This window comes from Phaseolus vulgaris, chromosome 8 (assembly GCF_051622355.1).
Source record: "Phaseolus vulgaris cultivar YP4 chromosome 8, ASM5162235v1, whole genome shotgun sequence".
Lineage (NCBI taxonomy): Eukaryota > Viridiplantae > Streptophyta > Magnoliopsida > Fabales > Fabaceae > Phaseolus > Phaseolus vulgaris.
Genome location: NC_143505.1, coordinates 22,347,567 through 22,418,007, shown reverse-complemented (window position 1 = coordinate 22,418,007; position 70,441 = coordinate 22,347,567). Strand labels below are relative to the sequence as shown.

The 70,441-nt window shown below is 37.1% G+C and overlaps 7 protein-coding genes across 7 annotated transcripts; 3 read left to right on the top strand and 4 right to left on the bottom strand.

Moving 5' to 3' along the window:
* Positions 1–11,129: 11,129 nt before the first annotated feature.
* Positions 11,130–13,444, bottom strand: LOC137824039 (uncharacterized). The gene is made up of 2 exons (XM_068629462.2): positions 12,831–13,444; positions 11,130–11,597 (listed from the first exon to the last, which is right to left on the bottom strand). Exons 1-2 carry the CDS (start codon positions 13,296–13,298, stop codon positions 11,529–11,531), a joined length of 537 nt encoding a protein of 178 aa, XP_068485563.1. The 5' UTR covers positions 13,299–13,444; the 3' UTR covers positions 11,130–11,528.
* Positions 13,445–26,605: 13,161 nt separating this feature from the next.
* Positions 26,606–28,695, bottom strand: LOC150025513 (uncharacterized). The gene is made up of 4 exons (XM_090294076.1): positions 28,531–28,695; positions 28,359–28,451; positions 26,778–27,137; positions 26,606–26,680 (listed from the first exon to the last, which is right to left on the bottom strand). Exons 1-4 carry the CDS (start codon positions 28,693–28,695, stop codon positions 26,606–26,608), a joined length of 693 nt encoding a protein of 230 aa, XP_090150202.1.
* An 8,796-nt stretch (positions 28,696–37,491) lies between these two features.
* Positions 37,492–41,104, bottom strand: LOC150025512 (uncharacterized). Its single transcript, XM_090294075.1, has 4 exons — positions 38,852–41,104; positions 38,461–38,769; positions 38,263–38,368; positions 37,492–38,184 (listed from the first exon to the last, which is right to left on the bottom strand). Exons 1-4 carry the CDS (start codon positions 39,925–39,927, stop codon positions 37,492–37,494), a joined length of 2,184 nt encoding a protein of 727 aa, XP_090150201.1. The 5' UTR covers positions 39,928–41,104.
* On the bottom strand, positions 39,952–41,116 carry LOC150025511 (uncharacterized). The gene is made up of 2 exons (XM_090294074.1): positions 40,082–41,116; positions 39,952–39,987 (listed from the first exon to the last, which is right to left on the bottom strand). Exons 1-2 carry the CDS (start codon positions 41,114–41,116, stop codon positions 39,952–39,954), a joined length of 1,071 nt encoding a protein of 356 aa, XP_090150200.1.
* A 2,403-nt stretch (positions 41,117–43,519) lies between these two features.
* Positions 43,520–50,727, top strand: LOC137824866 (beta-glucosidase 24). The gene is made up of 17 exons (XM_090294073.1): positions 43,520–43,757; positions 44,209–44,303; positions 44,978–45,002; positions 47,147–47,217; positions 47,453–47,578; positions 47,645–47,705; positions 47,829–47,887; positions 47,989–48,064; positions 48,161–48,238; positions 48,357–48,444; positions 48,557–48,794; positions 49,058–49,173; positions 49,279–49,496; positions 49,586–49,620; positions 49,699–49,801; positions 49,896–49,989; positions 50,559–50,727. The coding sequence occupies exons 1-17, from the start codon at positions 43,520–43,522 to the stop codon at positions 50,725–50,727; spliced, it is 1,890 nt and encodes a 629-aa protein (XP_090150199.1).
* A 4,859-nt stretch (positions 50,728–55,586) lies between these two features.
* Positions 55,587–56,645, top strand: LOC150025510 (uncharacterized). Its single transcript, XM_090294072.1, has 2 exons — positions 55,587–55,951; positions 56,039–56,645. The coding sequence occupies exons 1-2, from the start codon at positions 55,587–55,589 to the stop codon at positions 56,643–56,645; spliced, it is 972 nt and encodes a 323-aa protein (XP_090150198.1).
* A 4,431-nt stretch (positions 56,646–61,076) lies between these two features.
* LOC137825187 (uncharacterized) lies at positions 61,077–64,807 on the top strand. The gene is made up of 5 exons (XM_090294071.1): positions 61,077–61,868; positions 62,176–62,278; positions 62,947–63,203; positions 63,446–63,850; positions 64,265–64,807. The coding sequence occupies exons 1-5, from the start codon at positions 61,077–61,079 to the stop codon at positions 64,805–64,807; spliced, it is 2,100 nt and encodes a 699-aa protein (XP_090150197.1).
* The last annotated feature ends 5,634 nt before the right edge of the window (positions 64,808–70,441 follow it).

Genomic DNA, 70,441 nt, shown 5'->3' with positions numbered 1-70,441 from the left:
TGTGTAAAAATACATGAGGCAGGACACCCTTTATAAAAGAGTGACTTGGGGAGCAAGAGTGAAAGGGGTAGGGGCGTCATTTGTGAGAAACCTTCTAGAAGGTAGGTCAAAGAAATCCTAAACCTAGGTGCACATGTCATGAAAGGTGGGCTTAGCACAAGCCCAAATTACTAAACACACCCTACTCTAGCTTATTCTTTTATTTGGACCCCCAAAGTGAGCCCAATTTATTTACATAAACTTGTCTTTTAAAAAGACCAGAAGAAAGAACATTTAATGTTGTAGCTTATGTCTAGTTTTTATTTTGATAAGGTTCTCCTAAAGTTTGGTGGGGTCTTGTCTTGGAAGATGACTGATTTAATTGTGAAGTGTCTATTGTGTCCTTAGTCATATGTTTGTCGAGATGGTTTGTATCAGGGGGTGACCACCTATTTATAGTGATAGGTGTCATGTAATTAAGGCATGGAGCAAAATTTAAAATTCAAAATAAGCTAGCTTAACTCCTAAGGATTTAGAAGGGGTCATGCTTCTCACATTTAAGCATGTGCTTAATGTGGAAAGGGTGACTAGGGGTTGCATATGGAAGACCTTCTAGATGTTAAAGTTTCTCTCTGGGCCATGAACAAGCCCAGTTTTTATGCCTTTTAACACCTTGTAAAAAGATTAAAATAATGAATAGTTGGTATCCTGGCCCATGCTCTGGTGTTCTGCTCTTGATGATCTTCTGAGGGATGGTGGGGCCTTGAGTCCTAGCCCGAGATGCTTGACCTGACCTTGAATAGTAATTTTTGCTCTTGGTCATCTTATTGTAAAGTTGGTATAGTTTAGATGGCGATGCTCTTTTCATGGTTACATCATGCTTCCTTTTACACACTCACACATTGATTATACTGCTCCGCTACAATTGGTGTTTGTTGATATTTGGGGTCATTCCCATGTTGCATCAACACATGGTTCTTTGTATTTTGTTTCCTTTGTTAACGCTTTTTCTAGGTATACATGGCTATATTTCATCTCGCACAAATCACAAACTACCTCTATGTTTTTACAATTCAAAACACTTGAAGAAAACCAAGCAGGTTATTCTATCAAAACTCTTCAAAGTGATTGAAAATGAATTTTTGTCTTTGACCAAAGTTTTAAACACGTACGGTATTTCTCACAGACTCACTTTCCCACACACTCACAAGTAAAATGGCTCTATTGAACGCAAACATCACCACATTGTTGACACTGGTTTGGCCCTTCTTGCCGCCTCCTCTCTTCCTCTCAAATTCTAGGGTGAAGCATTTTCTTTTGCAGTTTATATTATCAACATCTTACCTACTCCAGTTTTAAAAAATCTTATTCCCTATGAAAAGATATTCTCTCGTAAACCTAATAATAATTTTTTAAAGATTTTTGGTTGTGGTTGTTATTCTTTGCTTCACCCATATAATCAACACAAGTTTGCTTTTAGATCTTCACTATGCTTGTTTCTTGGTTATGATCCTCATTGCAAAGGCTATCTTTATTTAATTGCTTTTGGTAAGACTATTTTCTCTTTGCATTAATGAGTTTATTTTTCCTTACTCTATTCCTAACATTCTTTTCAAGTTTTCTTAAAATATAGATATTGTGCCTAACCTTTCATCATCAGCCTTTACTATTGTCTCCTTTTCTCCTACATCATCTTCTCATGACAACTCTACTCAATCATCGCTCATGTTGTGATCTGCATCACTGAAGACTATTTTACGCAAATGTACCGTGTCAGAAGTAATACTTTATCCCTAAGGACGGATATCAAACCCACTAGGAACAATTGAATTATCAAGTATAGGATTCACTAAATAGAAAAAAAATAATAAAGTTTGTTGGGAGTTTGTTGGTTCAATTGGGAAAATTGGGATTGGGGTTCATCCTTCTTACTATTTTGTATTTTGAAAGGCATAGTAATATTCTATCCTTTGATTGACGTTGATGCCCATATAAAATTCATTTATATTGATTCCTCGCATATAAAATTATTAAGAGAGTCTCCTAAATATTGATTCCTCGCATATTTATAAAAACTATTTATCATTACGATTAGATGTTGATAGAAATTAACATTTCAAATATATTCTTAGCATTCAGATATGTTAAGCATTATCATTTGGGTAAGAAACTTAGAGATACTTTTCAGTCAAATCTAAGGATCTAGATCATGATAAACAAGCATTACAAATAAATGACAATACCAATCATTAATCAAGAACAAAATTTAAATATCACCTCAATACATAAGAGTTTGAATAGATTACTCCCAATCCCAAAGGGTAGAATTAGCCACTCATGTTGGTCATTACAAGCATGAAAAGAAAGAAAAGAAGATCCAGGATGTTTCTCCTTAATGGATGCCTCCTCTAGGATTTTCTAACACCTTCTATTCTCCCCACTGATGTATGGGTTGTGCCTCACACCTCATAATTAACCTAGTTAAGCTTGGGCTAAGTGACTTCTCGCCTGGCCAGATTTGACGAAAACAAACCCAACGTTTATGCAATGATCTCGCCTGGGTGAGATTGAGATCGCTTAGGCAAGATCCTCTGGAAGCTTCTGGTTTAGGCGAGCTTGGATGAGTGTTGAAGCTCTCCACCTTTCCCCTTTTATCTTTGTCTATTATCCTTTTGCCCTTTCATCTCCATTTTCCCCTAGAATCCTAAAATTAACACAAATTTGGGAATAAATCATTCTTATTCAAATTATAATCACAAAATATGTTAAAAGGTTCAAATTCATAAATTAGATGTTATATTATAGTTATTTTATCAATTAATATCGATAAGTGCTTGTATTTTAATATGAAATATTACTGAAACATGGCCCTTATCAATCACCACCATCTTTCTAATCTCTGACTTCAACAACAATAGAAGATCAAGATCTTAATATTCATCCTCTGATAACCCGTACTAAGGACGACATTTATAAACCCAAAGTTTTTCACTCTTCTATTAGCTTCACGCAATGCAAGTTGAGTATGATGCGCTTATGCATAACAATACCTGGACTTTAATTTCACTGTCTTTTGGTGCTAATTTTGTAGGGTGTAAGTGGGTCTTCAAATGGAAGTATAATGCAAATGGCTTGATTCAAAGATACAAGGCCTGGTTGGTAGCTAAAGAGTTTCATCAAAGTGAGAGACATTATTTTACAAATACTTTCAGTTCTGTTATCAAACCACCTACCATTCGCTTAGTGCTCACCATTGTATTGTCTTCTCGCTGGCCTATCCACCAGATAGACATCAACAACACATTCCTTCATGGTAATCGGGATTCACCTGTTCATATGCAGCAACCTCCAGGGTTTATGAACTTTGATACCTCTCTTGTTTGTCGTCTAAATAAAGCAATATATGGCCTTAAGCAAGCTCCTTGCTCTGGCTTCAGAAACTCTCCAACACTCTTCTTCAAATCGGGTTCTCCTATTCTAAAACTGTTATCTCTTTTTTTACTTGATTCACTGCTACTGATCCTCTTTTTATCCTAATTTATGTCGATGGTATTTTAGTCATTGGTAGCTCACTAAGTTTATTGCAAGGTTTTATCAAACATCTAAGCACTATATGTTTGCTCTAAAGGATCTCGACAAACTCCATTATTTTTTAGGATTTGAAGTTACTTGAATTAACTATAACTCTCTTCACAGTTCAAATATATCCAAGATCTTCTTCAGCATACCAACATACTCGATTCTAAGCCTCAACCAACTCCCATGGTTTCCTCCCTACCTCTCACTGTTGATGACTCTGTTTCGGTTGACGATCCTACTCTTTATCACTTCGTCGTTGGATCTCTACAATATGTTACTCTCACTCGGCTTGACCTCTCCTTCTCCATCAATAAAGTCTATCAATACATTCACAAACCACATTATTCGTTATCTTGCAGGCAATGCGACACGAGGTATACATCTTTAATCTTCTCCAAGCTACTTATTGGTTTCAGTGACTTGAACTAGGCCACTAACTTTGATGACCAAAAATCAAACTTGAGTTACTACATCTTTATTGGTTGAAATCTGGTTTCATGGTCCTCTGAGAAACAAAAGGTTGTCTCTCACAGTAGTACAAAGATAGAGTATAGGAGTGGTGTTGTTGCCCTTACTGATATTATTTGGATAACTTCTTTGATCCATGAGCTTCGTACTCCCACTAAAACACCACGCCTTTACTCAAACAATATGGGGGCGGTTCATCTTGCAGCCAAACCCATCATGCATTCACGTTTAAAGCAATTGGAGCTTGACTTACATTTTGTTCAGGACTTTGTGCATGATAAACGCCTCACGCTTCTTCACCTACCAACTCAGTTTCAAGTAGCAGATATATTAACAAAACATGTATCTGGCTATTCCTTTCGCAATTTTAAACATAAACTTAGGGTGTTTGATTCACCTACCCTAAGTTTAAAGGGGATTGTTAATGATACCCATGCATCCTCTGTTACTTATCATCATATTCTCTTTTGTATAAATACTTTTCTTGTATAATATAATATTCATATAATAAAGATTTATCTCTTTCTTTCGTTTCTCTCCTACCCTTTCTCTTTACCCACTCACATCTCTCACATTCTTCTAAGTCCATAAGTCTTCCATTATGAGGTCTAACTCTTGAATTCTTTTGGGAATCCTTAAAATGTTAAGTCAATCTTACTGTAATTTAACTTTGATTAATTAGGTTTAATTCCTTAATTAAACTGGTTATATAGTGTTTAATAAGTCACTTTCATTAAATAAAGTGTTTGGAAATTTTAGACTCCAATGTCTAGTCAAATTAATCATAGCTCTTAGACTTGTTTAATTATATTCAACATTTGACCAAAAGTAAATTTTCTAAATAATTTGTAGATGGAATCTATACGTGATTTTGACCAAAAGTTAAACATGTGTTTGAATAAGAAATTTTACAACCGTTTAAGAGATTCAACCAAGTACATTTAAATTTTTTATTTCTCAAATAAGTAAAATTGTAAATTTAGAAGAAAAAAAAATATTATTCTTACGGAAAAGAGCTAGATCTTCTAATGTGAAAGAAGATGATTTTCCTTAAGGATGACAATGCAAGGAAGCCACGTGGGTCGGCCTATAGTCCACTACCAAAAGGTGTGGGGTGGACTCACAATCTAGCCCGCTGACCCGCTTAAACCCGTCCCACATAACTCATAGCTCGTGCAAACCAACAAAGGGGCAGGGCAAGTTGGCTCGTTTAACCGTGTAATTAAAAAAATTATATATTTATTTTTTATGAAAAAAATATCATACATCACTCATCCATTATTGGAGTGTGACTTATTTTGTTTTATTTTAAAAAATGAATTTAATGTACTAAACAAATGATGAATGTTTTATTTTATTCATCTAAAGAAGTTAATAGTAAGAGTGACAGTAGATCGTTTTAAGTCTTATTTGTTAATAAAAAATAATATAAAGAAGAGATTTCAATAAGATATTCGTTAAAAAATGAGTCATCTTCATTCAAATATTTTATAGCAAAACTTTGATAAGATATGATACATTTACATACATATAGAGGGAAAATAGATGCAAAATAAAATTTTAATTATTTTTAATCAAGCCTTCTAGCAAGTCTCATACTTGAATTCCTTTATATATCTTAATTGAATGAATTGAAACATGAATGAAATTTAATCTTTTAGCAATAAAAATAGGTTTTTTCTATAATTAATGATTTTTTTTTAATTTTTTTTGTGGGCTCTCCCACAGGCCTACGGGCTACATCTTATGCGGGGGCGGGCCAGTAAAATGAGCCTGCATTCCTTGCGCGAAGTGGACCAACCCAACTTACATATTGTAGGCCAAATGCGGGGCAGGTCAGCCCGCATTTTCACCCCTAATTTGCCTAGTATGTTGAGTTGTGATTCTGAAAGATGATTATTGTGATTGTCAACGAAATTGTAAGTACATAAGTAAGTATAACATTGGTATATATTTATTGAATCGTATGAGGTGCTAAGATAATCTCATAATCGTGTTTCCTGAAAACTATTCGGCAGTCATCGTTGTCACTGCTTCTCAACATTTGGGATGCCCGGACAATGTACGTGTGAGATGAAACCAGAACTTGACATTATAATTAATTAATGAGTAATGCACAACAAACATCCTTCATAATACGATTAGGAGCACTTAGGCCTTGGTGAACCTGGCCTGATCATTCATACTAAGAAGGTCTAAAACAAACACCTCAAATAAGTAGTACCCTCAAGGTAAAAAGTCATGAAACTCTAATATTTGGAGACTTTTAACTTGGACTAATATTAACTTAAGCGTCAGAGTATAATTGCAGGTACTCTGCCATGATATGAAAACTTGAATCCGGGAGTCCAAGAAATCAAATATCGAACATGACATGTGTAAGGAAAATCCGACCCTATAAGAACATTTATGTTTTTTTTTGTCTGAATAAAAGTATTGAAAAAATATCTAAAAAATGGATAAAAATACAATTAATTATTAAATATTTTTTATTCAAACAATTGTTAATACATAAATATTCAAATTATACGATGACACCTGATTTGGTATTTTATATTAAATTTTATATTATCACGTATATTTTCATATATATTCGATACGGTATTTTCAATTATCTTTTTTGTGTAACTAGTGTATATGTTTGCTTACTCAAGCTGAACTTTGAGAATAGTCTTGGGAGTTGGAAGTGAAACAGAAAAGGAAGTGAAACATATCTTGTTGAATCAGATTCCCAAAGAACCATTGATTAAGGAGATGCTCGCTTTTTCATGCTAGTCATATATATGAGAAACCAATCATGTTCTTCATACTTGGTCTAAGAAAACATGGGTATAGTTTTGGTGGAGGAAGAACGATGTAGACCCAACACAACTTTATGCAACTTGGTCAACCTCCTCCAATGAACTTTTCCATCACGTGTTGCATAATCTCATTCAACTTCAACTCAAATAACCAAATTCTCAGAAAAATGTCCTGTTCATAATATGTAAAGTGTGAAAGTAACAAAAGAAAGAACGTGCAACATAGCTAAAGTTCAAAGATCTTTTCGTAAGAACAATGAAAAGTAGAAGATATCTGATAATAATGAAACAAACCCATTAATATCTTTATATCTCGTAAAAAACAACAATTAAAATTCAATTTCAACTTTAAACTAACACTTCTCTAATACCACTTTTATGGATTTAAATTATCTTAAAGGTGTTCATCTTTTTGTCCACATAATACAAAGCAACTACTGTAACAACATTTTATCCCTCTAGCTAGACAACAGTGGTGTAACTTTTACTCAAATATTCACACATGTGGAGGTGAGGGTTTCATTTTCTGATATGCAAGAATTATAAGTAACTCTTTCTAATACAATTTTCTCTTTTAAGACACTATCAGCTCTAACCATACAACCCTTAGCACTAACAGTTGAAACTACACTGGAAATTTTGAACACAATAAATACTTTTTTTTCCTTCCCATTAATATGAACAGAGAATATAACTTTATTTCACTACTGCTTTTTATATGAGAATACAATCTCTCTAAATAGTCTTACAATAGACTTTTTCAGATTCTACCTTCTCTCTTATAAAACCTATACCATAAATTACATTTAAAATCATTGTATAAATGACATTCAAAACTAGAATTAAAAGTAATAATTATTGACTCATTCAAATTTCTAAATAAAACCGATGACGACTTTCAGTTTAATGCTAACAAATTCCCCCCTTAAACTCAAATCTTTCATATTCTTCATTCAAATTGCTTCTCTGATTGTCATCGCTCAAACTTCCAATTTTATATTTTTTTCTTACGCCAATTGCCTCCAACAATATTTTCCCAATAGACCATATTGTTCTAAATTAGAAGCAACTTCAATTTTCTACTGCACCAATCCTTGCAAAATTTTGAATTGAAATACTTTTAATTTCCCAAACAAAATCTTCTCCACTTTCACCCTTTGAATTAAAAGAATTTAAGAAAGACTCTGACTTCAATAAGCTTTGAACATAATGATTAAACCATATATCCTTTTTAGATAATGCCTCAACACCATTCCATCTAATGTTTTCTCCCAATTCAAAACCATTATTTCAAGGGAATTTGAAAACTTATAAGGGGCTTCTAATTTGGACAGGAATTCATTCACCTTTTTTTTTTGTGCCAAAAGCAAAAAATGGAGTTCTTCTACTTATTGACTCTACTTTCTTTTTCTTTGCTTCAACACTCTCCAATTGATATATCAGGACACTATGTTTTTCATTAGTCAATAAATTGGACGATTCTTCCAAGCTACTTGATTTTTCCCTTAAACCTTCAAGCTCAAGTTTTTGTCACAAAGGGACTTCTTTGATAATGTACTCTTTAAGTTGAGTTTGAACATTTGATTCTTCGCCATTTCCACGTTTGCAAACACTCGTCCATTTTTGTCCTTCAAGTGCAAAATCTGGTCTTTCATGACAATCGAATAACATTTCTCCAATAATTGTCCCATACTGAGAATATTATTCTTCAAATCAGGTACATAATAAACATCCTCTATAGTGCCTTGTTTTCCATCCTTTTGAGAAAAACATATTTTTCCTCGACCTTTGATGGGAACCTTTGTTGAGTCTCCAAAAGACACATGTTCATCTTCTCTCTTGTATATCAAGAAAGAGATTTTTGTGCCCACACATGATTACTAGCACCCATGTCTACATACCATACCATGTCACTATCCAGAATGACAACTTCATTGACCATCATGAGAATTCCTTCATCTTTTGTCTCATCTTCCTCCACTAAATTTGCATTTTCTTCCACTCTTTTCTTGGCATAACACTCCTTTGCATAGTGTCCATATTTATCGCAATTGTAACATTCAACATTTGAACGATGTGAACGATCACGACCTCGTCCACGCCAGTTTTGTTTTGTTGGTTCATTTGTCCCCTCTCTTCATTGTTGTTTCCATGACCACGTCCTCCATTGTGATCAAAATGGCGACCTTTGCGTCCATATCCTTTTCCTCGGTTATGTTGCATGTACATCACCTTGTATTCTTTGATGGTTATCTTTGTTTGTAAGGCTTCCTCCAAGACTTAATATTAAAGGGATTACATACCAAATAAGTTGCATTGAAACACCTAAACAAAATAACATTGTAGAAAGGAAGCATGTCTTTATGAAATTTTGGAATTATTTAGTGAATTATGCAGTTCACTAGTAATTTTATTGAAGAAATGAATCGTAACACTAAGATTGTTAATGATCAAAATGTTAATGAAACTAGGGCTAAAGATACTAAACATAATATTAATCATGTTATTGATCGATCTAGTTTTTGAAGATTCATTAAGACTAGCATTCCTACATTTCTCCATGATTTTCAGACTACTCTTGCCTCTTGTGACACTAACAATAAACTCAAATATCTCATTCAATATTTTGTATCTCTTCTAGACTTTTCACCTTCCTTTAAATAATTTATTCTCTCAATCAATGCTAATTTTGACTCATAGAGTTATAAAGTTGTCTCTCAACAAGATGGGAGCAAGACAATGGATGAAGACCTTGCAAGTTTGAAAAAGAATAAAACATGAACTATCACATCTCTGCCTAAAACCAAAGTTGTCACTGGCTGCAAATGGGTATATAAGATTAAGTATAATGTTGATGGTACTATAGACAGGTACAAAACACGTCTTGTGGCAAAAAATTATACTCAACTAGAAGGACTAGATTTTATTGATACATTTTCTCTTATAGCTAAATTGATCACAATTAGACTTCTGTTATCTTTAGTCATTATACATAATTAGCATCTTAAACAATTAGATGTTAATAATGTTTTTATAGATGGAGACTTACATGAAGAAGTTCACGTGAAACTTCCTCGAGTTTAAAACATGGTAAAAAAAATCAAGTTTTTTACCAAAATTTCTTATTTCTTCTCTCACATAAGTTCAAAGAAGTTTACGGCCAAAATTTCTTATTTCTTCTCTCTGATAAGTTCAAACAAGCTTTTGTCAGTGACTCTTTATTTCTAAAAATTTTGGTTAAAAATAACATCTTTACATGTTTATGTAGATGATGTCATTCTAATAAGAAATGTGTCATTTTTTAAACTAATAACAATACTTCTTTGTTTGATCAAACCTTTAAGATAAAAATCCGGGTCAACATATTTTCTTAGTTTTGCTTCTTTGTTTGATCAAACCTCTAAGATAAAAATCCGGGTCAATATATTTTCTTAGTTTTGAGGTGGCAAGAAGTACCTAAGGAATAAACTTATCCCTAAGTACACCATTGATCTTTGTCTTGATCTTTGTAGTGAGGCAGTAATGATTGCCTCTACATTAGTTTCTACTCCCATGATTTTCTCCAACTGCATTAGTTTTAACACTAGGAAACCTCTTAGCAATCATTCTTCTTATAAAAGACTCATCGGAAGACTTATCCATCTCACCAACACTCAGCCAGACATGTTCACCGTTTAAGACAGTTTTTTGTTGCTCTACACATCATCATCAAACTTCTTTGTGTATTCTTTGGTATCTCAAACAAGCTCCAGGACAAGGAATCTTTCTTACTGCTAAAAGTGAAATTCAGTTCCAAGCCTTCACTGATTTTGATTGGGTTGTATGTCTTGATTCTCGTCATTCTATCATTGACCACATAGTTTATCTCGACTATTCTCTTATATCTTATATCTCGACTCAATTGTCTCTAGAAGTTGAGTATAAAGATCTTGCTTCCACCATTTGTGAAGCTTATAAAATATGTTATTGGATATATGGAAGATCATGTTTATAAGCTGCAGTCGGATGTACAGAAGGGTTGTTAAGATTCGTTTAGGCGTATGGCAGGGCTGAAGGAGCTGTCAATATTACTCGAAATAATCACTTTAGTGACTTTCACTATGTTACCAATAATATAAACAACTATACTGAATGTCTACTGTATAGGAAGGTTCAGAATAGCATAATTGTAGGACTAGAGGAACAAGCAACAGGAATACCTAATACTCTTCTCTTCTCCTTCCATTCTTTCAGTATAAAGGACCTCAGCCCTAAACAGACATCAAATAAACACAAAACCTACTCAATTTCTATCTCCAAAACTGCATACCAATCTATCAATTTTGAATTAATATCATAAATTTGATTCAACTAAACACCCCCAGTATTATATTCTTATGATACAAACAAATTTGACATGATACAAAAATCTTTGCAAAGTTTTCACCTCAACCCATATCAACAAAATGCTCCATTACCACTATCTTCTCAACTTTATCTCCATTGCTTTCCTCTTCATAAGAACCTATGAATCAACAAATTACCAAGATACGGATTGCTTCTACAACACTAACTCTGCACCGATAACACAAACAACACAACAGGTCCAAATCAGTGGACCTATTCATTTATACTCTCCCAAGGCATACAATCTGATTGGAGAACCCATGATGATCATGCTACAGAAAAACTCCATTCACCCTTTTCTGCACGGTCCATACTCTATAAAACATCTCTTCCAGAGGTTCCCTCATCAAGCTTATACCGAAGCCTCCCAGATTGACCCTGTCCCTGCATATGAAAGAGAAATCAAGCAGCAGACTTTTAGCCTAATGACTCAAAATAGAACGTCAAGATTCATAGCATGCTCACAATCTGTATGCAACTACATACATTCATCCAGCAGCTAACAAAGGGCCATGAACCATAGGGATACAAAAAGAACAAGCACACAAGTGGTGCCACAGAATAAGACAACCTCATAAAAGAACTTCATCAAAATCAACTTATTCTTAACAGAAAAACAAAACAGCATCCACATTTAAGCCTCAGGACGTGTTTGGTTTCCCTCTCAATTTTAATTTTAAAAGTTGTTTTTTGTGAAAACAATTCCATGTTTAACAATCAATTTTTCATCCAAAACCAACTAAGTCTTGGAAGTTGTTTCCAAAACAAAACTTTTCAAAAAACAAAAACAGCTGGGAAATGTCTTTCCATCCTCTTCTGTTTTGTGGTCCCAGCTCAATAGTGTGGGTCATATCGAGTGACATTGCATGTGGTGAGGCATGAGCTAGGTGTCGATATTTGTTTTCTTAATATTTTTAAAAATAAATAATATTTTACAATATAAATCACACCTCAGTTTTAGAAACCAGTCTGCATAATCATGGCCGCAACATTATGCCTTTTGAGTCTCTGTAACTGTAAAAGCCACTGCAGCCGCATCAACCACATTGGTCTCCCAACACCAAAGATCCCAACAAAACCACAACTCCACCAATAGTCAAAAGAAGAGACAAATGAAAGATCAAAACCATTCAACACATCATCCCGTCCTCCACGTGCACCTACTTAATCACCAGAAACAAACGGTTCCCAGCATCAATACAACCATCCACCAAACTAAACCACAATAACGGAATTCAGACAATAACACCATCACCCTTTTCGTCCCAACCTCCCTCCAACAAACCCAAAAACAAAAACACGAGATTTCAATTAATCCACCACAACTTCGTCACAATCCTTAAAATTACAGAAAATTCCAGACAAATGCAACTCCCACTTCTGAAGTTACAGTTTTTCTAGAACCTCCAGTCCAAAAACAAAAATAAATTAGGTTTATCTCCAAGTCAACTCCACGTTCCAAATTAGATATTGGTGGATAACCGGCCAATGACTGAATAGCCGATGGTCTAATAAACCCAAGAACAACCACAACCACTACGAACATGTAAGAATTTGGATTGAAACTAATTTGTGGGATAAGGATTGAATAAGAGAAAGGAGAAGAGAGAGTGAAACCTGGGAAGGGGTATGGTGTTGTTTAGAGCTAACGGCGACGCATTCGGGGGGCGTTTCGAAGAGCGAGAGAGGGAAGCTCTTGTTGGCGGCGCCGACGTCGAAGCAGATGAGGCCGGTGGGGGGGACGTCGACGCGGATGCTCATGACCTCGAGCCAGAGAAAGAGATCTTGGGCCTGGAGGCCAGAGAGGGCGTCGATCATGCCGCAGCTAATGTGGCCCGAGACGTTGCGCTCGTAATGCAGCTCGTTCTCGAACTTGGCGTTGCAGGCCTTGTCGAGATGGACCCAGAAGCTGCCGTCATGGGCCAGGCCGAAGTCCTTGATGCCCTTGGGGAAGAGGCCCATGGGTAGCCCGTAGTCGCGGAGGACCTCGTAGATGGTGGTGGCATTGGTCCGGTGGGTGAGGGAGGCGGTGGGAGAAAGGAGAGCGAGAAGAAGGAGGAAGAAGGGGTGAGCTAAGGAAAGCATACTGTGGTGGGTGGTTTGGGTGCGTGGGTTTTGAAGGTTTTAAGGTTGTGGGAACATTGTTTATTGGTTGGTTTGGAGAGGGAGAGATAGTGAAATGGGTTTTGGGATTGGCAGAGAGAGAGAGAGAAAAGAAGAAGAAGAAGAAGAAGAAGAAGAAAGGTGACAGCTTGTACACAGAAGGGATTAGGAGAGAATGATCAATTATTGGTATTCGGTGGTCACTGCTGACTGCTGTGTGCTGTGTGGGCCTCTTTTTCTTCTCTCTTTTCTTCTCTTAGTTCCTTCATTTTTTAATTATGTTTAATCTTAATTAAGTTTATATTTAAGAGGCTGTACTTTAATTTAATTTATTCATGATCAAAATATTATTTGAGTCTTGTTCCTCTTCGTTTCTTTGTATATACCCTTTCTGTAGCCATGTTATAAGCAATGCAGTGGTTTGTGTGCATAAGTTCCTATAACAGTGGTATATAGAAAATAATTATGATTTTAAAAAGATGTTGCCAATTATTGAAATAAGTTCTTGAATGTATTCAAGATGTTTGTGTATAAAGTTTTCTTAGTGCAAAAGGAATAAAGGGTTTTGAATGATAATTACAAAAATAATAAAGTTTATGTATTGTTTAACTGCACTCAAGATAGTAGACAATATATTGGAGGTGTGACAACGATGGTAATTTTGTCTTGTTTGAATAATTATTTTGTGTAATGAATTTAGATAATCATGTTTTGCAATTATGAATGGTAAGTGTTATTTCTGTTCAACAACTTGCACTGTCACCATAATTGTTGACTTTATCAAGTAACAGATGGCGTATGCGCTACCTTTTCGTTAGATTCAATTCACTCCAACTCAATTTATTAATTAAGAATAGTGAGACCCTAATCAAAGATTTAGGCATGTTTATCTTTTTACTTTATTTTTAAGATAAACTTTGAAATTATAAACACGCAAAAAGTGTTTCCTGTAAACTACGTATCATACGAAGTAATCTTTTAATATTTTAGAAATCAAGTTGATTTCTTTTTCTTATTTAAGTTTACTTTTAAGCATCAAATATTATTTAGAAATAATTTTAAATATATATATATATATATATATATATATATATATATATTCCTTTATATACACATACATATTGCTTTCCAAACCATATTTTTTAGAATGATTGGTATAATACGTATTTATTAGTTATATATTTTGTCAACCAGTAAAATATAATGTTAAATTAGTGGTATTAAAGCATATATAATCTTTAATATAGATACGTGCAGAATAAGTGGGATTACATTTATCTTATGTCAAGAAATTAGTTATGTGTGTTGATTAAAAAATTTGATTAGAATGTTAGGAAGACTTTTCTTAATTTTTTATTTTTTTTTTTGAAGAAGGCATGTCTCTTACTCTCACATATAGCAAAAGTTATTGAAAAGATGTTCAAAGTATTACAATAATAAAGTGTCAATATGACACAAGATCAGCTACATTGCATGTACTATGAGAGTAGCAAAGATAACACCACGAGTTATTGTCACTCATCTAATAGACTAAATCAATTTATGAGGCACAAATTCTTAAATTCAATGGACAATTAGGTCTAGATAATGCAAATCAAAGGATTCAAGATATTGAAAAGATATTTGACGTGATTTAGTGTTTAAAGGAGAATAAGTCTTGTATACTATCTATCTGCTATCACAAGAGGTTGAGTTTTGTTGGATGGAAAAGAAACATATCTTAAGTATCATATATAATATCTTTTTTTAGGATAATTTTATAAAAAATTCTTGAAGAAATAGTACTCTCGATGAAGGTAAAATAACATGTAAAACACAATAAATAACTATTATTATTAGCCGTTACCACTAGTATTAAATAGGTCATGGTTGTCATTAGTAGTCATGAAGTATTATTAGTAAGAATCATAAATCATTAGCATTAAATGAATCAAGGAGAATGTCCCCAAAGGTAATAGAGAGAGAGGAAGGACACTCGTATAAAGGGGGGCAAGACAAAGGAGGAAGGTATGTTTTTTAGATTCCACTATAGCACACTTGAAACAGAGAACTGACTTGAGTGTCGTCAGAGTGCAATCGCAGGTACCCCCAGTCAACCGAGTGACAAGAATAAAGGAAGGAGATTGAAGAAAGGATACGGACACATCAACCACTCACAGATAAGCAAATGATTTAGATTAATCAGTGAAATCCTTTACAATTTAAAAAAAAAAAAAGGATGTGACTTAGATTAGGGTGAACTAGTATTTAAGTATAATAGCATGCTGTGACACAAATGAATTACCTCCTGTACCTATAAGGAATGTGAGGGGCCCAAACAATACTTACAATAGAGAATAATTTGACATAAGTGAAGGATTTACAAATATGATTATCTCGTTAAGTTGTCTAGCAAATGATCCTTAAACTTAGCACTAGAAGTTTATTGATCTTTTACATGTAATGTTTCACATAGATCGCATATAGTTAGTCATTTTCTCCCGAGTCTATAAAGAATGAGGATGATTATAAATATACTCTCATGCTTAAGTTAGTAATGTAATTTATATAGTAGTTAATACATAATAATCAATGTATCATACCTTACAATTCATTGTTAATTTAAATTTCGCCTGACAATTCATTGCCAATTTCAATTCCACCTTACAATTCATTGCAAATTTCAAATTTTGTCTCTTTGTCAATTTTAATTCAGCCTTTATAATTCTTTGCCAATTTCAATTTGGTTTACTATATGTTTGTCTTTTAAATTTCCATTGTCTACTTTGTTTGAGTCTTATGTTCTTAGTGTTCTGTGATTGTTTTCATTCGGCTTATTTGATTTTAATTGTGAAGAATTAAAAATAAATTAGAAGTTGTCTTAGTAGTGGTTGATTTAATTCCAAACATGGAATGCAAGTGTTCACATAAATTGAATATGAATCCAAATTTAATTTTAGAATTTCAAAAGTGAATAAAAAATATGCATGAGAAGAATATGAAAATTTTGAATCAATAGAAAAACAAAGAAAATTATATGCATTCACATTTCAGAATCAAATTGCTATAAAGGATTCTAGATGTGTGGCAAATTGTGTTTATATTTTGTAGAGTTTTATTGTTCAAACTTCTATAATTTCTAAATGCTTCATAGTTAAAATATAAGTAAGTTTTCTTAGAGTCTTTAAAGTGCTTTGTTGTTTGTCTTAAAGTTTTGTCTATATTCAATTCCTAATTTGGTTTAGCTTTCTTGAATTAGTCTTTTCTTCCTTGTCTTTAAAATTTCTTAGTGTGGAGGAGGTTCATTGCTTTCATTTTTAGTGAATTGAAGAGTTTTGTCCTTTTTCATTTGAATTTCTTTCAATATTTTCCCTTGGTGGTTTAAGAACACTTCTTGCTTTATTTTGAGTGAAGAGTGATCTTACCTTATCTTTTCTTTTATTTTACTAAAATAGTTGAGTGATTCATTTTGTGCAAACATGTCTCACATTTCATCTCGGGATTCTTCAAAACCATCATCTCCTTACAAGGCCAATCTAATGGTGGAGCTTGAAGAAACTAAGAGAGATTTAGCTCAAAAGGAGGAGAGCATGAGGCACGTGATGGAGAGATTGCAACGACTAGAGGACTCCAAAGAGAGACAAAATCATAGAAGAAGATGGGAGCCTAGAAGAGCAAGATATCAAATGCATTATGGGAGTCAAGAAGAAGAAGATGAAATTGGAGAATGCAACCCTATGGAGAAAGGCGCCCTCATCAACATCACAAGAGTCAAATGCATAATGTTAAATTGTCTTCTTTTAATTAAGGGTGGGTAAAAAATCCAAATTGCCAAATCCAATCCATAATTATCCAAATTCATTACTTTTAATCTATTTAAATGGATTTATCTCAAATCTAAATCCATATTTTGGATTTTAAGTCCAAACCATTTAGTTGGATATGGATTCGATATAGATTGGATACATTTTCTAATTATCCAAAATGAATTTTTGGTTGGATTTTGACTTGGCCCCGACCTAGGTTGAGCCGAGTCAATCTGGGCCCATGTCAAGCAAAGTCAGCCTTGTTGAAGATGGTTGCTGCCCCTTCAAGATTGTGTTTGATGAAGGGTTATATGTTGTGTTTGATGAAGACTTATATGTACATTACTTTTGTATTTTGCTTTGCTTTAAGTATGTCTTAGGTGGTGCTTAGAGGTTGTCTAAGAGTGGGCTTTTTGCTGAGTAACTCACCTCATAACCATTGGCCATGTGATAAGAACAAGCATAAGTTTTCTTAAACTGTTTTTCACATGTTTTACAAAAAACACGTTTACTGCATAAAAATAAATCTGTTCTTTCCTAAATAAACAGATTCATTTTTTACACTGATGCCTTGGCTAAGTCTTGTGAAAATTGGATTTTGTGCATCATGTATTTTGACTAAGTCTTCTGTCTTTCAAAACGACTGAGTTTTAAATAGTTAAACTTTCTCTGTTTTCGTTTTGAAAAATAAATTTGTTCATCTGTAAATGAATAGATTCTTTTTGTCTCTGGTGCCATGACAAGCTTAAACGTTTTCAGTTTTATCTCTACACCAGAATGGTTGACTAAGTCTCCTCACTTAACAAATTCTCTAACTGTTTTTTGAAAATAAATCTGTTCATTTTATTTTCAAATCTGTTCATTTTATAACAGCTTTAACTGTTTTTCAAAATTCTGTTATAAGTTGGTTTTCTATAAAATGCAAACTTGTTTCTGAGTTTAAAATTCATTCAAACAGTTCATACATTTGCAAAAACAAGTTTTACAGCAGAGAATCAAAAGTTTACAAAGGATTAGCATTTGTTCTTCAAAGATTTCAAAAATCACAAAGTGCTTGTTCTTGGTTTGGTTCCAAAAGCTTGGTGTGAGGTGCAGCTATTGTTCTAGCAATCTTGCCTACTGGTTTAAGGCAGATCTGTGTATCCTCAATCAGGTGTAGTCGTTTCACTTCTCATTTCTGGTAATAGTTTGGTTGAACACTCTTCTTGATAGGTGTTCTTGAAGAGTGGGTGTGTGTGTGCTGAAATAGGTTTTTTTCAGCAAGAGTACCTAAGTTCTTGTAGGTTTAAAGAACAGTGGGAATTGTATTTGGTTGTACTGTGTTTTAGTGATTTCCACCTGTTGTTGGTGAAGACTGGATGTAGCTCAGTTGAATGAACCAGTATAACTGCTTGTGTTCATTCTCTCTCACTCACTGCAATTTCGTTTCTGCATAATTGATAAAACAGCAAAGAAATCAATCTGTTCAATTGAAAATAAATCTGTTCTTTCTGGGCGCTGTGCACATTGTTCTTAATTTCTGGAAAACTGTCTGGTTTCAATAAGAACACTAATAATCTGTTAAAGGCGAATAAAACAGGTTGTATGTGATAAGATTGTCTCACTAATTGTCAAGCCCTTAACTGAACCTAAATCACATTAAGTGGAATTAAGGTTTGTTGTTTTCTGTGTCTCACTGTTTTTCAATCTGATATCTGTGTGTGTGCATCTGGAAAATCTATCTGCATAATCTTGTGATTAATCTTGCTGTATTAAAAGCTTTTCAAACAAAAACAGTGGTGAAATAAATCTGTTCATTTTCACATAAATCGATTTATTTTCTGTAAAACTGGGTTAAACACTGTTTCTGCGAGAAAGTTTTAAAAGGTCAATTCACCCCCCCTCTTGAACTTTGGCACTATTAAACCCAACAAGCCTGACTCGGGCCAATGTCGATTCGAGTCATCCCGGGACCCTGCCAAGCCGAGTCAACCCGCGCCCATATCAAACCAAGTCGGTCCGGGCCCATGTCGAGCTACTGTTTAGCCGAGTCAGCCCTAACTAATGTCGAGCCGAGTCAATTTGGGCCGAAGTCGACCCAGGTTGATATCGAGTCGATTTGGCCGGGGCCGATGTCGAGCCGAGTTAGACCGGGTCCATGTTGAGCCAAGTCGATCTGAGCCCTTGTCCAGCCGAGTCGGTCAGGGCCAATGTCAGCCAAGTCGGCCCGAGCTGAGTTTGTTTGGGCCCATGTCGAGTTGTTGTCGAGCCGAGTCAATCCTAGCCAATGTCGAGTCGAGTCGGTCCTAGCCAACATCGAGCCGAGTTGGACCGGACCCATGTCGAGTCGAGTCGGCCCCGACCCATGTCAAGTCAAGTCGGTATGGGCCGATATTGAGTTAAGTCGGTCTGGGCCCATGTCGAGTCGAGTCGAGCCCAGGTTAGATCAAAATTTCTACATTTCTTCAATTGATAAAAAATCTTTCTCATGTCCAGTATCAGTGTTATCTTGACGTCCATCCTGAAAAAATTAAACAAAATGTACAAACTTTTTAAAATATTGTGAAGTTTAAATTGAATGCAAATTATTTGTCTATACCTGGTCCAAATAAGGATCATAAGTGGAAGTAGATGAACCTAGAGAAACTACACTATTTTCTTTCCTTAAAACTCGTGACATCTTATGTTCTATATCCCCCTCATTCAAATCTGGGTTTTGTTGCTTAAGCACGAATTTCACAATTGTTTCTAAACCCTCAACCTTTTTAGTTAGGGAGTTCACTTCAATAGCATACCCTTTATGGATAGCAGCAATTTCTTGATTCCTTTTTAATACTGATGGTGTCACAGTCCTTCCGTAGTAACGAACTCGACCAGGCCTTTCTTTTCCAAACATTGATTCAAATGTTTTTTCCATAGTTTCACTTGATGTGTTTTGCATAGAACCTTCAAGCATAAACTGAAATATATGTACATATATCGTAGTTAATGATTAAAAAAAGAAGCATATAGACACGTTTTGTAAATTAAAATAAACTTACAATGGCATCTATTGTTTCTTCATCCACTGCTTTTTCTTTCTGAGTAGGCGACCTTGACGTGTTTTTATAAACATTTCAGCTCTAGTGACTTCTTCACCATCCTTTTTTATAGCACTCTTTAAGAATTGAAAGTTAATAGTGAGTATTTGTAATTTTAAGCTGCAAGAAATAATGATATAACTAAATCTATACTATGAGAGAGAAACTATTAAAATAATACCAATTGAGCTTGAACTCTAGCAAAGTTTATTAGTCTCATTCGGTGCATATACTTTTGTGTTTGCTTATTCCTTGCATTTTTTTCACTAATGCTCTATATTTTGGAACAAGAAAAATTATCAGTATACTAAACAAGAATTCTAAACAGAAAAAAAAATTGAAAAAAAGAAAATAGAAACAGAAACAACAACAACAACAAAACCAGAAATAGCAACAGCAATGACAACAACAATCAAATTCTTGAAATGATGTTGATGAGAATCAAACAAAGGAGGCTTTTATTAATGGAGGAAGAGGACATCCACCCTCACATTTGAAGTTCTTCCTTCTAGTCTTCTCAAAATTAAAAAGAAGACATAAAATAAAGATGAGGCCCAAGCCCAAAGCCCAAGCCCAAGCCCAAGAAGGCCAAAGCCCAAAGAGCCCAAGTCCATCCCATGAGGGGCAAGGCCAAGCTTTGAAATACTCTTGTATAGTTTTAGGAGGTGTGGTTATTAAATAAAGGAGTGTGAAAATGTAAAACAAAGTCACATTACCCATGTGACTTAGGAGAGTGGTGTAGGTGTAGTTTTTGGGAGGTGTCATAGTAGAAAAAGGTCACACCTCCCATGTGACTTGTTTTTTGTGGGAATTTCAAATGAGTTTATTTGAAATTTCCCACCTATTTTTCAGCACCTTAGGCTATAAATAGAGGTGCTTCCTTTGTAAAATTCAGATTGGAATTAATCTAAGAAAACTCTACTCAAATTTTGAGTGAACTTTGGAGAGCTTTGAGCCTTCTTCTCTAGTCTTATCTTGATGGATCATTGGAGTCCTCAAGTGGCGGCATCACTCTCATCTAGGAGCATTCCACACTTCTAGTGGCGAGATCATCCATCCTCCTTCCATCTTCATGAGCACTCTCTTCTCCTTCCTTTCTTCTCTTTCTATTGTTTTTGTTAGCTTGTGTTCTTGAGTTTTGGTTTGGTGTTCTTGCTGTTTTTTATGAGTTTTGGTTCGGCAGTTTTATATTTCAGTCCATTCATCTTGTTCCTTTGCTTTTCTTACTCTTTTGTTCGGTTCAATTTGACTAAAATTGGTTCATCCAAATGAGTTTGGGATTTCGTACTAGTTTTTGGTGAGTTCTTGTCTTAGAACAATGATCCAACTCTAAGAAAAGTGCCTCTATAATGTCCAACTCAAGGTGATTCCTAAGAAGGTCAAGAACCTTTCTCTATATGGCTATTGGAATCACATCAAGGATGGTGGTCAATGTTTCAGTTGTTCCTTCGTGGTGGGATATTTTAGAAAATATTGTCTCTTGATATGACATTTGTACCGTCTCTATGCATCGTTAATGCGACAAAATATTGTTTTCTCTCCAGTCTTAGAAATAATAATTTTTTTCTGAATATAAACACATGTCATTAATATATCATACATGTTATATCATTACACACAAAAATGATTCAAATACCATGACGTATTTTCATATGCGATCCTTGTTATCCTTAAGCAAAGCCTTGAAATTTGTATAAATCAATGGACAAAAGTCTAAATTCCTAGCTATGGTCCCAAGAAAATAACTTTAAGTCAGACAACACTTTGTCATTGGGACCAACAGGCTCTTCATGTTCATCCATAATAACTTTTGGACGCTATTCAATATTTCTTGCATGTATTTTCAAGCATTAAGTCGATCCTCGAGTTTTTTTCTTGCTAGTGGCTAATTGAACATGAAAATTGTTTAAGTTGTAATTTATTTATATATATATATATATATAAAAGTGATGGCATACAAAAATAACAAGCATTAAACTTTCCAAATAAAGTATTATTACCTTCTTCAGCAATTATTTCATGGTTTTCTCCTTCATTCAAGTTTTCTTCTTCATGTCCTTCATCTTCTATTTCTTTTTTAAATTTTGCATCTTGGTGGTCCTTTTCTTCTTCAACCACTTGATTAACTGTTTCTCCACTTTGATCAGAAACTCACCAATCAGCATTGATCCACATACTTTGGTTGGTTGTTTCTTCTTAAGAGCAATTTCCATTTCAATCATTGAGTGATAATCTTCGATTAATACCTTTTTCTTCTTTTGATTTACCGTTGAACTATCATGTTCCCCTTCTACCCTCTTTATAGATTTTGATTTGTCCTTGTATTTATCAATTGTGTTTGATCCTTCTCCCATAACATTATCAATCCTCTTATAGCTAATCTCTCTTTGTATCCTCTCTTTTGATAGTTGTTTGGCATTTGAATTAGCAAGTTCAAGTAAGGCAACTTCAATGTTTTCAATTCTTGATTTACCTATTTCTTCTTTTGTTGTTACCTTTTTTTCCCTTGATTTTTTGCACGAACTTGAATAAAAGATCGTGTAATGGTTTGTATCTTGGCTCTTGAATCATTAATGGCTTGTATTGGGGTTTTATTATTCTGGCATCCCACTTGAAAATTGGACAAATCAAATTGTCCATTAGAAACAATCATAGGTTCTTTAGTTACCTCAACAATGCTTCCTTTTTCACATTTGACATGGAACCTCCTAAGCAATTCCTTACTTGAATCTACTTCATTTCCCATTGACTAAAACAAGAACTCAAAATTGTGAGTGATGGGTCAATGATAGATACTGAAAGTGACAAATATAACCTTTATTGTAACTTGTGTATCATAAATAACTCATAACTCAAAGATACGCTAAAGCAAAATTTCACCTCTGAATAGTGAAATTGAGATATCCTCCCTTGTTGTTTGAATAGTTGAAGCAAACAGAGGATTAAGCAAAGAATTGGTACAAGCCTTCCAAGAAAGAATACTATAAGTTTGTTGTAAATAGCAAAATGGCTAGATAACACTAGATAGCAAGAATTCTATCTTTCTGTACCGGCCGGGTCATCAGGTATGATGACGTGGACAAGAGAAGGGTAGGTGGTCAAGAAGCCAATGTAGTCGCCGCATGTAAAAGCGACGTTCTACAGTGTGCGTAATCGGTTCTCGCCGGTACGTGTCACTATCCGAGAAAACACATCGCCTAAGTAAGACATCGCCTAAACGGACATCGCCTAAACGGACATCGCCTAAGTAAGACATTGCCCGAAGAGTCAACCCACATGACGTAAGCATTTCACAGAGAGGGGGCCCACACGATGGGATAACCCTAAGTTGGGTGGCGGCACTGTGGGTCCCTCCGCACAGAATAAACGATCAAGTCAAAAGGGCACGTGACAGTGCCCACGTGCTCATTAAAGATTTTCAAGGAAGGCTGCATGCATGACACGTGTTTAATTAGGGCACTCGAACAGTATGATGGCGCGAGAAATACAGCGCTCAAGTTAGAGCCCAAATGGCCATAAGGTTATACATTGCACTCCAGATAAGGGAAGTCCATGGGCCGGATACGCTAAGATCCTAAAGGTAGCGGCGCAAGGACCTTCTCCAAGGAACCCTAGTTTTCACCTATATATAGGGCACGAATAAGCCCTAGTGAGGTAAGTTTTTTCACAGTTGCATGAGTTTTAACCTAGTTTTCATAAAGTTACTCAGAACAGTAGTCCCTAGTTGTTCTTGACGGCACACCCAGCTGTGAGCACAAGGCAATTAGGGCCACACAGTTTAGTCACACAGTTCCAGTTGTTGAGATTATTATACAGTTTCTAGTTACTTTGGTGTTTCTCGCTAGCTGACTTGAGCGTCGGAGTGCAAACGGCCGCAAGGGCGCCCCTTTGTTCTTCTTTTTCAGGTACACCACGAAGGTGCCCTAGCTCGTTAGAACAAAGTCACGCATAAAGATGACCCAGGTCAACCGGCCAGAACACTTTCAAAAATCAAGTCTAACTAATAATGTGTGATACAAAGATAGTACGCATGGCTTTATGCAAAAGTGTAATGATATGTCCACATTTAGTTGAAAGTCTTGTTGTTGCTAGAAAAACTGCCCTATCTAGTTCTGAACCTTCTTATTCTATTTAGGTAAAATCCTTCACCCCATCCTATCAATAGGAATAAACTCACTCCCCTCATCCCCACTATTTTGTGAAACTGTTTTAGATTGTTTAAAAATGCAATTCAAAGGTGTTGGCTTTTGTTCTTGGGTGTTTGTCTAACGTCAGTTCAATCTGAATACGGAATTTCAGGTTGTCAATGCATTACTAACTCAGATGGACAAGTTAAAATCATCCCCTAATGTGATAATTCTAACCACTTCCAACATAACTGCAGTTATTGGTAAGCCTTAATTTCTCATTTATTCAATTTTATGGTTTTTTTCCTTATAAGTTATAGCGAACTCTCTCTGATAAATTTGAATATTCACAACTGAGTAGCTTATAATACTCACATCAGCAGATATCTCCAAACAAAAGAAATTTTTCATCTAAAAATAACTTGTGAGCAGAAGAGATAAAAAAACAAATACCAACCAAGTCCCAAGCAAAATCAAACACCCATGTAAAAGAAAGAATGCAGGTGCAGAACAACCTAAAATAAAAATTAGGAAATCCAACAGAGAACCAAAATAGAGCATAATGAAGAAATCTGCATCACGCTATTGAACAAAACATTTCAAAAAAAAATCCAAAAAATAAATATCAAATCCAATGAAGTTCATCCCTAAACCCTAAAATTGATTTTTAATCCTATTTTGACACTAAAAACCTACCACATGCGAAAATGGAAGGAAGAAAACTTAAACATGTCTCTTCACATCATTTTGCTTCCGGCAACGTCATTGTGGTGAATGAATTTGAAGAACGAACAGCTTACCTTACTCACACTATGCCCCTCTTGGTTCGTAGCGAACGACTTAGGGTTTCAGAGCGGTCTTGGTTTTGGCTTAGGGTTTAGACGGGATTTCTTATGGTTTCGACTTAGGCTTGTGTACATGCAAGAGTCTTCGTCCGTGACGACACAAGCTATAAGAGTTCCAGCTCAATGACGAAGTACGTTCATGACGAGGTTGAGTCTTAAGGATTAAAAACTTAATTATCACAATTTAAAAACTGAGCCTATATGCCATTTAATCACTTTAAAAATGTTATCTAAAATATTAGTTAAAGCACCACATTTTAAAAAATGTTGCCTAAAATACTATTTAACATATCTACAATTTTAAAAACATTCTTTAAAGTACTTACACTCTGGTCCACATTTTATAAAATGTTGTTTAAAATAAATAGGCAACGCTTTTCCTAAATACTTTGAGGCAAAGGTAAATAAATCCTACTAAGTGGGCAATAATAAAAAAATGTTGTTTATACTCACTTTAGGCAACACTTTTCTACCCGTTGACATGTCTGCGTTGCCTAAAGTAAAAAATGGTGTAGTGACTTTTAAACTTTTATAGCATTCGATCGAAAGACCAAGTTGGATGGTTGCCCCTTTGTTGGTAGTCGAGAACATGCCTCCTTGCCCCTTTCACATCATTGTATAAGAACTTCAAGGGATATTTGCTCAAAGTGTTGGGGGAAGCATTGGGTCATCAATTCTTTTATGAGTGTGACAAGGTGAAAATTTCATTTTATTGGACCAAGAACCTGGTAAGGTATCATATATCACTACAAAAAAACGTGTATAATGCGGCGGTTATTTTCGTAAAAACTGGTGTTTTTAACCGCCGCATTATACGTCTGTGGCGGTATTGCGTACCGCCAGAATTCTTGCCGCCACAAAGTTTAATGTGGCGGTCAAATGAGAACCGTTGTAGCAGACGCCATAGTATGCATTGTATAATGTGGCGGTTTTAAGCGTGCAATTGGCGTCAGTTATAAATGTCGTAATTTTAAAACTGGGTAAACCAATTCTTACGTAAATTGTGGCAGTTTTAACCGCCACTTAATACAGTATAGTATGACATTTATAATACACTTTATAACTGTCATAATTCGAATATTAAATATTTAATTTTATTTTTAATATTTATAATAATTTATTTAATTCTATTTTATAATTTGATTTCATAATATTATTTAATTTGATATTATAATTAAACTTTAATTTTATTTTTAATATTTATAATAATTTATTTAATTCTATTTTATAATTTGATTTTATAATATTAATTAATTTGATATTATGTTTCATAATATATATAATTAAGTTATAACATAAACTAATTTCATAATATATTTAAAATTGAGAAATATAATAATCAAAAGATGAGTTCATTCATTCATTGAAATAACAAAGTTGGTAATGTCAAACTAATCCAAACAACAAGTAAATTAAATTGTCAAAATGTAAATTGTTTCATTTTCTAAACATATTACAAGTAAATTCTCAATCCTAATTTGTCTTACTCCCTCCACTTGATCTTATATTCTGGTTTGGTGATGGAGCACCACTAGCAACATCCGGTGCCTGGAATAAGTTAAAATATGTTTAAAATTAATTGACAATTTTTAAAAAATAAATGAAAACAATATTATAATAAAATTTTAAGTATAGTAATTTATACCTCATTAATAGATGCTTGTACCAAATTTGTTGCCATTGCAGCAAAATGTTCCGGCACGTCTGGTCTAGAAGCAATGTAGGCTAGCATAGTATGCATTTGGCTCCTTACAACTGCAAGTTCAGTTGCCATCTTTTCTACCTTTTCTTCAACATTTGTTGAAGACCCACCACTAGAGGAACCATTATTCATATTGCTTACCCTTGTTGTGGATTTCCTGAAAGCAAGGGTAGGACAAGCTCCATATGAAAGTCCTCTAACCCTCCCTGGATGCTCCTTTCCAAAAATGACACCAACAGGATCATTTGGAGATATATGTGATGCAGTTTCTGGATTTTCCAGCATTAACTCATCAATTTTATCCTACATAAAAATGGAAGCAACCAACTTTAATGTTCGTCTTCCCAAAACAGTCCAAGACAGTATCCAAAATAGCCCAAAACAATCCAAAACAATATATACCCATGGTAGAGACAATATGTTCCCAAAACAGTCTAAAACAGTCCAAGACAATATCCAAAATAGCCCAAAACAATCCAAAATAGTCCAAAACAATATATACCCATGGTAGAGACAATATGTTCCCAAAACAGTCCAAGGAAGTATCCAAAATAGGCCAAAACAATCCAAAATAGTCCAAAACAATATATAGCCATGATAGAGACAATATGTTCCCAAAACAGTTCAAGACAGTATCCAAAATAGCCCAAAACAATTCAAAACAGTCCAAAACAATATATACTCATGGTAGAGACAAAGTGTTCCCAAAACAATCGAAAACAATTTAAGACAGTATCCAGAATAGCTCAAAACAGTCCAAAATAGTCCAAAACAATATATAGCCATGATAGAGACAATATGTTCCCAAAACAATCCAAAACAGTTCAAGACAGTATCCAAAATAGCCCAAAACAATTCAAAACAGTCCAAAATAGTATATACTCATGGCAGACACAATATGTTCCCAAAACAGTGTCCAAAACAGTCCAAGACAGTATCCAAAATAGCCCAAAACAATCCAAAATAGTCCAAAACAATATATACCCATGGTAGAGACAATATGTTCCTAAAACAGTCCAAGACAGTGTCCAAAATAACCCAAAACAGTCCAAAACAATCCAAAACAGTCCAAAACAATATATACCCATGGTAGAGACAATATGTTCCTAAAACAGTCCAAGACAGTGTCCAAAATAACCCAAAACAGTCTAAGACAGTATCTAAAATAGTCTAAAATAGTCCAAAATAGTCCAAAACAATATCCAAATCAGTATCCAAATCCAAAATAGTATGTCTCAAAAATAGTATATACAAAAAACAATTACTCTGTTCAACATAAAGAAGAAAATGAGAGGTTCAAAACTGATATAATTAGAAGTTACCCCAATCTCCATAGCTTCATCATTAACATACGTGCCATTCTTCCTCTTGTGTGTGATCTTCCACATCTCAGCTCGGCCAATGTTCCTACCAGTCTCAATTTTCTATACATTCCAAAAAGGATAATATAATTACAAAAATACATAATATATTATAAATCAAAATATATGCCAAATTCACAAAGCTACATATATGTAAATATACCAGATTATCCCTCCTTCTTGACAATGCCATAGCTCCACCAGTGTGAGGAATAGTTTGTTTCTTTCTTATCTCTCTATTCCTGTTACACAGTTTCTACACAATAAAATGAAATCAGTTTTTGCAAATTTAAAATCAAGTTGAGTGAGAAATATATGAAATGAAAAGTATGTACCACTGTGGAAGGCTTGAGACGATAATCCACAAATATAGCCCACTGCTCCATGTTAAGACCATCTGGAACATTCTTTATCAAGTCATTTCTGCTTAACACTAGGTCATAGAATTCATTCCAGAGCTTGCATCTATACTCCCTCCACAATTTGCCAATTTTGAACATAACATCTCTCTTAGCGAGATCTTCATTTACCATGAAGCAAAAACGACTCTTCAAATAATACAATTGTTAGTCCACATATATATTCAAAAACTGAAATAAGAATGTACATATTTAATGTTTTATTGAATGTAGGGTCAATTACCTTCAGTGCACTCTCCCATATAGTATCCTTGTAAGTATCAGGCACAGATGACCAACTTTCAAAACTTATAGGCAACAATATATGATTTGCTGCTAGCTGTCCACAAACTCCAGCAAGCAAACCACATGCTTCTCCAATGGGTTGAAAGATATCATCATAGTTGATGGAGATCAAGCTCAAGAGGACATGGAGGCCAATCAACAAGATCAAGAAGAGGTGGAGGCACAAATGGAGGACGCCCATGGAGGTCAAAGTTCACCTCAAAGGATTACAAGAAGCATGTTCAAAGCTTTGGGAGCTAGAGGACATTTATTTTCTCTTTTTGTAATTTCTTTAGTTGAAGGTGCTTAGAGGGAAACATTAGAAACCTCTTTTGTTTTAGCATCTTTTAGGCTTTAGTTAGGAGCTTTAGGAGGGGGGTGTATTAGTAGATAGGTGTAGGTGTAGTTTTTGGGAGGTGTCATAGTAGAAAAAGGTCACACCTCCCATGTGACTTGTTTTTGGTGGGAATTTCAAATGAGTTTATTTGAAATTTCCCACCTATTTTTTCAGCACCTTAGGCTATAAATAGAGGTGCTTCCTTTGTAAAATTTAGATTGGAATTAATCTAAGAAAACTCTACTCAAATTTTGAGTGAACTTTGGAGAGCTTTGAGCCTTCTTCTCTAGTCTTATCTTGATGGATCAATGGAGTCCTCAAGGGGCGGCATCACTCTCATCTAGGAGCATTCCACACTTCTAGTGGCGAGATCATCCATCCTCCTTCCATCTTCATGAGCAATTCTTCTCTCCTTCCTTTCTCCTCTTTCTATTGTTTGTGTTAGCTTGTGTTCTTGAGTTTTGGTTAGATGTTCTTGCTGTTTTTATGAGTTTTTGGTTCAACAATTTTATAATTCTGTCCATTCATCTTGTTCCTTTGCTTTTCTTGCTCATTTGTTAGGTTCAATTTGACTATAATTGGTTCATCCAAATGAGTTTGGGATTTCGTACTAGTTTTTGGTGAGTTCTTGTCTTAGAACAATGATCCAACTCTAAGAAAAGTGCCTCTATAATGTCCAACTCAAGGTGATTCCTAAGAAGGTCAAGAACCTTTCTCTATATGGCTAGTGGAATCACATCATGTGGTATCATGAGTCTTAGGTTCATTCTTGTTTAATTGTTGAGTTGTGTGCACTTTATTTCAAGAGCTCTTTTAATTTCTTGCAATTTAAGTTTCTGTTTTAGAATTTTAATTGAGTATTCTTGTTGTTTTTCTTTTACACCAAGTGCTTGTGAAAAGGTTTATGGCACTCATAATTCTTATGAGTATGGTTGCTCTTTTGGAATGGCATTATCCTTCCTAGAGTTTACCTTAAGCTTCCTTTCACTTGTTGTTAAAATTTGTGATGTGTCTTTTAATTTTGTAATCATATTTTTGTCTTAGTCATGTTATTCCATAATTGTCATTACTTCTAGTAGTACTTTTATTGCTTTGATTGTTTCTTGCTTTGGTGTCATATAATTTTCTGAATTGATGTTGATCCTTTGTGCATTTTCTTTTTAGAATTGAGTTCATACTTGTATTCTAGACCTATACAAGTTCCAATACATCATTTTCTATTATGTCTTTGCTAGTTCATCATCCTGTTTTTTATTCCTATTAGGATTCCTCTGTTTCTGAAAAAAGTGCTTACTGTTTTTCCTTATTGCAATTTATTTACTTACTGGAAAATTCTGAAATTCTGGATTTGATATATTCAAAGTGTTAGAAATAATAGAAAAAAGAATCAGTCAAAAATACGAAGTACACAAAAAATGATAAATAAAATAAAAAAAGTGTACAATTCTGCCGAAAAAAATACGGTAATCTGGCAGCGATTTTGAAAAATTTATTTCTCTCAATTGGCTTACTGTTTTTAATTGATTCCAGTGCCATTATTGAGTTAACATCTTGAAGTTTCTGTGTTTTAAATTTCATAATCCATTTCGCTCTACATCATTCCATTTAAATCAGTGAATATCAAGCACAGTTTGCCTTTTAAAAAAAAAAAATTCCAGTAGCTAATTTTTTGTTTTCTTCATCTACTCTAGAACTTTTCCTTAAGTATTCTTTTGTGTGCCTACTTTTCTCATTGAGTTCTTTATTTTCTTGATTGTCTTTCATTCTTACTCTTTGAGTTTGTTTTACATATAGTATTCCTTTTGCAATTACCTTTCCTTGCTTATACCTTTTCTTGTTTGTCTTTATTGTTTCATTGGTTTTGTGGTGGTTGCTCTTGAGATTGGTGTGCTTGCTTTGACATATTTCATTTGAGGATTCCAAGGCCTCAAGATCAGATTGGTGCAAGAACATTATTTCTTTGAGAGTGATCTCTTTTTTTTCAGCCTCATTTCACTTCGGCAGTTTCATTGCCAAGCTCACTGTTTTTGCTAATTTTTTAACTTGTTTGCTGTTTTGTGTGTTTGCTGTTTTTAATTACAAATGGCTGGATTTTCAAGTGATGCATCCTACAAGCAGAATTCTCCTTCCAAAGCTTCAATTCTTGGTGAATTACATGAAGCTCAAAGAACAATTAGACGGTTGGAGGGGAAAATGCAAAAGATGGAGGTCCAACAAGCTAGACCATCTCCTTCTATCCATGATGGACATCATTCTCATAGACCATCTTCAAGAGCTTCTTCAAATGATGTTGGCTGTGAAGATGAGCATAGGAGAAGGAGACCTCCACCCCAAGTCCATGGACAAAGACATCATCACCAAGGGGAAAGAATTCACTACGGCAATGGCTTCTATCATGATGCAAAGTCCAAGCTTCCTTCGGTCAAGTTACCTTGTTTTAATGGTTCTAGTGATCCTAATGTATATTTAGATTGGGAGGCTAAGTGTGAACAAATTTTTGAGATCCATGAGATCCAAGATGAGCATAAGCTCAAGCTAGCCACCCTAGAGTTTAGTGATTATACCATGAAATGGTGGCATGGAATTGTAAAGGACATTATCTATCACAAGGGTCCTCCCGTGGACTCTTGGAACTCTTTAAAGGATCACATGCGCGCTACGTTTGTGCCCCCACATTTTAGGAAAGACCTCATGTTGAGACTCCAACGGTTTCAACAAGGCACGCTAAATGTGGATGAATATTATAAGGAGCTTGAGACGCTTGTGCTTAAAATTGAATTAGAAGAAAGTGAAGAAGCCATGGTTGCTAGGTTTGTGAGTGGTCTTAGGAAGGATATTCAAGACATTGTTGAGTTACAAGAGTATTCATCATTGGGCTCTTTAGTTCATCTTGCAATGAAGGTGGAAGCCCAACTTGCAAAGAAAAACTCTTTTAAAAATGCTTCCAATGATGGATACTACTCCAAGTCTTGGAGAAACAAAACTTCTTTTTCTAAACATCCTTCCAAAGATTCTTCTTTCAAACCCAAGGAATCTAAGCCATCAACTTCTAGACCAAAGTCTCCCACAAGAACATCTAATACTAAATGCTTTAAATGTATGGGATATGGTCATATTGCTGCAAATTGTCCTTCCAAACGAAGTATGTACATGCATGAGGGCATTGTAGTTAGTGAGCATGATTCGGATTCTCCTAAGCATTCATTGCATTCTCATGCATCTAGTGAGGAAGAGAGCGAATGTCCACTTGAAGGGGACTTGTTAGTTGTGAGAAGACTTCTTGGACAAGTTTCACAACCTTTTGATGAAAGTCAAAGGGAAAATATTTTCCATACAAGATGTCTTATTCAAAACAACATTTGTTCCTTGATAGTGGATGGGGGTAGTTGTGCAAATGTGGCTAGTACAAGAGTAGTAGATAAGCTTGGATTGCCTACTATCTCTCATACAAAGCCCTACAAATTACAATGGCTTAGTGAAGTAGGAGAAATAATTGTTAATAAACAAGTCCTCATCCATTTCTCCATTGGAAAATACAAAGATGAGGTATTATGTGATGTTGTGCCCATGGAAGCCACTCATGTTCTTTTGGGAAGGCCTTGGCAATTTGATAGAAAAGTTTTACAAGATGGCTTTACCAACAAACTATCTTTTGAATTCCATGGTCACAAGGTTACTTTAAAATCTCTCTCTCCAAGAGAAGTCCATGAGGACCAAGTTATCATGAAGAAAAAGAGGGAGAGTGAAAAAGATAAAAAAGATAAGAGTTCTAAGCCTACACTCCTTGTGTCTAGGCGTGAAATTGAAAGGGAAATAGTGGCTCATCATCCTCTTTTTTTAGCCATCCCTAGAACTCTTAGAGTAGAATCACTTGTTGATAGTTCTCATTGCTTGGAAAATTTGGTAGAAGAGTTCCAAGATGTGTTTCAAGATCCTCCAAATGGACTTCCACCTTTGAGAGGGATTGAGCACCAAATTGATTTGATACCGGGCTCTTCTTTACCAAATCGTCCAGCATATAGGACCAATCCAAGTGAAACCAAGGAAATTCGCCAACAAGTTGAGGCTTTGATTGAGAAAGGGTGGGTGCAAGATAGCATGAGTCCTTGTGCTATGCCTATCATCTTAGTGCCAAAAAAGGATGGCACATGGCGAATGTGTTCGGATTGTAGGGCCATAAATAACATAACCATTAAGTATAGGCATCCCATACCTAGACTAGATGATTTGTTGGATGAATTACATGGTTCTAAAATCTTTTCAAAGATTGATCTTAAAAGCGGCTACAATCAAATCCGTATCAAACCGGGTGATGAATGGAAGATGGCTTTTAAGACCAACTTTGGTTTATATGAGTGGTTAGCTATGCCTTTTGGTTTAACTAATGCACCAAGTACCTTCATGCGCCTCATGCATCATGTTCTTAGACCTTTCATTGGTAAGTTTGTTGTGGTTTACTTTGATGACATTCTCATTTATAGCTTATCTTTGAATGACCATAGGTTGCATGTTAGGCAAGTTTTGGAAACCCTTAGGAAGGAACATTTGTATGCTAACCTTGCTAAATGTATGTTTGCTCTTGATCATATAGAATTCCTAGGTTTTGTTGTGAGTTGTAAAGGGGTCCATGTGGACAAAACAAAGGTGGTGGCCATTCAAAATTGGCCTACACCGAAATCTTTGAATGAGGTCCGAAGTTTTCATGGGCTTGCTTCTTTCTATAGAAGATTTGTCCCAAACTTTGGTACCATTGCCGCACCACTCAATGACATAGTGAAAAAGGATGTGGTATTTCATTGGGGAGAAGCACAACAAAATGCTTTTGATACTTTGAAAGAAAAATTGACTAATGCTCCCATCTTGGCCCTTCCTAATTTCACTAAGACATTTGAGATTGAGTGTGATGCTTCAAGCATAGGTATTGGGGCTGTTCTCCTTCAAGAGGGCCACCCCATAGCCTATTTTAGTGAGAAATTGAAGGGAAGTCATCTCAACTATTCCACCTATGATAAGGAATTATATGCACTTGTTAGGGCTTTGTTTACTTGGCAACACTATCTTTTTCCCAAAGAGTTTGTGATACATAGTGATCATGAATCTCTTAAATATTTGAAAAGCCAAAACAAACTTAACAAGAGGCATGCTAAGTGGGTGGAATTCATTGAGCAATTTCCTTATGTGATCAAACACAAGCAAGGCAAAATAAATATTGTGGCGGATGCTCTTTCTAGAAGATACACCTTGCTAAATCTTTTAACCTCTCAATATCTTGGTTTTGATCACATTAACGAACTTTATCATGATGACCTTGATTTTTCTCCCATCTATCAAGAGTGTCTTAAAGGAGGACACAAAGACTTTTTTATTCAAGATGGCTTTCTTTTTAAAGGAAAATGTCTTTGTGTTCCCCAAAGCTCTATTAGATTATCTCTTGTTAGAGAAGCTCATGAGGGGGGTTTCATGGGACATTTTGGGGTTGCTAAAACTTTGGATGTGTTGCATGAACATTTCTTTTGGCCACATATGCATAAACATGTTCATAGTTTGTGTGATAAATGCATAGCTTGCCGCAAAGCTAAGTCTAAAATGCATCCCCATGGTCTTTATACTCCTCTTCCTATCCCTTCAATGCCTTGGGTAGATATATCTATGGATTTCATCTTAGGCTTACCCAAGACATCAAAGGGAAAGGACTCCATTTTTGTGGTAGTGGATCGTTTTTCAAAGATGGCTCACTTTATTCCTTGCCACAAAGTGGATGATGCATGCCACATTGTAAACCTCTTCTTTCAAGAAGTGGTTCGCTTGCATGGGATTCCTAGGTCTATAGTGTCCGATAGAGATCCTAAGTTCTTGAGTCACTTTTGGAAGACCTTGTGGGGCAAGCTTGGAACTAAGCTTTTATTTTCTACCACTTGCCACCCACAAACTGATGGTCAAACCGAGGTGGTGAATAGAACTTTAGGACAACTATTGAGATGCTTTATTTCGGGGAATCCTAGAGTGTGGGAGAATTTACTACCCCATGTTGAGTTTGCATATAACCGAGTAGTAAATTCTACCACCTCCCATTCTCCTTTTGAGGTGGTCTATGGGTTTAATCCTCTAACACCTCTTGATCTTCTTCCTATTCCCCTTCTTGGATATGTCTTGTGCAAAGATGGGGATGAAAAGGCTTCTTTTGTGAAAACTTTGCATAAAGACATCAAGAAGAGAATTGAGAAGAAGGTTGGCAAGTATGCTGAACTTGCCAATAAAAGGAGAAAAGCATTGTTGTTTGATGAGGGCGATTGGGTTTGGCTTCACTTGAGGAAGGATCGTTTTCCTACTCAAAGGAAGTCCAAACTAATGCCTCGAGGGGATGGACCTTTCCAAGTCCTCAAGAGGATTAATGACAATGCTTATGAGTTAGATATGCCTGATACATTCTTAGGTAGTCATACTTTTAATGTCAGCGATCTAACTCCCTTTTCTGTAGGTCTCCAGAATTCGTGGTCGAATTCTCTCCAACTCGGGGAGTATGATGGAGATCAAGCTCAAGAGGACATGGAGGCCAATCAACAAGATCAAGAAGAGGTGGAGGCACAAATGGAGGACGCCCATGGAGGTCAAAGTTCACCTCAAAGGATTACAAGAAGCATGTTCAAAGCTTTGGGAGCTAGAGGACATTTATTTTCTCTTTTTGTAATTTCTTTAGTTGAAGGTGCTTAGAGGGAAACATTAGAAACCTCTTTTATTTTAGCATCTTTTAGGCTTTAGTTAGGAGCTTTAGGAGGGGGGTGTATTAGTAGATAGGTGTAGGTGTAGTTTTTGGGAGGTGTCATAGTAGAAAAAGGTCACACCTCCCATGTGACTTGTTTTTGGTGGGAATTTCAAATGAGTTTATTTGAAATTTCCCACCTATTTTTTCAGCTCCTTAGGCTATAAATAGAGGTGCTTCCTTTGTAAAATTCAGATTGGAATTAATCTAAGAAAACTCTACTCAAATTTTGAGTGAACTTTGGAGAGCTTTGAGCCTTCTTCTCTAGTCTTATCTTGATGGATCAATGGAGTCCTCAAGTGTCTAGTCTTATCTAGGAGCATTCCACACTTCTAGTGGCGAGATCATCCATCCTCCTTCCATCTTCATGAGCAATTCTTCTCTCCTTCCTTTCTCCTCTTTCTATTGTTTGTGTTAGCTTGTGTTCTTGAGTTTTGGTTAGATGTTCTTGCTGTTTTTATGAGTTTTTGGTTCAACAATTTTATAATTCTGTCCATTCATCTTGTTCCTTTGCTTTTCTTGCTCATTTGTTCGGTTCAATTTGACTATAATTGGTTCATCCAAATGAGTTTGGGATTTGGTACTAGTTTTTGGTGAGTTCTTGTCTTAGAACAATGATCCAACTCTAAGAAAAGTGCCTCTATAATGTCCAACTCAAGGTGATTCCTAAGAAGGTCAAGAACCTTTCTCTATATGGCTAGTGGAATCACATCAATAGTTGACAACCATACGTATTCCAATGGGCAAATTATGAGCATCCCTAACCTTGAGCTTCGTTTTCTGAGTAACTCCATGCTCATCTATAAAGTATAATACATTAAGGTATCTGCAATGAAAGTAATTAAATGAAAAAGAAAAACACAACAACAAAATTAACATATGTTTACCTATAGTATCAACAAACCAATAGTGGTTTGAATATCTGCCTTTTTTTGGTGCCACCCTTTCTGCTTCAGATTCTAATGTATGCGGTTGTGCAGATTGAGGGGTATGTGGTTGTGTAGACTCGGATGTATGTGGCAGTGTAGACTCAGATGTATGTGGTAGTGCAGAGTCAGATGTGTGTGGTTGTGCATACTCAGATGTGCCTTCAGGTTGTGCAGATTGTGAGATTGGTGGTTGAGTAGACTCAGTTTGTGGTAGTGCTGCTGATTGAAAAGTAGGTTGTAAATCTCGTGGTTGTGCAGATTTTGAGATTTGTGGTGGTGTATGTCCAGATGCTTGTGGTAATGGAGATCCAATATGTGGTTGACCAGATTTAGTTATTTGTTGACGTGTAGTTTGAGGCGTGTCATTAGGTTGAACATAGTTCCTCACAAATGTGTCTGAACTATGTCCACCAATTGCCTTAAGCAAGTTCTTAATCCTCTTAGGCTTAGGCATATCTGCACATAAAAAGGAAAGAATAAAATACAAAAACAAGATACAACAATGCATATCAAAGTACATAATCAAATAGATGTGCAACTAACAATAACCATACATGTGCAGTTTTATTAACAAACCAAGCTTATTATTACTCTGACATTGAGTCATTTTCATGAAGTTCGTGATCATTGTTGTCCTCGTTTAATAATTCATCATCTTCATCATCCCTAAACAATGGCAAATGTTCAGACTCGCTAAAAAAATGGTTTAAATCTTGTTGTGGACATGGTTCCAGTTCACAAACTTCATTATCTCCTTCTCCCATATGATACAAGTCTCGTGGTTTCAAGTGGACGACAATTTTCCAATCCTTGTTAACTTCATCATTAACATAATATACCATTTCAGCTTGTGAAGCTTCAATATATGGATCATGCTCCTCACGATCTCCCATGTGAATTAATCTTGAAAAATTAATAGAAGTAAAACCCCACGGATTCTTTCTAAGCCCCCTATCTCTTGTGGTGTCATCCCATTTACATTTGAACAATGTCACTTTAAAACGACCATAGTAATTAAGCTCAATTATATCTTCTAATTTTCCATAGTATGCCAAATCCGCTTCCCTAATGTTTTGATCAGCCATACTTGCAACACATGATGTTGATGAAGTTAAGTAAACTCCACTGTTTTGGGTTTTTAACCCATGTTCTCGACTTTCGGTCCTAAACTTGAATCCATTTACATTGAAGGCAGAAAATCTTCTAGCATGTGGAGTCGGACCTTGAGATAGATACTTGAGATCATTTGACACTGTACTTGAAATGTCTGGGTTATTAATCTACAAAAATAAGGATTGAATGTGTGAACATATGTTACAAACTATAATAAAACAATTATAAAAACAGTTTCTACGTACCCTTTGAGGAAACCAATTCATGAAATCCTTATTAACAATCCTTTCTATCTCTATATTTGAAATTCTTCTCCCTCTAGACCTCCTTCGCAAATGACTTTTAAATTCCCTAAGAAAATAATCATAACCAATGTGTTACTAATGATTCCATTAAGGACACATTTTGAATATAATTAAATTTATAGTTGTGTTAACACTCACTGAATGAAAGGGGTAACTTCAGGGCAATTAAATAACACATATCGATGTGCTTGAGTTCTTTGCATGGTTGACAACTCAAAAGTTGAAGAGGCACTTACTACTCTACCAATTGGTGGGAAAATGGTACTCAATTGTGGCATATTTGTATTACAAGAATCATCCACACGTGAAGGCCTGTTACTTCTTGTCTCAACCCCTTCCATATATTCAGAGGTAAAGGTCAGAACCTCTTCAGCTAGGTATCCTTCGGCAATGGAACCTTCAGGTTGTGCCTTATTTCGAACATATGATTTTAAATGTCCCAAATACCTATAAAATAATTTTTCAATTAGGATAATCAAATATGAAGCTTAAAATAACTTCAAAATCTATGTGTGCCAAAAACATTTACCTTTCTATGGGATACATCCAACGATAATGAACCGAGCCTCCAAGTTTGGCCTCACCAACTAAGTGACAAATTAAGTGCACCATAACTGTAAAAAAGGTAGGAGGGAACAACATTTCCATGTGGCAAAGAGTTTCAATGATGCGGGACTGAAGTTTATCAAGTTCGGTTTGGCTTAAACTTTTGCCACATAATTGTCGAAAAAATGAACATAGTTCTACTATCACTGCAGTCACATTGTTTGGTAAAACATTACGTATGGCAATGGGTAGTAAATGTTCCATAAGAATATGACAATCATGACTCTTGAGGCCAAAAATCTTTCCAGCTTTCAAATCAATACACCTTGAAATATTACTCGAGTATCCATCTGCCATTTTCACATCTTTCAGTGTTTGTAAAAACGTTTTTTTCTTTGGTTTTGACAATGAAAACACACTTGGCCGAAATCTTCCTCTTTCATCTGGCCAAAGTTCATTCCTTATACCCATTTCTTTAAGTACCTTTCGGGCTTTTAAATTATCTTTTGATTTCTTAGGGTCATTGAGTAATGTATACAAAACATTGTCACAAACATTTTTTTCAATATGCATGACATCTAGACAATGGTGTAACAAGTTCGTCTCCCAATAAGGAAGATAAAAAAATATACTTCTCTTTTTCCATTGTTCTGCTCCAACAACTTCAAGAACATTCTTTCCCCGACCCCTTTTACTTGTATCCGTAGGTTCTAATGGTTTTCCAAATGTAACATTGATACCCTCAACTTGTTTAAATATGTCTGACCCTGACAAATGTTCTGGTGCTTCCCTTAGTTCAGTTCTTCCGTCAAAAAGAGAACGACTCAATCTGAATCTATGTTCTTTATGTAAAAATCGACGGTGTCCCATAAAGCTGTATTTGCCCCTATACAACAAAGAAGACTCAGTGTCAAAGTTACAAGTTGGGCAAGCAAGACCAGTGTGCGTGTTCCATCCAGATAAATTGCCTAGGCCAGGGAAGTCACTAATTGTCCACAACAAAGCCGCTCGCAATGTAAACATTTCTTTTTTTCGAATAATCAAAAGTTTGCACTCCATCGAACCAAAGCTCCTTTAATTCTTTTATGAGTGGTTGTAAGTATACATCAATGTCGTTTCCTGTCATTTGTTTTCCAGGAATTATCATGGATAGGATAAAAGAGGTTTGCTTCATACACTCCCAAAGAGGACGATTGTATGGGATGAGGACTACTGGCCATATACTATAGCTTGTACTCATGGTTCCGAAAGGGTTGAAGCCATCACTAGCTAAGCCCAGTCGTACATTTCGAGGATCATTTGCAAATTCTGGATGTAATACATCAAATGCTTTCCAAGCCTCGGAATCTCTAGGATGCCTCATCAACCCATCCTGGTTATCCTCTGATGCATGCCATGTCATAGATTCAGTTGTCTTAGAACTCATAAACAATCGTTGCAATCTTGACTTCAATGGAAAGTAACGCAAAATCTTTGCATATTGTTTCTTATCTTTATCTTTCCACTTAGACGTTTTGCACCGTTTACATTCTTCTAAGCTTTCATTCTCTTCACCCCAATATAACATGCAATCTTTTGGACAAGCTGGTATTTTGACATAATTAAGACCAAGTTTGTTAATCACATTCTTGGCCTCATAAAATGAGTTAGGAAACTTAGCATGTTCAAATGCGTCCTTTAGCAAGTTTAGAATCATGGTCATTGCTTTATCACTCATTCTACACATGCATTTGATATGATACAACTTCAACATGAATGATAACTTTGAATACTTGGTACAACCTTCATATAGTGGTTCATTATTGTCCTTCAACAACGCATCAAAGTTTGTATTTCCTTCACCATGCAACATATCATCTTGTACACCATCATCTTGAGTACCCTCATCAATGTGATCATCGTGGTGCCCCACAAACCCAAATGCATCGTTCAACATGTCTTCCATTGGATTATGAGATTCTATGACATCTTCAATGACATGCGCACTTGGAACAACCACAGACTCATTTCGACTTAGTCCTTCACCGTGCATATACCAAGTTTGGTAGTTTTGAGGAAAAGTGCTACATGTTAAGTGTTCTTGAACTACATCCCTTGTTTGCCACTTATTGAAACCACACTTTGAACACGGACACTTTATGACAAGACCATTAGCATGTCCAAATGCAAATTCCAAAAATTCATTCAAACCATTTGCATATTCAATGGTGTTTCGTGGTTTAGAAATCCAACTTTTATCAATTGGCATGACTACAAAACAAAACACCATAACAAAAAATTACTTACATAAATGTGTTAACTACATAAAATAGTTAATCAGAACCTACATTTACCAAACTAGCTTTTGGTAAATTTTATGGGTCACACAAACAAAATTTTAATTATACAACCAATCTATACGCTTCAAAACAGATCTGGATGGTTGAATATAAAGTTAGATCCAAACCAATTTGCAAGTTGGTTTGGATCAATTGTTGTCTCTATGAATTTCTTAATCATTCTATAAATAATCATTATCAAATAACCATTATAAATAACCATTATCATTCTATAAGCTAACACAATGCAATCAAAATTTAAGTACGTGCAGGTCATCTTCAAATTAATGAAACTAAGTCTGTAAAGGCTAATATATAATAAAAGTTGAAGTAAGACATGAACCCTTGCTTTTTGTAGTTAACAATTCATATAAAAACCGACTCATGCTTAAGTAGAATAAAAATAAATGGCTAAACCTGTAATAAATTCCTGGGGTTGAACCTGAATTTGCAATATTATCCGGGAACAGTATGGTGTAAGAAATAAAATAGACCTGCAAGAAAACAAAAAAAAATAACACGTTACACATTGGAAAATACATAAAAATAACCTTTAAGATATAATTTTTAAACAATGCAGACATACAAGAACAAGTTGAGATAATTCATTTTATAGAGTTCAATGGTGTCAATTGATCCAAATAAAATACTTTTTGTAACGTAAATGTTTTTTTGTTCAATGTTGTTTATTCATCTTATCTAAAGACCAAATTTGAAGCTCCAATCCCAATTACGCTGCAGCATCTTATCTAATCCCAATTACGCTGCAAGCCACTTAGTTAGGACCATGCATGGCTTCTCATTTTTCCTATTTTCCCACTTTCTTAGCTTTTCATCGTGGAAAGCAAGCCACTTAGTTAGGACCATGCATGGCTTCTCATTTGTCCTATTTTCCCACTTTCTTAGCTTTTCTTCACCCAAATTCTATCTTAAAGGATCCAATCAATAATCCATAACTCACATTCATGTTCCCTTCATGTTCCTATACTGCTTTGGGACCAAACCCAACACAAAAAAACCAATGGATCACTGTCACTGTTTAACCAAATTCTCGTGAAGCAACTTATCACATGCACAGAAAAAAAGTCATTGCTTCCAAGTTGTTTACATCTAGTTTATTCATAAATTTATTTGGTGGAGCATTTGATGGGCATATACTTTTATCAAAGCATAAAACTGATTGATTCTTCCACAGGAATATTACGGGCCTCTTCCTTTTACCCCGATCATTACCAACCCAAAAACCTACACATATGGTCTAAAGAAACTATTGTTTAAGGTCCCCTCAATACCACAATTCAGCACTCATTATGTTACTTGTGCAGTAAAACCAAGTATAATAAAAATGATGGTGGCAGCGTCTAAGAATTTGAATCCAAAGCCGAACCTCCCTTCCACACGCTAGTTTACTGATATGTAGCGACTTCACATTCTTCATCTTCCATGACCCAGCATGAACCAGCAACGGTTGTTGACATCCAATATACCTTACATGGCCACCTGCAGGGTTCATTAACAATGTTCCATTCCTTATTTCATCTGCATACCCAACACAAACGCTCTACACCCTTGCTACCATTCTTTCAACCATACTTCCATTCTGTTTCCATTCTTCTATATTCTACATTCCAGCAGCAGACCACAATTTGATTTGTGTACTTCTACATTCCAACGTATACACACCAACAAATTGAATGATTAAAACAGAATTTCTGCAACCAAATTCAAGATCCTTTCTCCATGTAGCTCCCAAGGTGATCGTGCATACCACTTACTCTGCTCCACACACAAAACCTCATAATTAAAGCTTCTTGCAAATGCTGCTACCGCCACTCTACCTTGACCTGCACAAACCACACAAGCATTCTTTGTCTAACATCAAGCAACTTCAAACCTCCCTTTTACACCTCCAATCGGCTTCTAGCTCCAAGTCTGGCATCAGAGTTACCTGGAAGCCACCTAGCAAACCCGATCACCCTTGGAGCAGCACCTTCAGCCAGCACCTGCTCTGTTTAACTCTCAAATGAGTGATATGGAAACTCTCAAAGTGAATTAAGAGATCCTTGTGTTGAACAGAACCACAAAATCCAAACCAACGAAGTTATTGGTTTCTAAAGAAGAAAACGATCTCATTGAGAGATAATGAGCATTCCTTCCACCAACGAATCCCAAATCTGCTAACGATTTTAACCTATAACAATTTCAAACAATACACTCCCAAGACAGAGGTTTAGGGTTTCGTGAGCACAGACCTGAAAAACCTGGCGCGAAGGCGGCAATGGCGGACTCAGGGTTTCTTGAAGGTCAGAGGAACAACCTTGAGCGGAGCGGCAATGGCGGACAGAGGGTTTCGTGAAGCTCACCTGAGGGTTTCGTGGGTCGTGAAGGTTGCGTTAGCGGAGAAGGAGAACAGAAAACGGTGCTGGTTTCATGAAGACACTACAAGACGGTTTCAAAGTGGGAGACAATGTTGGTTTCCAAAGAAGAGGAAGACAAAATGCTGCTGGTTTCATGAAGACACGAGGGAGAAGAAGTTGGTTTCCAAAGTGGGAGACAAGGCTGGTCCAAAGAGTGGGAGACAAGGCTGGTCCAAAGGCTGGTCCAATACAAATTTAATTTTTAACAAATTTTTTATTTTTTTTAAATGAAAATAAAGAGGAATGGTATAGGAGGGAAAGCAAACGCGGGAATTTTATTTTGGAGGATAATTATGGCGGTTAAAAATGCCATATTCTAAAGGATCATTGTGGTGGTTACTAAAATGTCGTATTATACGGCAGATTGTGGCGGTTATTAATAACCGCCATATTAAAACCGCCGCATTATACAAGTTTTTTTGTAGTGTATGGTTGAGATTTTTTATCAAGAAGGAAGATTTGAAGCCAAAAACTCCTAACCCAAGAAACTCCTTTTTGTATATTTGTCATCACATCTTGAGGTGACTTGGAAAATATGTTTCATTCTTTATATAATTTTTTATTTTTATGATTTTGAATTGGCCTAATGTTTTCCTTTATTTTAGATATCATGGTTGGAACTAGTCAAAAGGACATGAACAACTTTAAGAAGCTTCAATTAAAGTGTCAATTTGTCACAATCAAGAAGAAGAAGAAAATGGTAGTAAATAAATTCACCAACATGGCTCTAAAGTTGGCCTAAACTCTACAACTAGTAGATTCTATATCGGTCGACCCCTCTTGATAGGTATTGTTCTCGTTATTTGAAATAACATAATCTTGTTTTTGGTATTTTTTGGGGAATGCCTTTGTTTTTTTGTTATAATTTAACCATTTATTGTTGCTTGCTAAAATTCTTATTTGTGTTAGTGTTGATTAATAGGAGTTAATTCAACTCTTAGGTCAAAATGACATAGTTTGGCTGAACATGCACTACAAGAAAATCATGAAATAGAAACCAACTTTTAAAGACCAAAATAACTAGTTACAATAGTAACTAAATTAGAGACCATTTTAGAAACTAAAAAAAATTGGTTTCTAAATTAGTTTCTATTATTGTTAATAGTTTCTAAATTAGTATCTAATTAGCAACCAAGGTTTTAGAGACCAAATTTAGAAACTAAATAATTGGTAGTTAAAACCTTGGTTGCTAATTAGATACCAATTTAGAAACTATTTAACAATAATAGAAACTAATTTAGAAACCAATTTTTTTTTTAGTTTCTAAAATGGTTTCTAATTTAGTTACTATTGCAACTAATTATTTTGGTCTCTAAAAATTGGTTTCTATTTCATGATTTTATTGTAGTGATGTATTTTTTTTGTATGGTTTAGATTGAGATTATTGCAATTTATCCAGGCAAGGGTTATTGATAGACTTATTCGTCAACATCACATTATTCTTTTTATAGAACTTGGGTACCTTTCCTGGAATTTTTTTATTTTTTTTTAGATAAAGCTTTTCAAGTTTGTTCTCTATGGAAGTCACATTTTGTTGGGGCCTTTGTCTGAGATTAGTTGTTTGGGATATTCTCAGGAATATTTCTTATTTTATAGGAAATGTCCTTTGTCAAATTCGAATTAATTAGAGTAAATCTAAAGGGGGTCATGTTTGAGTGAAACATCCTTGGTCAAGTTTACATTATTTTAAAGTTCGTTTCAGGATGGATCATGTTTAAGTGAGTGTCCTTAGTTGAGGTATTGTTATTTTACAATTTCAATAGGAATCACATTCAAGTGAAGTGTCATTAACCAATGTCTCGTTATTTTAGAGTATATCTTCGAAGGGGTCACATTTAAGTGAAGAATCCTTGGTGGAAGTCTCATAAATTTAGAATTCATCTTGGGAGGAATCTTGTTTAAGTGAAGCAACCATGATTAAGTTTCATTATTCATTGAAAAATATCAAAGACTCATTAAAACCTCTCTTATGATTTACAAATTTAATTGAAATAAAACTTAAGATGATAATGTTTAAAGTTTGCGGGATTTATTTTCCATTAAGGTGTTATATCTTATACACGCCATTGTTGAGGCTTTGACAAATTCGGAAGGGTCACTCCTAGTTTGACGCAAACTTGGCTTTCAATACATCCTTGCACGCACTGTTCATCATTCATCATACTAGGTCACCTTGTCGAAAGGCTCTAGAATTGAACTTAGAATTGTAGCATCATACTACTCTTTGTTTGCATGCATTCTTTCAATTTTTTTGCTTTATTTCATAACTCTTTAACAAGATCTAAGTCAATCCTTAAGCCTTTCTTGTTCAATCTGAGGTTGAATAATTCTTGGCATAAGATTAACCCTGTTATCATGACATTCATCCCATTTGCTAGCTAGTTTATTAGATGATTTTTATGTTGTAATTTATCAAGTAGAATGATAAGCCTATAATATTTCAAGTAGTTATTCACTTCATTTTCCTTTTGTAACCCTTAGTCTCTTCTCTTGAAATTTGTTAGGATGACTTTGTTTATCACCTTAGCCTATATTCATTTTTCTACTTTTATTTGACAAAGTTGATCATATGTTAGATACCTCTGTAAAATTCTCTAATGCCCTTTATCAATGATGATGGACCCTAAAACAACATATCATGTTCTTTCCATTAAAAGTTTTGACTTATTTGTAAATTATCAATTTATAAAAATAATAATGAAATAAAAAGGGAAAAAGTTTAGTATTTATATTAGATTTTAATAAAACTTGACAATGAAATGTCCAATATCATTAACTCAACTTTTATTTATTTATATATATATATATATATATATATTAAAAACGGGTGTTACAACAAAACATTAAAGGTTTATAGGTTGTAAAAAGAATAATAAATGTGATTTTAGTATTGTCTAACTGTTGTTTTCAATTGAAATTTAATAGGAAAATAATAGTTGTTTCTAAACGTCAAAAATGGAGATTTTATCACCTTCGAGACTTTGGAAAACTATTCTGACGATTTTCATTTTACTTCCCGGCTCGTCTGCTAGGGTTCAAGGTTTGAATTGCATCAGTCTTTTAGTGCTTTTTATCATACGAAATTTTATGAATTGTACTATATAGATGTACAAAATCCTATATTAAATATATATATATATATATATATATATATATTATGCATTCATGAATTATTGAAATCTATATTACTTGTTTTTATTTACCATATTTGTATTACTACATCTATTCCGAAATTATTGACTTGTCATTTTATTTTAAAATTATTAAATTTTTGACATATACACCATTTTAAACAACAAAATTTGATTTTGACGAGGAATAATGTCCTTACAACCCATTGATAAAGCACTTCAAATAAAAATAAATAATTTTTGAATATAAAATAAGAAGATGTTAGATTAAATATCTCAAACGCTTTTCAATTTAGTCTACTAATATTGGAATTAATAGTTTTAGAACAAAGTGATTATTTCTAAGGCAAGAACACTATGCAATTGCTGCTAAAGTGTATTGTTTAAACAATGTAAAAAATTATGATTGCAGATTCACACCTTCACAAAACGTTCTCCTCCTCATCTGACTGTGTTACTGGTTTTAGACTTTCCACAGCCCAGGTACTACAGTGTTGTAATAATAAAAATTATGTTTCAAGTATAACTTTTTTTAGGTTTTTTTTTTTTAAAAAAAATCATGTTAAACATTACTAAAGAACCTTGTATCTCAATTATAAAAAATGGAGGAAGTCTATATTGTCCATTTTGTCATACAATACACAGATAGGAAAATATTATTGAACATGGATAGGAGAAGCAACTATACAAAATGTAACAATTTTATTGTTGAACATAGATAGGAGAAACAACTACTAGTCCTTATGATTCTTCTTTGGGAGATCAACAAAAATTTTACCACTTTCCAAAACGGGAATCATTTCCACCCAACTTTTTGTTTGGAGCAGGAACTTCAGCCTTACAGGTACTAAATTTTTTATATAGGTATTAAGGTAATTTTTCATTATGTTAATACTTAATCTTAATGTAGGTTGAAGGAGCAGCTTCTGAAGGAGGAAGAGGACCAGGAATCTGGGATGATAGAATTAACCGTAACAAAGGTAAGCATATATATGTTTTTATGTTATAAATTAATGAAGTACTTAATTCTCAAGATATGTTATTATATTATAATTTTTTTAACTTCTTTTTATTACTTTTTCCATAACCATCAGGATCATTTATTGATGGTGATAAGTTTCCTACGATGATCCAACATTATAACCGATACAAGGTGAGTCACCACAAGTTACATGATGATATATATGCTTGTGTACAAAAACATATGTTGGTATTTTTCTATTTTATATGTTTATTTTGTTAATGATCTTGTAGGAAGACGTGCAACATTTAAAGTATCTTGGAATAAACTCTTACAGAATGTCTATCTCATGGAGTAGAGTCTTGCCCGGTAAATTTTCAAAACAAGAAATTTAATATAGGTATTGGTGATGATAATAAGAATACTTACATATTTTTCTCTTCGTTTTCCAACTAAAAAATATAGATGGAACCATAAAAGGAGGTGTAAATCAAGAGGGTGTTGATTTCTACAACCATTTGATCAATGAATTACTTGCAAATGGTATGTTGTAGTGATTATTTTTTTTCCAAATAAGTAGAATTAGAGAGACTTTAATAAACTATAATGCATACAAAAATTGTTTTTATTTTTCTTAACTTGATATTTCTTTTAAATGTAGGCATAACACCTTTCGTGACTATCCTACACTTTGACTATCCTCTTGCCATTCAAAAAAATCTTCATGGCTTTTTGAATAGCTCCATTGTGTAATAACTTTCTACATGATCTCTTCTAGATATTGTGCTTTCACGAATTTGATTGAACAATATAGATTTTTCAATGATGCTCATTAGGATTATAAAAAAAATAAAATTTCAGGAATTATTACAAGGATTATTGTGAACTCCTTTTCAAAACATATGGAGATCGAGTTAAGCATTGGACTACAGTAAATGAGCCACAAATTGTAGGTTTATTTACTTACATGCATGGTTATGATAATGATGATCCTGAGCCATGTCAAGCTACCAAACTTTGCAAACAAGCCTATACGGTTGTTCATAACTACATCCTTTGTCATGCTACAGCAGTGAAGCTATACAGAGAAAATTTTCAAGTAAAGTATCTTTTGTTATTAGTTTTGTGTGGTACATTGCCTCAAAATATATTTATAGTTTCATTTTAAAAGTCACTTTTTCTATTACATATTCACTATGTGTGTGTGCATTATGCATAACCAATCTTTAACTAATGCTAAATCAAAATAAAAAATTCAATGATGTAAGGGTTGTAAACAATAATGACATTATCAGAGGTTATTTGTATGAATTTTGAAGAAAAACAAGTTATTCTCTAGTAAACATTTGCTACATGATGAAGGCAACACAAGGGGGAGAAATTGGACTTGTTATTGGATCTGAAAGTTTTGAACCCTACAGCTCAAAATTAGAAGATGTGGCTGCTGCTGAAAGACTTACAGATTTCCTTATTGGATGGTTAGTTCTATTAATTAAGCCTTTTTTAGTTCAATATCTTAGTTCTATTTCTTTAACTATTGACGTATGAACAAAGTTATCGTGTTTATACATTTCAACAAACAGGATTTTAGACCCAGTAGTCTATGGAGATTATCCAAAAATCATGAGAGAATTAGTGGGGAATAGACTACCCAATTTCACAGAAGATGAGAAAAAAATGGTCGCAGGAAGCATAGATTTCATTGGAATTAATTATTACACTTCTCATTTTGCTAAACATGAAACAAACAAAACAAATATAACTTTATCAGATAATTATGATGCCTTAGCAAGATCAGAAGGTGAGTTTTTTCTTACTATATTCTACTAATTGGATTAAAAGAGACCATGATGGATCAAATCAATAATTCTTCTCTATTTTTCTCTATAGATTTCAATGCAGAAGGAAACTACCTTGGTTACTTGGTGAGACAATCATTAGAAGAATGTTATAGGTTAATAATAAAATATTTTTTAACATTTTTGAATGTTCATATTTTGTAGGATAAGCGTAGTCACACTTTTGTCTATTCAGAAGGATTATATAACATTTTACAACACATTAAGAAAAAGTACCAAAATCCCAAGATCTACATAACTGAGAATGGTTTGTGAAACAATGATTCATTATTTTCACATTAAATATCTATAATTTCAAATAAAAAAGACTTTATAATATGCTTTTGTCATTCTTCCTGTAGGTATTCCTTCATTCAACATCACAAATCCATTGAAAGATATACATCGGATCAAATATTTAGCCACACATTTAAATTATACCAAAGCAGCAATTGAGTAAGTTCTCTATTATATAAGTATATGAAACATTATCAACTATTATTTTTGAAATGAAATCTTCTTTTTCTTGGTATGGAAATATATATTATGTTATATTATATCATAGCATAATATGGAAACATAAATATTTACAAAATGAATATATATATATATATATATATATATTTGTTTTATATTTTTCCTTTTGTTATGGTGTCTATTTTTATTTTGTAAGAGGAAAATGAATAAAAAAAACTTATTGTTAGATACATTTGACAAGTGGTTAAATATGTTTTTGATTTAATGAAAAGTTAATTGAGAGAATGTTAATAGTTTTTTAATGATTTATAAGTTGATATTTTTAATTAATAATTATAGTTATATAATTATTTAATTTCAGAAGGTCAAGTTCATTGAATATTTATTAGATGCAAATGTTGAAAACAAATGTCTATAGCCGGCCAAATATTGTAAATTTAATGTTCCAATTAAGGTGATTTTACTTACAATATTTCTTGAATGAATGAGTGTGTTGGATGTTGTTAAGTAACCACTAATGTTCATGTTTTGAATGTTTTTATCAATAGCAATGGTGTAAGAGTTGGTGGTTATTTCGTATGGGCTGCATTTGATACCTTTGAATTCAGAGCTGGCTTTTCCCAGAATTGGGGAATTATTCATGTTGATTTCAAAAATAATCTCAAGCGTTGCCCAACGATTGCTGGTAAATGGTACAAGAGATTCTTGAATACATGATATTCCACACTAAAACATTCTTAAATTTCACTCGGAAAGAGAAATTAGAAAAAAAAAAAAAAAAAGAGAGAGAGAGAATCAAGTGAGGGATTCTATTCTATAGTCTTTTTTTTCTCCCACTTTGTGTTCTTGATGCTAAAATAGAAATTGTGTTACATTATGAACATTAGTTTTCAAAATCTTGTTTTCCCCTTGTTTCATCCAACTCAAATGAAATTAATTTTGACATAAAGATCTATCAAAATTTACTTTAGATTCCTTATGCTCAAGTTGTTTCGTAAAACCTAAGATTAGGTGAGCTAAATTGTTTCATGAAAAAGAAAACCTTCTCCACAAAAACATAAAAAAAAAAAATTATGTATAATTTTTAGCAGGGGAGTTAAAAAAAACTAAGTTGTTTTAAATTGCACTAAATTAAATTACAAAAAAAAACACTGAAATGTTTTTTATGAAAACCAAACCAATGGAATGCCCCCACTGGGAAATTAAAGATGTAATACCCTCATTTGAGGTTTATTTAGTTAATCCCAAAATATGAACAAACAAGTGATATTGTGCATCTATCTAAGTAATGTTATACTTTTGATTTTGTTAGGGTTACAGTGGAAAATTAATTTAGGCATTTATTATAAAAAAAATTACTCCAATACTAAGGTTGTCAATATTAATGTTTAATATAATTTTATAAGATTTTTACAATTTTTCGTATTAATTCTTGACCAACCATTTTAGAAAAATTGACGTGATCATTGAAGCTAATAGCCGAGCAATAGGAGTTGATTTTGTTATTCATAGTTGACATATTCTTGATTGATGTTATTAGTGATGGCATTGTCGAATGTAAGATACACTAAAAAAATATATTAAATATAAATTAATATTACAAGAAAATTATGAAATAAAAACTAATTTTAGAGAAAAAGAATAATTAGTTGCTATAGTGATTAAATTAGAGATCATTTTAGAAACTACAACAAAATTTGGTTTCTAAATTAGTTTCTATTATTATTAAATAGTTTTTAAATTGGTATCTAATTAGTTACCAAGGTTTTAACTACCAATTATTTAGATTCTAAATTTGGTTACTAATTAGATATCAATTTATAAATCATTTAACAATTATAGAAACTAATTTAGAAACCAAAAATATTTTTAGTCTCTAATTTAGTCACTATAACAACTAATTGTTTTTTGTTTTTAAAATTGGTTTCTATTTGATTTTCTTGTAGTGTAATCTTAAATACAAAAATAATTATTGTTATTTGACTAAATTAGAGACCATTTTATAAATTAAAAAAAGTATTGGTATCTAAAATAGTTTTTATTATTAATAAAAAATTTATAAAATAGTTCCTAAATTGGTATCTAACCATTTAACTACCAAGGTTTTAACTACTTATTACTTTATCTTATAAATTAGTTTCTATTAGTCTTTTAGAAACTAATTTAGAATATAAAATATTAGTAGTTAGAATCCTGGTAGTTAATTTAGATATCAATTTAGAAACTATTTTATAATTTTTTTTATTAATAATGGAAACCACTTTAGATACGAATAATATTTTAATCTCTAAAATAGTATCTAATTTAGACAATATAGTAACTAATTTTTTTTGTCTCTAAATTTTGTTTCTATTTGATGACTTTCTTGTAGTGATATTTGATTAGTAGATCTTGGCCTTCCATAGATTTGAGTAGCTTCAATCCTTTGACATTAAAACTTGTCATTGCCATATGAAGAAATTATCATCATAGAGAGATTGGCGAATGGAAAGTGTGAGAAAGAAAAGAAGAATAAGATTTAAAAGAAAAATGGAAGGTGGAGGAGAGAGGAGAAGTCATGGAAGAGACTAAGTAGCTCTCGTTTATCTCATGCAAAATATCTATTTTCAAAACAACGTGATCTTTTTATAAGTAATGAAGTAACTCGTTTAAATGCACTACAAGAAATCTAAACTTAGCGTCTACTAAAAATCGACACAAACGATAAATAATCAACACCAACTTATGATTAGCATTCGTTTTGGGTTGGTCAAGAAACCAACAAACAACTTCCCATAAGTGGATGTTATGACATTTGTGTCGGCTCCCAATAGACATTACTAGCTTCAACTAAACTTACACTAAGACAAACGTTATATAGTGAACATTAATTAATTATGGGAACGTATAACTTCAGATTGGTGACTCAAAAATTATAAAATTTAAATATTTATTGAAAGATAATATTGATCTAGTCCATGCTAATACAATGAAATATTAAATAAGTTAATTATAGTCTCACAAAAATTCACGCTATAAAGGATAAATAGAAATAATAAATATACTGTTTCAAGAACCTTCTAGGTGTTTATGCGAATGGGGCATAGGGTTGTTGGAAAGGAAGAGAGTGAAGAATGGAGAAACTTTCAGGTGGGGGAACAAAGAAGAGTTCAAAGCAGAGGACGTTCAGAACGGTATGGAGATTAAGGGGCTGCAAATGACTACACAACCTTCTTCTTTTCGAACTTCCCAAATGGTCTCGGTGAACTAGACATGCTCAAGGTTTTCCAAAAACGGGCTCGAGTGAAAGAGGTCTTTATCTCACAAAGACTAAATAAATGGGGGAGGAGGTTTGGGTTTGTGAGATTCTTTGGTGTGAGTAATGTGGGGGGTCTAGAGAAAGAGTTGGACCAATTATACATAGGGAATAGGAAGTTATTTGTGAATGTTCCAAAATACCGAAGACATCAGCCTGTTCTAACTAGAACAGAGAGGAGGAACCCGAGAGCCCCATATTTGGTGAGTCAGAAGGATTCTATGAAGCATCATTAGAAGGATATGGAGATTAGTGGGAAACAACGAAATGAGGAGATGTGGGTGGAGAAGCAAGGGAAAAGGTCATATGCTGAAGTTGTAATAGGTGCAAGTGAAGAGCGGTGGAAGGGTCTGAGTATTAAAACGGAACAACATGTATTACCATGGATGGAAAAAAGTGTGGTGGGGAAGCTTAGAGATGTTACAGACGTTGACCAGCTGGGGGAGGAAGTAGTAAAAGGGGGCTTGAATATGGTTTGACTAAGAGCCTTGGGGGACAACATAGTATTACTTACACCTAGAGAATGGGAGAACATGGAGAATATTATAAAGCTAAATAGAGAGTGGTTTGATAGTGTGTTTGAAAGTCTTAAGCCATGGTCGGTATCCAGTGGCCCGAGCCACAAATCAGTATGGGTGTTACGGGTTACCATTGTCCTTCTGGAATAGGAACTGCTTCTCTAAAGTGATCGGAGTTCTGGCCCCGTCAACTACATTAATATCTGTTGATCACTCTTCTGAGTTATGGGAGAATGTGGAGTATGCTAGACTACATGTTCGCATTTTGAAATTTGAGAGTGTGAGAATGGCGAAGTGTGTGCGGGTTAATAATCTTTTATGTAACATTTTTATTGATGAGGAGATCCCAGTCTTTTATGAAAGTAGGTGTAAGGATAACCACTGTTCCATTGAGTCCTCCGATAGCGTTTCCTCTTCGGAAACATATATAGAGGAAACAAAATTTGTTGTGAACAATGGCGAGGAGGAGAACAGATTATCGGAAGGGGAGGAGCACCGATCAAAAAGGGAGGAGGAAGGAGAACTAAGAGTGGAAGACGATGAATAGTATCCGCCTAAGACAAATTTTCCTTTTGAGGATCTACTTCGGAAAGCAAAGATTGTTAGTGGAAAGATGCTAAAGCCGTAACAAAAGTAGAAAGAAAGGGGCAGACGGGATGTGAAGGTGTTGACACGCTATCTTTCTGTGATTGTCTACGGTGCAACTTTTATCAGTAACCCTTCACAAGTTGAGATGGCACAAATGGTGATGGATATTGAGTGTGAAAATAACCTAAAGGATCTCACTGGTGGTATGGGCCTTGATAGAAAGAAGGAGGCCCATTTTGTAGGGGGCTGGTCATCTTCGTCAGCCCAGATAGAAAATGATAACGTTGAGGTTGAGTACAGGTCAGATGAAGCGGAGTTTGGGTTAAGGGACGAAACAAGTCACCATAGTATGTCGAGCGAAAGCCCTATAGGAGGCCCAGGAGTGAGTGTCAGCAAAGCAAAACGCAAGGCCACCGCTGACGGCAGAATTTTAGGAATCACTGTGCCAGAGAATGCCTCATCATTGATGACGAGGGAATTCAATGGGGTGCAGTACGTGAATGGTGGCAATGGAGACGAAGGAGCAGCATGAATAGATGTGCTACGAGCGTCGCCCTCATTACAATTTTTAGGAGATGGGGAAGTAAGGCAGAGAAGTAAGTCTAATTCCCTGACACGACGGAGAAAGAAGAAAGGGCTTGCTGTTTTGGGGGAACCTCTCTCGCATTCGAGACGATCGGCAAGGATCAGTGAAAGATTTTCTCAGGTGGGCACCTCTTCTATGCACAGAGAAGGAATGTCAAATGCTTCCATTTCAGATAAGGATATTATAAATTGCAATTCTCGTTTGTATGCTCCTTGTAACATGCGGAATCATCTTATTTGTGGGCAATTGGAAAGCAAATTGGGTTATACTGTCGAGGGGATGAAGAGGAGGTTGTAAAAGAATATGATAGTATGGGAGTAAGAGATTCGGAGGTTATGAACAACCGTAAGGAGGGTAAAGTGAACGGTGTATTATGATAATCGTGAACTTGCATATAAGGGGTTTGGGGGGAGGCACAAAAGCGAGGTACTTGAGACAAATCATAGCGAGTGAGGAAGCGGAATTTGTTTGTCTACAAGAAACAAAATCAAAGATGCTCTCAGATGCTAAATGTTATTCTTTGTGAGGAGACAACAAAGTTGGATGGTTACATTATGAAGGAGACAATGGAAGTGGAAGTTTACTGTCGATGTGGCATAAAGAAGCGTTTAGTTACAATAGTCACTTGATGGGGAAGGGGTTCATTGTGATTTATGGTAATCATATCAAAGCTAACCACAGATGTGTAGTGGTAAACCTCTACACTGCCTGTAACCTGAGAGATAAGAAGACCCTTTGGGCGGAGCTGTCTAATATCAAAGCCACCTCACAAGATGTGGTTTGGTGTTTGTGTGGTGATTTTAACGCCACTAGAAGTCATAGGGAAAGGAAAGGAAGGACGGGCAGGGAGGACCATGCAAGTGAGATTAAAGGTTTTAATAACTTCATCGATGCCAACCTTTTGCTTGATCTTCCTATTGTGGGTAAAAAATTCATGTGGTTTACTTCTAATGGGTCAGCAAAGAGCAGACTAGATAGAGTGCTTGTATCTGAGGAGTGGATGGAAATATGGCCTATGTGCAAACAGTATGTGTAACGAAGGGAAGTCTCTGACCACTGTGCTATAGTGGTGAAGTCTGTGGATAAAGATTGGGGTCCTAAGCCCTTCAGAACCATTAATGCTTGGTTTACGGAGAGGGGCTTCTGTGAGATGGTGAAGGATAAATGGAACTCTTACACAGTTCAGGGGAGCACATTTTTGAAGATCAAAGAGAAGTTGAAGTGTCTGAAGGGTAATCTAAAAGTGTGGAACAGGGAAGTGTTCGACAATATGTATACAAGTAAGAAGAGGATAATGCAGGAAATTGAGGATCTTGATTGCCAAGATTGCAATGGTACCCTCAGGGTATCTGATGGATTAAAAAGATGTGAGTTGGTAAGTCGCCTACAGGAAGTTGATAAAAAGTTAGATTCTCTTATTTGCAAAAAAGCTAGAGCAAGCTGGTTCAGGAATGGGGACTCATGTACTAAATTCTATCACTCGACTCTGAAATGGAGAAGACTCAGAAATGAAGTAAAGGGTGTTGAGATCGGGGGTTTATGGTGTGAGGAACCTAGTACAATACGCCTAGAAGCGAAGAAGCTCTTTGAGAATAGATTCAAATCCACGAAAGATTTTGGAGTTAGACTTGGATGCGATCGAGTTTAAGACCCTGTCGGTAGAGGATAATCTGAGCACTATAGCTGGCTTTACAGAGAAGGAAATAAGGGATGCTATGTGGCAATGTGAAGGCACAAAGAGTCCAGGCCCTGGGATTCAACTTTAACTTTCTTAAGAAAAATTGGGAGGTCATAAAAGATGAAGTTGTGGAAGTGGTGGTTCTCTTTCAAGAATCTGGGTGTATTCCAAAGGGTTGTAACGCCTCTTTCGTTGCGCTGGTACCTAAGGTTAGGGACCCCTCTAGTCTAGAGCAATATAGACCAATCTCTTTAGTGGGTGCTATGTACAAAATCATAGCAAAGTTGTTGGCAGACAAGATTAAGAAAGTGCCCTCTTTTGTTATTGATGAAAGTCAATCGGCATTCCTGAAGGATAGAGGGATCCTCGACAATGTACTTTTGGCTAATGAGGTGGTAGAGGAGGGAGAAGCGGCCTGTGTTTACAGGTGGACTTCGAAAAAGCATATGACTCAATTAGATGGGAATTCCTTTATGATATGCTACATAGGTTGGGGTTTCAAAATAGATGGATTATGTGGATACGAGGGTGCTTGGAAAACACTACTGTGTTTGTGTTAGTAAATGGGTGCCCCACAGAGGAATTTAAACCGTCTAGATGGTTGAGGCAGGGCGATCCTTTAGCACCATTTCTTTTTTTAGTGGTGGCTGAAGGTCTTGTCGGGCTAGTAAGGCAAGCTGTGAAGGCAAACTTGTTATCTGGCATCAAAATCGGAAGCAAGGAGTTTGAGTTGTGCTTCCTTCAGTTTGTAGACGATACCTTGTTCCTTTGTAAGAACACCTTCAACAATGTGGTGACTCTGAAGGCTAGCCTCAGGATTGAAGATCAATTTTCATAAGTCAAAGTTAGCAAGTATAAATATCCTACAAAGAGATATTGATTGCTACACGAGAACCCTGAATTGTGCTCAGATGGGAATTCCGTTTAATTACTTGGGTCTAGAAGTGGGGGGAAACCCAAGGAAGAAAAAGTTTTGGGAGCCTGTTCTAAACAAGTTAAAATCAAGGCTTAATGTGTGGAAAAGAAGATTCTTATCTAAGGCAGGAAGAATTTGTCTAATCAAGTATGTTATCACTGCCTTACCGCTTTACTACCTGTCTCTGTTCAAAGCTCTGGAGTCGGTATGCAAAAGCATTATTAGTATTCAAAGGAGGTTTTTGTGGGGCTGGGGTAAGGAGAAAAGAACGATGTCATGGGTCAGTTGGAAAAATTTATGTAAACCAAGAGATGAATGATGAATCTGGGTGTTTTACAATGAGTTCTGCATATGAACACCTACATAAGCCTGAAAGGGGTTTATATATTGATGTTTTCAAATACCTATGGAAGGTTAAGGCATTCCCTAATGTGGTGAGCGATGGAGTTTGTTGAGTACTAAGGCGGCGGGCTGATGAGTGCAGTGAAAGCATGGTCATGGATGGAGGATGCTGTGTAGTTTAAAGAGGACTAAGGTTAAATTCCTTAGTCTAAAAGTGCATTTCAGGTTTTATAAATAGATGGTGCGGCAATCAGCCATAAGCTGAGGAAGGCTTATACCTTACTCAAATTTGTTGCAGTGTTGAAGCTGCTGTGAAGGTTTTTTCTGTGAATGGAGCTGTTGGACGGTGGAAGGGGAAGACTAAAGCTAGGTAGTAAAAGGCATTGAATTGCAGTAGATCTCAATTATGTTCTGTTTTTTAAGTTTGTAGTTGCTGGTTGGTCAGGGTTCTGGATTGTGGCTACTGTTTAGGATGGTGTGTTGGCTGGTTTTCTAACCTTGCATAGATTGTTTTTGCATTGTGTAGATGGTATACCTGCTGTTTGATCTAGTCAAGTCAGAAGTCTTGGATTTATGCTGAACTAAGTCTGGTATGGTGGGTTAGGGGGGTGGTGTAGCGCCATTCTGCTATGTGACAGGTTGTTTTGTATCTGAATTTTGTGCTGGTCCACTTGGTGACATGCTTTAGATGGCTTAAGCTTTGCATGATCTCTATAGCATGTTTCCAATAACATAAAGCTAAAGAAATGGTGAGGATGGACTGATGGTTCAAGTGTAAATTCAACAACCCTACAATGATGTTGAGGCCGTAGGTACCAAATGTTAATGGGGATTGTACAACTTTTTTTCCCTTTGTACGTAGGTACTGGGAAGAATTTCCTGGGTTATAAAGTGTACCGACCCGTCCTCAGCTCGGGCGTTGACCAAAGTCATGGTGGGGCACCGAAGGCTGGGTCCACTGGGAGGTTGGCAGGACGGGCTAGAGTCTCGGTAGGCTCACAGATAAGGGGAGTCGAGGAGGGGACGACATCAAGGCAGGGCATGGAGGCCTCGGGCCTTGGTAACCCAATAGCGAAAAAGGTGGTTTCCAAGCCACACTCCAGTTATCAGTAAGGGAGAGGCCTAGATCACCAAGCGTCCATGCATGGGGTGTGGACGACACGGTGGGGTGTGCCACAATCAAAGAGCCACTAGGAAAGAGACGACTCGTAAGGGTCACGTCCCAGGGGTGATCAACATGCATGGCACGTGAATAAGACAGGAAACTCCTAGGGCGGATGACCCAGAGATTGGGTGCATGAGTTGGCATCCAAGTGGTCAACCCGCGCCAGTTGCGCTTTATCAGGTTAGTCTTACGCACTAGACGACCCTAAGACTGGGTGATAGTGTCGCTAAGACGCACCTACAGTAAGCTTAAGTCACAGTTAGCAAGAGGGGCAGAGACACTGAAAGGTATATAAAGAGAAACAACTAGCATAACAAGGTACGCATTTCTAATGCAAGTAACACACATAGAGAACAAACACATACAGCTCTCAGAATTTAGAGTTTTTTGGTGTTTCTTTGCCCGGTGTTTGACTTGAGCGTCGGAGTGCAAACGACCGCGAGGGCGTCCTTTGTCTCTTATGTTTTCAGGTGGTTCCGTTACGGAGAGGCACGTAAGGAGGAGGGATTCTTGGACGCGCAACTGTCGTAGAGGCACAAGACGCTTTAGGTCAACCGGCGGGAACATTTGGCGCTCACCGTGGGGCACGATCTAAAACGGTTGTCCCAACTGCAAGAGCTGAGAAAGATTCATCAAGAATCGATCAAGATGAGGAATACGATGCAAGGATCTGCTGCGCCAATCGGGGGCGAGGGTCTTACTCTACAGCAGGTTATGGAGATGATGCAGGGCCTTCAAGAAGCAATGGCAGCTGCAAGAACTGATCAAGAACGCATCAAAATTGATCTGGCTGCGTCGCAAGCAAGAAACGAAGAACTACACCGAACCAATGAAGAGTTGCGCCGTGATTTGCGAAACCAGGCAGGGGATCGTGAAACAGAGAAACGAGAATGTGTTACTCCTCCCAAGGAATTTTCCATACCTTTTTCGCAGGTGATTATGGATGTTGTGATATCAGCTACGTTCGTGGGACTGAAAGCCACGTTCACTGGGATGGAGGATCCAGAGGCTCATCTCACAGCTTTCCATACGCAGAAGATGTTGGTTGGTGGTTCTGATGCAGTAAGGTGCAAATTGTTCATGAGCACGTTGGTAGGGACGGTGATGGATTGGTTCATCAGCCTCCCTGACGGCCACGTGACGTCATTTGCCCAGTTGTCAAAGTCTTTCAGGGAACAATACATTGTGAATCGTGCTCCCTCACCCAATTCTTACGATCTCTTCGATGTAAGGCAGTACCAGGGTGAGTCGCTAAAGGAGTTTGTTAACCGTTTTGGGGCGCAGATGGTAAAGGTCAACACCAAGGACGAGACGATGATGATTCACGCGTTCAGGAAGGGGATTTGTCCAGGGCCTTTCAGTGAATCACTCATCAGAAACCGCCCCAAAACCTTCGCTGAGATTAGGCGTCGTGCAGTGGCTCACATCGCAGCAGAAGGGGAGGTGAATGAAAAGCGCGTGTGTGTTGTCCCCACGCACCTACGAGCGCCAACGCGTGCGCAGCCTATGAGGGTGCATGAGGCTGCAACAAAGAAGAGGAACCCTAGGAAAAAGCTGCCCTACGAGCCTAGGATGCCTCAGGCTAGGGGGCGTGCAAGGGAGAATAAGCATGTGAGGCATAATTTTGTGGTAGAGTTGAAAGATCTGATAGTCGTGCCCAACATAGCAGAGAGGTTGAGGATGCCGCCCAATACTGACAAGAAGTTGGGACCTCACAAGGAGGCTTGGTGTGAGTTTCATCAAGCGTTTGGTCACCCCACGCAACTGCTTGGCGTTGGGGCACCAGTTGGATGAGCTGGTGAAGAGTGGGTTCCTAAATGATTACTTGGCGGAGCCAGAGAGGACTGAGACCCCAGCAGCGTCAGGGGAGGATCAGGGGCATGAAATTCCCGTTCATGGGGAGATCCACACCATCTCGGGGGGTTTCTCAGGTGGAGGGTGCACTGCCTCTCAGCGCAAAAGGTATGCACGATCGGTGATGTCAGTAGAGGCGCAAGCGGTGAATGACGTGCTCGACGTCGACCTTACTTTCACGAAGGCCGATCTTCGAGATGTTGTTCTTCATGACAACAACCCTATGGGGATCTCTGTTATAACTGCATGGAGGAGGGTGCACCGAGTGCTAGTGGACCAAGGCAGCTCGACGGATGTGATATTTTGGTCCACCTTTAATAAGCTGCAGTTGTCTCCCGATCAGCTAAGGCCTTACACTGGGTTTTTGTATGGCTTCGCGGGAGACCAGATGGAGGTACGAGGGCATTTGGAGTTAAGGACCACCTTTACGGATGTTGTTGCCTCCCGCACGAAGAGTATAAGGTACTTGGTGGTCAACGCTTCCTCAGCCTATAATATTCTGTTGGGGAGGTTCATGGTTACAGAGCGCCCACTTAGAAGAGACGGGGACGCCCGCGCAGAAAGCGCTCAGGAGATACGACCCGAACCAGCAGGGGACATCGTTGAGAGACAGATCGGGGGTAGAACGTTTAAGCTAGGTAATTCGTTGCACCGGGCGGAGCAAGACCAGGTTGTTAGGGTGATAGCACGGCACCTGGATGCTTTCGCCTGGTCCGCCTCGGACATACTAGGTATAAACCCAGATTTCCTGTGTCACTGCCTCACGGTGGACCCCAAGGTCAGGCCCGTCCGCCAGAGAAGAAGGAAGTTCAATGAAGAGTGGCGGCAGGTCATCAAGGAAGAAACGAAGAAGTTGCTGAGTGTCGGCCACATTAGGGAGATTCAATACCCTGAATGGCTGGAAAATGTGGTCTTGGTGAAGAAGACCAACGGGAAGTGGAGAATGTGTGTGGACTTCACCGACCTCACACAAGGCATGCCCAAAGGATTTGTACCCCCTACCAAGCATCGATGCCTTGGTGGACAGCACATCGGGCTGTAAGATGCTTAGTTTCTTATATGCTTTCTCCGGGTACAACCAAATCAAGATGCACCCCAGAGACGAGTGCAAGATGGCGTTTATGACCGAGACGTCTTGTTACTGTTACACGGTGATGCCCTTCGGGCTCAAGAATGCGAGGAATGTGAAGGCCTATGTGGATGACATGGTGGTGACCTCGTAGGCGAGGGATCAACATGTGTTAGATCTGGAAGAGCTATTTGCGACAATAGCTAAGTATCGGTTGAAGCTAAACCATGAGAAGTGCGTGTTCAGGGTCAAGGCGGGTAAGTTCTTGGGTTTCCTACTCACTGAGCGGGGGATAGAGGCAAATTCGGAGAAGTGTGCGGCAATCCTTGCCATGAGAAGCCCGACCTCGGTGAAGGAGGTGCAGCATTTGACCGGGCGGATGGCTGCCCTGTCCAGATTCGTGTTAGTTGGAGGGGAAAAAGAACACCCCTACTTCCAGTGTTTAAGGAGCAATAGCCGGTTCGTATGGACTAAAGAGTGCGAGGAGGCATTCCTTAAGTTAAAGGAGTATCTGGCTACCCCTCCCGTATTGTGCAAGTCGCAGTTAGGCACTCTGCTCTGATTGTACTTTGCTGTAACGGAGCGGGCGATTAGCTCGGTCCTCGTCCAAGAGCAGAACCAGGTGCAGAAACCAATATACTTTGTGAGCAAAGTATTGCAAGGACCAGAGGTGAGGTACCAACCCTAGAGAAGGCGGTCCTGGCCGTGGTGTTCTCGGCTATGAGGCTTCGTCATTACTTCCAAAGTTTCATAGTGGTGGTAATGACGGACTTGCCTATCTGAAAGGTGCTGCAGAAGCCGGACGTGGCAGGAAGGATGGTGCGTTGGGCAGTGGAGCTCTCGAAGTTCGATATTCAGTATGAACCCCAAGGCCCCATCAAAGGCTAGGTGTATGAGGATTTTGTGGTAGAGTTCTCCCTGACAGATGCACAGCAAGGGGAGGAGGCCAGCTTCAGATGGGTGCTCTCAGTGGATGGGTCATCCAACCAGCAAGGTAGCGGAGCTGGCGTGATCTTGGAAGGACCAAGTGGGTTATTGATTGAGCAGGCCTTAAGGTTCGCTTTCAAAGCCAGCAACAACCAGGCGGAGTATGAAGCCCTCATAGCCGGGATGCTCTTAGCTAAAGAGATGGGAGCACGGAGCTTGCTGGCAAAGAGTGATTCCCTATTAGTCACAGGTCAGGTAACTGGGGAATATCAAGCTAAGGACCCACATATGGCCGCGTACCTGGGGTACGTCCAAGTCTTTAAGAGTTCGTTTGCGGTGTTTGAGCTGGTGCACGTCCCGAGAGAGCAAAATGGCCGAGCTAACTTGCTACCCAAGCTTTCCAGTTCGGGTAAGGGGGAAGGCAGAGGACGGTGATACAAGAAACCCTTAAAGCACCACGAACATTCGTCGTTGATAATATGGTGGGTGTACATCAGGTCAGTACGATTAGGGGAAGGGCGAGGAGTCATCGATCGTTGACTCAGGAGACGCTGAGAACACCCAGTGTAGGCACTTACCCGGTCTCGCAGGAGGACCCTATGCAGGTATGCGCAGTCGAGGAATGGGACACATGGATGACACCCTATAGGCACTACCTAGCCGATGGGATACTCCCATTGGAACCCGCGGAGGGCAAGAAGATAAAGAGGAACTCCGCCAAGTACACCCTTGTGGATGGGGAATTGTTCAGACATGGGTTCACCCACCCAATCTTGGTGTGTGTAAGCGGATACCAGTGTACACGAATAATGGCTGAGCTCCACAAGGGAATCTATGGTAGCCAGGTCGGTGGTAGGTCCCTGGCATTGAAGGTCGTTCGTGCAGGGTATTATTGGCCAACAGTAAGAGAAGATTGCATGAGGTACACCCAGCGGTGCAAGCAGTGTCAACAGCACGCCGATTGGCACAAGGCGCCGCCAGAAGAGCTGAGGTCGATTTACAGCCCGTGGCCATTTCACATATGGGGAATCGACATTCTGGGGCCCTTTCCTTTGGCGGTAAGACAGATGAAGTATCTTGTAGTGGCCATAGAATACTTTACGAAGTGGATAGAGGCTGAGCCAGTAGTGCAAATCACAGCTCACAAGATCCAACACTTCGTGTGGAAGAATATAGTGTGTCGTTTTGGTGTGTCAAAGCGTCTAGTCTCTGATAATGGCACACAGTTTGCGAACCAGCAGCTGGGCAAGCTGTGCACGGATATCGTAATAAAGCAGGTGTTCGCATCGGTTGAGCATCCCCAAACAAATGGGCAGGTTGAGTCGGCCAACAGAGTCCTACTCAGGGGTCTGAAGAGAAGACTTGAGAAGGCTAAAGGAACATGGGTAGAGGAGGTTCCTAGAATAGTGTGGGCTTACCACACCACGCCTCAGTCCACCACCAGAGAGATACCCTTCAGCTTGGTGTACGGGTTAGACGCAATGATTCCGGTAGAGATCCAGGAGAGCTCGCCACGATTTCAGAACTTCGTAGCTGAGGAGTCCAACGAAGAGAGAAAGGCGAACCTGGATCTACTAGATGAGGTCAGAGAAGAGGCCAGAATTAAAGTTGAAGCGTTAAAGAGAAGGGTGGAGTACAATCATAGCTTGAAGCTAAGGTCACGGCAGTTTCAGATTGCCGACCTAGTAATGCGCAAAGCCCACCCATATCAGCTAGAGAATAAGTTGTCCCCCAAGTGGACTGGCCCTTTCAGGGTGACGGAGGTCCTGGGAAATGGGGCGTACAGACTCGAGACTCTGGAGGGAGGCGCAATTCCTCATACTTGGAATGCGACCAATCTCAAATTTTATTTCAGCTAAACTCTAGCATTGTTAAAGTTGTTAGCATTAAAGCGTTGTTAACAAGTTAACAATTAAAGGCAGACTGGCTAGCAAGCAACACAACAAAACATGTAAGGGAAGAGCAAATTGTATTAAATTACAAAATTGTTGGAGGGCATAAGTTTTAAGGTCAGAGTTACACAAGCTCCTTCTAAGGACGCCTAGGCACAATCTGCACATCAATGATGTAGTTTGACGTCGCGAAGGGGGAGACGTCCATCTCAGGATGCTTGCAAGCAACCTAAGCAAGAGCATCTTCGAACCCTACTGCGTAGGTGTCGGCGGCATCATCGATAAGCTCCACCTTGGGTTTCCCAAAGGCTTCAGCTTGTGTGGTGAGCTCCGCCTTGGCGTTCTCGAGGGCTTCAGTTTGCGCGGTGAGTTTGGCCTCCACCTTCCCTAGTTTTACCTGTCGATCTGTGGCCCGTTCTTCAAGTCTGGCCATCTTAGCCTTGTTGGCCTCAGCTTCTTCTTAGAGTCCCACCACCTGGGTACGTAGTGGCACAACTTTGCCCAGCAGAGTGGTGTACTCTTGGCCCTTGTCGTGAAGTTTCTTATTGGCTTCCAGCTCGACCTGTCGGAGGGCACTTAGTTCCTGGTTCATTGCAGTCTCACGGTTGAAGAAGACCTGAGCCTGTTGCGCAAGTTGTTCCTTTACCAGAGCCAGTTCTTCAGCCAAAGCTAGTTGCTCTTTTGCCTTTAACTCTGCCTCATGGGAGAAGGCGTCAGCTTGGGCAAAGAATTCACCAAGGCTGAGAGCCAAGCTCCCCCACGCGGCCTTTTCGTTGGAGCCTCCCATGGCCCCTTTCTGGTAGCCTTTAAGGATTTGTTGAAGAACCAGGGGCAGGCTCAAGGGCATTTTCACCCCCACCCTCGAGCGCGAAAAGGCTTTGGGGGGATGATGCACTAAGGGGGTGATCCCTGAGCGAGGCAGGGTGCCCAGCGGCGGAAGAATGTGAGATGGCCGCCACCGGCACCCTGCGCTTTTTGAAGACAAGGTCACCCGTAGTGTCTGCATCGTCATCAGACACGATCTCCACCACCCGCTTAAGGGGGGCTAGAGCAGAGGAGGCCCCAGCGGCAGCTAAGGGCACGACATCAAGAGGGACTGGGGTAGAGGAGGCCCCAGCGGCAGCCAAGGGCACGACGTCGAGAGGGGTTGAGGGGGCAGGAGAGGGTGCAGCTGGTGCGATGTTTGGAGCAAGGGTTGAGGCACCTACACCAGTGGTCGCCTTTTCACGAAGAGCCAAGACCTCCGCCAGCTTTGCTCGCTTCTCTTCGTTCAGCACCATGCCTACACCCATAACAAGGAGAGATGAGAACTTGGTAAGACAAAATTAAGTAAGAAATCAACACAGGCATAAGTAAGAGTAAAGCATGGTAGAATTGAGAGAAAGGTCGTGAGCAGGTTTTTTATACCAATGTAGCCAGCAAACCCTGTTGGGATGTACTCATTCTTGATGAGCTTAGCAGTGTTGAAGATTGCCCCAAGACTAGTTAGCACCTGGCATACCTCACGATCAGCAGAGGATAGCTCATCGAGGGTCTTGACCTTTTTAAGGGACAATTTCCCCACCCAGTACAAGGGGAATCCGTCCAAAGCGGAGCGGTCGTGCTCAGAGCAGCACACCCTGAAGAATTTCCCCTTGAAACTTTTGTAGGATTGCTGGAACAGGGTGAGGATGACTCTTCCTGTCACCCCGCTGAAACTTACCTAGAGGTTTTTCCTAAGGTTTTTTGGCCTCAAAGAAATGGAGAAAGACATCTACTGTGGGTGGATGGCCAAAGTGATTACAAAGGATGGAGAAGGCCCTTAAAAAGGCCCAGCTGTTGGGATGCATTTGGGCAGGGGCAACGTTTACTTCAGTTAATAGCTCCCTCTCGAAGTTGGTAAAGGGAAGGCGCTGCCTAATGCGTTTAAAGACCGTTTGGTAGAAGAAGAAGAAGGGTTCTCCCTCATTGGCACGGTTGTCTACGCATACGGGTTCGCCCTCCGCACAGGGACGAACTGAGATATAGGCATCACTCTCTCTCCCGAACGCCCTACCCTTGAACTCAGGCTCGTTGTCTAGGTGTGCCCTCCAGTCCGCGATAGAAGTGAGGGAGGAGGTTTCGGCAAGGAGTTCAGCGAACGCCCAGGGATACATGCTCTTGTAGTTGGCGTTGGGTGGAGGGTTGGATGTGACCTTCGTTCGTGCCATGACGAAGGAAGCTAAAAAGCAAGAAAAGAAGAAGGTAAGGGTTCAGCAAGAAGAAAACCCTAAACCCTAAGCGACATTAAGTCCCAGCCACTTGTTTAAAACATGTGTGCGCTGATTAAGGCAGGAACAGGAAAATGTCACTTCGGTACACTATACACGTCCTGTCACATGAAGCCACGTTGGTCGGCAGGGCGAGGTCATAGTCTATTTGCTGAACAAGTTGACAGCTCGAGACTGGAGGGCTTGTGTACCGACCCGTCCTCGGCTCGGGCGTTAACCAAAGTCATGGTGGGGCCCTGAAGGCTGGGTCCACTGGGAGGTTGGCAGGACGGGCCAGAGTCTCGATAGGCTCACAGATAAGGGGAGCCGAGGAGGGGGCGGCATCAAGGCAGGGCGTGGAGGCTTCGGGCCTCGGTAACCCAACAGTAAAGATGGACCAAAAAAGGTGGTTTCCAAGCCACACTCCAGTTATTAGTAAGGGAGAGGCCTAGATCACCAAGCGTCCATGCATGGGGTGTGGACGACACGGTGGTGTGTGCCACAATCAAAGAGCCACTAGGAAAGAGACGACTCGTAAGGGTCACGTCCCAGGGGTGATCTGCATGCATGGCACGTGAATAAGACAGGGAACTCCCAGGGCGGATGACCCAGAGATTGGGTGCATGAGTTGGCATCCAAGTGGTCATCTTGCGCTAGTTGCACTTTGACAGGGTAGTCTTACGCATTAGACGGCCCTAAGATTGGGTGATAGTGTCGCTAAGACATACCTACAATAAGCTTAAGTCACAGTTAGCAAGAGGGGCAGAGACACTGAAAGGTATATAAAGGGAAACAACTAGCATAACAAGGTACGCATTTCTAATGCAAGTAACACACAGAGAGAATACACACACAGAGCTCTCAGAATTTAGAGTTTTTTGGTGTTTCTTTGCCCGGTGTTTGACTTGAGCGTCGGAGTGCAAATGGCCGCGAGGGTGCCTTTGTCTCTTGTGTTTTCAGGTGGTTCCGTCGGGGAAAGGCACATAAGGAGGAAGGATTCTTGGACGCGCAACTGTCGTAGACGCACAAGACGCTTTAGGTCAACCGGCGGGAACATAAAAAATGTACTTTTCTGTTGTGAAGGAAGTGGTTAATGATCTTATAGAGGTAGTCTTCTCTCTTTAAGAGTGCAGGGGTAGTTTTGGGGAAGTTCTTTATGAAGCAAAGGCTGGATTTTTAGTGATCCTATTTTTGGAGGGGTTTTAGGATAGCTTTTATGTCCTAATCTTTTTTAGCGTTGTATACGGGTTGGGATACCCTTGAAGTATCCCTTTAATTCATTTTAATTCTTTGCTGATAAAAAAAAAGTTAAATATAATTAATATAAAAAATAACACTAATCTAGTCGACACTTTTAAATAATAAATAGAAATAATTTTAATTTTATTTGTAGAATTAGTTTAACCTACACTATAAATAATTAAGTATTTAATTAATGTAAATTTATAGTCTTGGTCAAGTCGATACTTCCTAAGGATAAAGAAAAAATTATGTAGTTCTATTGAATAGTTTCAAAAGTGCAAAGCGTTGACATATAACACCTGCTTATGAATGTGAATTTTAAATCAAATTACTATCCAACAAAAATTTGAATTACAAATCCAATAGGATTTGAATACAACACATAATTATTTCCAATCAAATTGTAATTTGAAATGAAAATGTAGTATGAGACCTTGTATTGTAGTTGAAATTGTAATTTGAAATAAAAATCTAATTTTGATAATGAAATTTATTTTGAAATCCAAAATAAAATTACATTTGCAAATCCAATTTAAATTTAAAGTCCATATTTCCATGGTTGGAGTGCATGACCACCTCGGAACTTGGGTTAAGATATTAAGGGCAACTTTTTTTAATCGGTCCATGAATGCTCACAATGACTTCGCTTTTTTATCTAATGTTAACCAACATGATTGATGTTAGGTGATGGGGTTTCCTCGTCGCAAACTTCGCTCTGAACTTCGTAAGTAAAGTGTCAAAGTAATCAATAGAGTTAGGTGGGAGACAATTAAAACAACTCAAGGAAACTCCTTTCAGGGATGTTGGGAAAACTCGACATAAGATGATGGCAGAGCTCCCTACACACAACCACATAATAAGGAATATGAAGACTTAGAAGTTGTTTATGGATTTATTTGCACATATGGGTCTAGTTGGGCTTTTGTTTATTTTTGTAGGCCCAATCAAGAGGACAACTCTAGGGTGAAGGAATGTACAAACATATCCAAGAACACCTCCAAGTCATCGAAACATAAGCTAGAGCTTTGGTGACTAATCAACATTACTTTTGGGCCAAACTTTAGCTTAAATAAATTGTATAAAGTTGTTTAGGATTTCATGGGGCCATGTATTGAGTTTAGTAGCATAAAATAATTGAACCAAATATTTGGGCCAAGTAACATAGGTTTTTAGGCTTGTATTTGGACCAATAGTAAAATAGGTTTAGTTAGGATTAAAAGTGACTAGTTAGGGTAACAATTTGGCTTCTTTGAGCCCAATGTAACCCTAAAATGTCTAAGGTATATTAGAGGACGAAAATTACCTTGGAATGGAGCACATGGACGTCCACATGGCAGCCTAAGAGTGGAGAGGATTTAGCATGAAAGGTGTGAGCTAAATATGGAAAGCATGACTCCACATGACACATTTTCATTGGAGAGTTTTATTTTGAATTTTCAAATTTTGGCTCCAAAATGTTCAGCCCTCTCTCCTATAAATTGAGGTGTTTGGCTCGTGAATTAATAAGATCAATTTTATGAGTGTTATGTTGCCAAGTTGCTAGCTTTTACACTCTCTTGTCTATACCTCTATAGGTTAGACACCTTTGGTCTTCTCTTTCACCTCTCCAAGTGATATGACTCAATCAATCACTCTGCCTACTTCTCATTCACCTTCAAGGATTGGAGTCATCCTTGTTCCATTCCTTCCATCAAGCTTCCTTCCAACCACATCAAAAATCCAAGGAATCAATTTGGAATGAAGGCACACACCATCATAAGAGCGCATCCTTGATTGTGTACAAGTTGACCTGTGTGACATATGCCAATGTGTTCATCGGGATCGGTAATGTCGTCATCTTTTTCCAGTGCAAGGATTTTCCAATTGCTAGGGAGGGAAGCGTCCGTTATAACCTTGGTGAAGCGGTTTCTTCAGGATGATGTGCCTAGAGTGTTGGTTTAGGCGGGTGCTTTTGTATGGATGTAGCGGGAGATGTCATATCCCTATTCTCAGCATGGTAGGTAGGTGCGATTCAACATGTTTCTCGTCAACGGAACCGTGTCATTGCTCTCAAGCTTTTGTCTCATTCAGGCATTTTTCAGCTCTGAAGGCATCTATCTCATCTGTGTTCTTTCTCTTGAGGGTTTCTAGC

What these genes read in the sequence shown, in the direction of transcription:
- LOC137825187 (XM_090294071.1), top strand. Translation starts at nt 61,077, where the DNA reads ATGTCAGTAGAGGCGCAAGCGGTGAATGACGTGCTCGACGTCGACCTT. An exon ending in GGCTGGAAAATGTGGTCTTG is followed by an intron (nt 61,869 to 62,175) that starts GTGAAGAAGACC and finishes GTGACCTCGTAG; the next exon opens with GCGAGGGATCAACATGTGTT. An exon ending in CAGGGTATTATTGGCCAACA is followed by an intron (nt 63,851 to 64,264) that starts GTAAGAGAAGAT and finishes ACAAATGGGCAG; the next exon opens with GTTGAGTCGGCCAACAGAGT.
- LOC150025510 (XM_090294072.1), top strand. Translation starts at nt 55,587, where the DNA reads ATGTGGCATAAAGAAGCGTTTAGTTACAATAGTCACTTGATGGGGAAG. An exon ending in ATGTGGTTTACTTCTAATGG is followed by an intron (nt 55,952 to 56,038) that starts GTCAGCAAAGAG and finishes TGTGTAACGAAG; the next exon opens with GGAAGTCTCTGACCACTGTG.
- LOC137824866 (XM_090294073.1), top strand. Translation starts at nt 43,520, where the DNA reads ATGGCGGACAGAGGGTTTCGTGAAGCTCACCTGAGGGTTTCGTGGGTC. An exon ending in GAAACTACCTTGGTTACTTG is followed by an intron (nt 49,621 to 49,698) that starts GTGAGACAATCA and finishes CATATTTTGTAG; the next exon opens with GATAAGCGTAGTCACACTTT. An exon ending in TATACCAAAGCAGCAATTGA is followed by an intron (nt 49,990 to 50,558) that starts GTAAGTTCTCTA and finishes TTTTATCAATAG; the next exon opens with CAATGGTGTAAGAGTTGGTG.
- LOC150025512 (XM_090294075.1), bottom strand. Translation starts at nt 39,927, where the DNA reads ATGGAGTGCAAACTTTTGATTATTCGAAAAAAAGAAATGTTTACATTG. An exon ending in GAAGTTACCCCTTTCATTCA is followed by an intron (nt 38,369 to 38,460) that starts GTGAGTGTTAAC and finishes TTATTTTCTTAG; the next exon opens with GGAATTTAAAAGTCATTTGC. An exon ending in TGAATTGGTTTCCTCAAAGG is followed by an intron (nt 38,185 to 38,262) that starts GTACGTAGAAAC and finishes TTATTTTTGTAG; the next exon opens with ATTAATAACCCAGACATTTC.
- LOC150025511 (XM_090294074.1), bottom strand. Translation starts at nt 41,116, where the DNA reads ATGCCAATTGATAAAAGTTGGATTTCTAAACCACGAAACACCATTGAA. An exon ending in CAAGCTATAGTATATGGCCA is followed by an intron (nt 39,988 to 40,081) that starts GTAGTCCTCATC and finishes AACAAATGACAG; the next exon opens with GAAACGACATTGATGTATAC.
- LOC150025513 (XM_090294076.1), bottom strand. Translation starts at nt 28,695, where the DNA reads ATGTTCAAAATTGGCAAATTGTGGAGGGAGTATAGATGCAAGCTCTGG. An exon ending in GTCTCAAGCCTTCCACAGTG is followed by an intron (nt 28,452 to 28,530) that starts GTACATACTTTT and finishes TTTATTGTGTAG; the next exon opens with AAACTGTGTAACAGGAATAG. An exon ending in CAAGAAGGAGGGATAATCTG is followed by an intron (nt 27,138 to 28,358) that starts GTATATTTACAT and finishes ATTTTTATGTAG; the next exon opens with GATAAAATTGATGAGTTAAT.
- LOC137824039 (XM_068629462.2), bottom strand. Translation starts at nt 13,298, where the DNA reads ATGCTTTCCTTAGCTCACCCCTTCTTCCTCCTTCTTCTCGCTCTCCTT. An exon ending in AACACCATACCCCTTCCCAG is followed by an intron (nt 11,598 to 12,830) that starts GTTTCACTCTCT and finishes TTTCATATGCAG; the next exon opens with GGACAGGGTCAATCTGGGAG.